The 72,089-nt window shown below is 40.5% G+C and overlaps 1 protein-coding gene and 1 long non-coding RNA gene across 2 annotated transcripts in view; one reads left to right on the top strand and one right to left on the bottom strand.

Moving 5' to 3' along the window:
* Positions 1-7,139, bottom strand: part of Sec13 (secretory 13) — a 59,508-nt gene extending 52,369 nt beyond the window's left edge. Inside the window, exon 1 of the mRNA XM_070084340.1 lies at positions 7,016-7,139. Coding sequence (XP_069940441.1) covers positions 7,016-7,018 — 3 coding nt within the window. The 5' untranslated portion in view covers positions 7,019-7,139. The remainder of the gene's footprint in view (positions 1-7,015) is intronic.
* Positions 7,140-34,351: 27,212 nt separating this feature from the next.
* Positions 34,352-69,013, top strand: LOC138852603 (uncharacterized). Its single transcript, XR_011391907.1, has 3 exons — positions 34,352-34,493; positions 60,535-60,788; positions 67,507-69,013. It is a non-coding gene; the product is annotated as an uncharacterized lncRNA (long non-coding RNA).
* Positions 69,014-72,089: the final 3,076 nt, after the last annotated feature.

Here is a 72,089-nt window from a genome sequence, read left to right as displayed (position 1 = left end):
TTTCCCTATTAATGTCATCCCTGTTGCCCTTCCGAAACGCTCCATCAATTCACCCACCTTTCGTAAATCCTTTGACCTTCTAAATAGAACTGTGGTATCATCCACATAACCCATGATCCCTGGTTCCACAGCCACTTCATCTCTCTTCGCTCCCTCCCTTACACTCCCTCGCACAGCCCTATAGAACAGATCCTGAATCAACACAAAGAGAAGCTGTGACACAGGGCACCCTTGCCTCAAGCCCCTTTCCATCCTAACTAGTTTTCCTAGCCTACCATTTACCTGCACCCGTACCATGGCCTGTTCATACAACACCTTTGCCCAACTGACGATTTCCCTCCCAAACCCTTGCCACTGCATTAACTTCAACAGTGCCTCACGCTCCACACAGTCATATGTCGCATGCCAATCCAATGCTAATACCCCACCTTTATTTGCCCCCCCACTTTCGTCTATAAACCTATGTATGATCCCTTGCCCCACACACATTGATCGCCCAGGCACACCATACTGACCCTCATCCAAAACTTTGTCAAGAACTCATTTCATCCTATTCTCTAACATTTTAGCAAAGATCTTGTAATCACCACACATTAAAGATATCGATCGATAATCGTGTACGTAATCACAAGACTTCTTTTTCGGAACCATGACCACCACACCCGTATGTTGCTGTTCCCCCAATCTACCTTTGGTTTTCATAGCATTAAATAAAACCACTAAAAATTCACGCAAACATTCCCAGTTTTCCTTATAAAAATCACAAGGAATACCATCAATCTCCGGCGATTTTCCCACACTCATTCCCTCCACTGCCATTCTAAACTCCTCCTCGCTTATAGGTCCACTCAGATTCAACCGATCCTTATGCTCTAGATTACAACATACCCATTCACCCATTTCCCCTAGCACCTCATCATTAACCCCCACTCTTCTGCCATGCATCTCATACCATGCATCCATGTAGCAACCCATACCCTCTGTTGACATGAGCACCTGCCCCTGACGATACCCCTCCATTTGCTCCTGGACATTCAAGCTCATTATTTCCGTCGCCCTGCGACGTTTTCCCTGCTCTCTCAAGACATATGCCGAAGGACAGTCGCCCCATAAAACCTCATCAATTCCTCCCGCGATTCGTGCCGCATCAAATTCACAATTTTGAATGTCCCTAATCAGTTGTTTTAAACCCTCAATCTCAACCACCGGATACTCACCCCCCCCCCTCCCATATAGCATTCCTGCAGTTGACCTTCAAGGTAATGTAAAACACCATATTGATATCTCCGCTCTTCCTTTCCCCGCTTCTGATAAAAATCCCTCACCTTCCCCTTACCGACCATGTCCCACCACTCAAGCATGTTTACCCCTCCCCAACCATCTGCCCACCATCTCCCCCAAGCACTCTCAAAAGATTCCCTCCCATCCCCTTTGCGCAATAACCCAACATTCAACTGAAACGCTTTGGCAATCCCTCCCAATCCAAATCTACCAGAACCCCTCTATGATCAGAGAAGCTCACATTCAATGCACAAACGCTGCTTACACTCACCCCCCGAGAAACGTAGATTCGATCCAGCCTCGCCGCATAATCGCGCCTAATGAACGTATGCATGACCCCACCCATCTCCTCCCCTCCCATGTCCACAACATTCACACCTCGCAACAGATCCCCTAAATACCCCAAGAAAAAACCCCTTCCTCTAGGTTCTACATCCTTACGGCGAACAATACAGTTCCAATCACCTCCTAGAATCGTTACGACTGGCAGCGATCTTAAATGGTAAACAAGGACATCCCTAAAAAACCTATTTGTGATGCCCATGTCTCCTTCCGCAGGCCCGTACACTCCCATGAAACCCACTTGAACCCCACCCCATGCGCCATCCACCCGAACCACCTGCCCCTCCTCCCCCACCTCACATCTTTGCAGAGAAAACGGGCTAGCTTCTTTAATTAACAATGCCACACCACCTTTCAATCGTGCAGAACAACCCATGTACACATCGTATCCATCAATCATTAACTCTCCCAATGATTTATAATTGTGTTCTTGCAGGAACACGACGTCAGGTACATATCTTTTTAAAAATACCTCCAGACTTACATTTATCTACTGACTTTAACCCGTTAATATTTAAAGTACAGTGGACCCCCGCATACCGTACGCATCACATAACGTTCAATCCGCATACCGCTCGCTTTTATCGCAAAAATTTTGCCTCGCATACCGCTCAAAAACCCGCTCACCGCTCTTCGTCCGAGACGCGTCCAATGTGCGCCCTTAGCCAGCCTCACATGTGCCGCCGGTGGCATTGTTTACCAGCCAGCCTCCGCGGTAACATCCAAGCATACAATTGGAACATTTCGTATTATTACAGTGTTTTTGGTGATTTTATCTGCAAAATAAGTGACCATGGGCCCCAAGAAAGCTTCTAGTGCCAACCCTACAGCAATAAGGGTGAGAATTACTATAGAGATGAAGAAAAAGATCATTGATAAGTATGAAAGTGGAGTGCGTGTCTCCGAGCTGGCCAGGTTGTATAATAAACCCCAATCAACCATCGCTACTATTGGTGGTACAGCTGCTGCTGCTGTTGTACCACCGTCAGCTGCTGCTGCTGCTGCTGTAGTACCGTCTGCTGCTGCTGTAGTACCGTCTGCTGCTGCTGTAGCATCGTCTGCTGCTGCTGTAGCACTGTCAGCTGCTGCTGCTGCTGTACCACCATCAGCTGCTGCTGCTGCTGCTGTAGCATCGTCTGCTGCTGCTGTAGCACTGTCAGCTGCTGCTGCTGCTGTAGCACTGTCAGCTGCTGCTGCTGCTGCTGTAGCACCGTTGTTGGTGTGGCTTATTGAGAATACCAAGAAACAATTAACCCCAGAGGATTTGCCACCCAGGATAACCCAAAAAAGTCAGTGTCATCGAAGACTGTCTAACTTATTTCCATTGGGGTCCTTAATCTTGTCTCCCAGGATGCAACCCACACCAGTCGACTAACACCCAGGTGAACAGGGAAAAATGCCTGGAACTAGTGCTCATATTGGTGAATTTAAAGCCAGCAAAGGTTGGTTTGAGAGATTTAAGAATCGTAGTGGCATACACAGTATGATAAGGCCTGTTCTGGAAGAAAATGCCAAACAGGACCTACAGTACTCAGGAGGAAAAGGCACTCCCAGGACACAGTGTCTCATCAGTCATTGCTGCATCTTCAATAAAGGTAAGTGTCATTTATTCTTCATTTAGTAGAGTAGTACATGCACAATATATATTGTGCATGTACTACTATACTATTGTGCATGTATCCTTCTCTTTGTGTGTAGGAAAATGTATATTTCATGTGGAAAATTTTTTTTTTTCATACTTTTGGGTGTCTTGCACGGATTAATTTGATTTCCATTATTTCTTATGGGGAAAATTCATTCGCATACCGATCATTTCGCATAACAATCAGCCCTCTTGCACGGATTAAAGTCGCTATGCGGAGGTCCACTGTAATACACTTGAAGGATTTAATGGAGGCTTGCCTTTAGACACCTTAATACTCTTAGATCCTAGACGAGCACCCCCCCTCTAGCCCCACCCCACCCCCGTGCCTACCCCTTTCACATGCTCAACACTCTTTGTTCCACCCGTACCCCTACAGGGCATATCGTACCATGCTTTTTTCCCAGACCTTTGCCCAGGAGTCAAAACGTCATCACTATCAGTTATCACAGCAGCTCTCTTGCAAGAGCTACGATCTGCAACCATATCCTCCTCTAGACTGGTATCCCTGTGGACGTCCACTACTAGAACCTGCTCTGCTTCCACACCACACGCGACCTGCACGTTGGGGCCTCCTGCCCTTGCCTCTACACCCTCGTTTTCCAGCCCAGCATGGGTCATCGCAGACGCCGAAACGTCCAGCAATTCATGCAGAGCCTTCTGAATGGATGCCTCCATTACATCCTGAGCAATTGCAGAATCCTCCTCACCCGTCGCCGACACCAAGCCTACGTCCTCTCCAACTCCAGGTAGGGTCACACATGTAGAAGACAACTCTGTCTCCCTCTCTACCTCCTCACTCCACGTCTCCCGTGCCAGAGACTCACGCTGCGTTGCCGTAGCATATGTTTGCTGCTTCGTTGCGTCATCAGTCCTTGCATCATCCGTTGATCTACCTCGTCGCGTAGGACATTGCACCGCGATGTGGTCATATGTCCCACATAGTCGACACGTATGCCTCTGACCCGTGTACGTAACGAAGACTTGAGTACGCAAGTCCTCCATCACCACATACGATGGTATAAGGTGATTTAGGGACATTTTAAGGGAAAAAGACCCTTCCAGCATACCAACAAGCGGTCCATCACGCCAACGTCCCAATGTCGCCAAATGTATCGTACCATAATGCCCAAAAACGTTCCTTAAATCACTCTCATCAGCTTCAAAAGGAACATTACACACCTTGATCCAAGTGTAAAACCGTGATACATCATGGAGGCAGACAGTAACACCAGGGTTAACCAGCTTAACTACATCCTGATACCTGGCCACCATATTTTCATAGGTGCTGCTCTGCCGGAATTTGACGAAAAGCCTTGAACTACCATTCAACGACACACCATAGAGCTCCTCATTTGCGATGCCATACGTGTCTCTTAATATCGCCGTCAGCAAAAGATGGGTGTACTGACTACTGAGCGATCCCTTCACAAGTTCAAGACAAACAGTGTTGACACGTCTACGTCCACCTTCTGCCATTATGAAAGTACTACTGAGGAAAACTGTGCAGAAAACCAGCTGATTCAGGAGAGGCTGCGCAGCCTGTCCACACGGCCCGAGAACGATGAGGACAATGTATATATCACTATGTGATGAAGACCTTGAGAAATTTCAAACATACTCACTTTCTGCATTGCTGTACTTGAATACAAAACAAATTCAAGAATTTAAAATACACCTACCATCCGACTTACGACCTGCTCAACTTACGACCACCCTACTTACGACCGTGTTTTTTATGCCAAATTTCTGGGAAATAAACAACTATTTGTGTTGTATACAGTGTTTATCCTAAACCTTACAGAATAAAATACAGTACTAACAGCATAAAAAGTAAAGTAAAACATGAAATACCAAAATAAAACAATAAAATAAAGTCATTACAAAAATGTTTTGTTGATATTCAGTAGTAAAGTTCGACTTGCGACCATTTCGACTTATGACCAGTTTCTCGGAACCAAACTCGGTCATAAGTCAGATGGTAGGTGTAGTCCTTAACATATATTCAAGAAATTTAAAAGTACTGTACTGTATATGTATCATTCATTATAACAAAAATTCAAAAGCAATTATGCTAATTTAGCTTACTGAAACTATCATGAACCTGACTCATGAAATTGTGATGAAACGACTGCAAGCAAACCACACCACGGGTGGGGTTAGAACCCGCGATCAGTCTCTCAAAACTCCAGACCGTCGCATTAGCTAGCTGGCCCAGTGGCTAACGCGACGGTCTGGAGTATTGAGACTCTCTGATTGCGGGTTTTAACCCCACCCGTGGCATGGTTTATGATGAACTTGCTTAACCAACAAAGTAAACTTTATAAATATGTACTTTTCAGTCATTGGTGCTTCTTAACCTACTGAGTACTCTGGACATGTCTGAATTAATGACCTTTATTTTTATTCATTGTTAAGATAACATTTTGTTCAGATTTTCAACCCCGGAGGGTTAGCCACCCAGGATAGCCCAAGAAAGTTAGTGTGTCATCAAGGGCTGTGTCTTATTTCTACAGGGGTCCTGAAATCTTGTCCCCCAGGATGCGACCCACATCAGTACACAGGTACTTGCTTGCTAGGTGAATGGGGACAAGAGGTGTAAGGAAACATGCCCAATGTTTCCACCCTTGTAGGGGATTGAACCATAGACACTCAGTGTGTGAGGCAAGAGCATTGCCCAGCAGGTCACAAGACACCTCATTATTTTCATTACTAGTCATGCAACAATTTACACATTTTGTAATCTTATCATTATTGCAACTGGGACCCCAAAGAACACTGGGACCAATGGAAATAAGTAACTTTTTTTTTTTGTTATCCCAGGTAATTTACACATGCTAAACTACTCTGTTATGTGTACCTGTACCTAAGTAAACCCATTTAATTCTCAGGGCCCTAACAGAATTTGTGGCTATCTTACGTTAAATATAATATATATTCCATGACTGTGAGACCAAAATGAGAGTTCCCTTGAAACAGCTGTAAAAAAAATGGTTATATTTGCAATAAATGTACAAGAATTGGGGTGTCAATTGAAAAAAGTTACTTAGTCTGACTTTTAGGGGTTATCCTAGGTAATTTACACTATGTATGATAATTGTACTCATGTGTACCTATGCCTAAATATACTTAGCTCAGTTGGTAGCACACTGAGCTCACACACTGAGGTCCATGGTGTGATCCCTGGTACCGGTGAAAATATTAGAGAGTGTTCCCCTAAGATACCTACTGTCCATGTTCACCTAACAGTAAAGTAGGTGCCTGAGTGCTAGCCTACTGCTGTGGGGTTACATGCAAACTTAACATAATTTGCCCGAAATGTCACTGATGTTAGCAAGGTTTGTATACGTTGTACATGTAAAAGTAAATATCATTTTAACTTAGTTCCTCTAAGCTTCATAGTATAACACACAGGGTGGGATGTACCATGAATACATGATACAATGATTGTACAAAGGTAATGACACTTCGGTGTACATGCAGAAAGCCCTTATACATGCAGGGCATTTCGGGCATTAAAAAAATGCTTCTATATAAATTCTTATTAAATTTCCGTATGGCGAATGAGACCAGCCAACACTGATAATGTTAAAAAAGTATTTTTTTTATTTTGGTTTTCAGTGACAAACTAATGTCACATGAAATGTCAAGCTACAATTAAGAGTATTTTTAATAAGGATTTCAAGGAATATATCCGGAGCGTTCATGAATCCAGCAGCAGATAAAAGATATCGAACGAGTGAAAATTACCATGGTTGTAGCGTAAAGTTTAAGGAGGAAGATTAATGTGAAGTTGAAGACACAAGAGTATGACAACACTGCCACCTGGACCACCACTGTACGTCTACCATCACCGACACTCACCCGCACTAACTTATCCACCTATTCTGAACTGTTAGTTAAACATATGTACGTATACATATATACATTTATTTATTTATTTATTTATGTAAAGTAAAAGGACACAAGTGCAACTAATGTGACATTTATTGTGGCAACGTTTCGCTCTCCAGGAGCTTTATCAAGCCATTACAAACAATACATGGACACAGAGGGTATATAAAGGCTCAGAGTGAGGTGAATACTAGTGAGGTACCATTTCGATGTTCACTAGTGGTAGTAGTAGTAGTAGTAGTAGTGGTAGTGACAAAAGTAAAACAATATTAATTCGTACATGAGTAAAAGGATATAAAAGCTATTACTTGGGTAACATAAAAATAGGTTGGACAAATATAAACTGGAATGAGGCAGCTTGTTTCAGTGTTCACTCTCTGTGCTTTGTGTAGTATAACAGGAGAGACTATGTGATGGCAGGGTTTACTGTTTTCAGGAGGATTCTTGCTAAGACTTCGGAGATGGTGAAGCTGCCGTTGTTTTGTTTAATTGTATTCGAAACAGCGATCAGTGCTGATTCGAGGCACTTGCGTCTGCGGAAATTAGTTTCTTTGATCACTAATTGGGCGTCTCTGAATTTCATGAGATGATTGGAGGAATTTCGGTGTTGTACACAGGCGTTGTTCAGGTTATCGTTCCTACATGCGTAAATGTGTTCATTGAGGCGGGTGTCGAGGTTTCTGGCTGTTTCACCTACGTAAATCTTGTCACAGCCTCCACAGGGTATAGTGTAAACTCCTGCATTGACTGGTTCGTGGTGCTTGGATTTTGTCCTGGTTATATCCTTTATTGAAGTGCTAGAAGCGATGGCGACTCTGGTGTTAGCTTGTGAAAGTGCTTTTGAGACGTTCAGTGCAACCTGACTGTTGGGAAGAATTATAACTTTGCTGGGAGTGGTGTTGATGCGTGGAGAATTTATGATCTGAAGAGCTCTTTTCTTGCAGTCTTTGATGAAAAAAGAAGGAAAATGTAACTCTGTGAATGTTTGGTGAATGTATGTACACTCCTCGTCAAGAAACTCAGGACTACAAATTCGGTATGCTCTTAGGAAAAACCCGATGATGATGCCTCTTTTGGTCTTGGTATCTTGACTGGAATAGAAGTGTGTGAGATCATTTTTATTGGTGGGTTTCCGATAAACTTGAAATCTTAGGTTGTTGTCTACTTTGTGAATGAGGACGTCGAGGAAAGGTAGCTTGTCATTGGACTCTTCTTCTAGTGTAAACTGGATCGCCGGTTCAACTGCGTTGAGCCTTGCCTGAAGATCCCGTACATCAAAACGTTTTGGAGTTATTACGAGGACATCGTCCACGTAACGTAACCAAGTGACGCTTGAAGGGATGATGTTGGCGAAGTGTTCGGACTCAGATTGACCAACACACTGCTGAGCATATTCTCAGCACAGTCACCACAGCTAACCTCCAACAGAAGATCAAACTCAATCGCAAACTTCAGTACCTCTGCTCTAACAGTCGATGGAAGGAAATGGGACGTGAATCCCTGATAAACAACTTATCGTCACGCACCTTAACCGACTACGAAAAACAAGCACTGAGTCTGGGACTCAAATTTACCACCAACATACGCAAACCTAACTATCAACTTAATCTAGTTACCAGGAACCATAGACACAGTGACAGCAACTTCCAGAAGGGTTATATACAGGGCCTTCTCACTGCAGCTTTATGTGAACCTTCTACTTCTAATCTTCCTAGACGATACATCACTGCCCTTAAGAACCTCGCCAACGACCCCAACATTATCGTCACCACCGCCGACAAAGGAGGTGGAGTCGTCATCCTCAACACCAGTGACTACAACACTAAAATGATGGACCTTTTGAATGATCAATCTACATACGAACCCATCAGCACTCAACAGTGGGAGACGCTCACCAAAGATTTTCTATACAAAACCAGACAAATACTCAAACGCACTAGAGAAGGGAAGAAACTTCTGTACTTGTTACCAAGCAACCCTAAACCAGCACACATGTATGGTTTACCCAAGACCCATAAACACAATATTCCTCTCAGACCAATCACGTCAGGAATAGGCAGTGCTCCACACAAACTAGCCGGAGTTCTTGCCAAACATCTTTCCTGCCTTCTGGGGACCATCAGCCCCGCTCATCTTAAACACTCAGGTGACCTTCTCAACCGCATCCGTAACCTCTCCATCCGTAACAAGAAACTAAGCAGTTTGGATGTGACTTCCCTCTTCACAAAAGTACCTACCAAAAAAGCCATCGAGGTTCTACGACGTAAAGTCAATCAGGACCTTAATCTTCCTCTACCTCCCGGAGATTTTGTTGACTTAATTGAACTCTGTGTTAATTTCAACTGTTTTTCTTTCAATAACAAGCTCTACAAACAAACCTACGGCATGGGAATGGGGTCCCCCATCAGTGCCGTCCTAGCCAACTTATACATGGAACACCTAGAGTCCGAACACTTCGCCAACATCATCCCTTCAAGCGTCACTTGGTTACGTTACGTGGACGATGTCCTCGTAATAACTCCAAAACGTTTTGATGTACGGGATCTTCAGGCAAGGCTCAACGCAGTTGAACCGGCGATCCAGTTTACACTAGAAGAAGAGTCCAATGACAAGCTACCTTTCCTCGACGTCCTCATTCACAAAGTAGACAACAACCTAAGATTTCAAGTTTATCGGAAACCCACCAATAAAAATGATCTCACACACTTCTATTCCAGTCAAGATACCAAGACCAAAAGAGGCATCATCATCGGGTTTTTCCTAAGAGCATACCGAATTTGTAGTCCTGAGTTTCTTGACGAGGAGTGTACATACATTCACCAAACATTCACAGAGTTACATTTTCCTTCTTTTTTCATCAAAGACTGCAAGAAAAGAGCTCTTCAGATCATAAATTCTCCACGCATCAACACCACTCCCAGCAAAGTTATAATTCTTCCCAACAGTCAGGTTGCACTGAACGTCTCAAAAGCACTTTCACAAGCTAACACCAGAGTCGCCATCGCTTCTAGCACTTCAATAAAGGATATAACCAGGACAAAATCCAAGCACCACGAACCAGTCAATGCAGGAGTTTACACTATACCCTGTGGAGGCTGTGACAAGATTTACGTAGGTGAAACAGCCAGAAACCTCGACACCCGCCTCAATGAACACATTTACGCATGTAGGAACGATAACCTGAACAACGCCTGTGTACAACACCGAAATTCCACCAATCATCTCATGAAATTCAGAGACGCCCAATTAGTGATCAAAGAAACTAATTTCCGCAGACGCAAGTGCCTCGAATCAGCACTGATCGCTGTTTCGAATACAATTAAACAAAACAACGGCAGCTTCACCATCTCCGAAGTCTTAGCAAGAATCCCATAGTCTCTCCTGTTATACTACACAAAGCACAGAGAGTGAACACTGAAACAAGCTGCCTCATTCCAGTTTATATTTGTCCAACCTATTTTTATGTTACCCAAGTAATAGCTTTTATATCCTTTTACTCATGTACGAATTAATTGCTCTACCATATTGTATTACTTTTGTCACTACCACTACTACTACTACTACTAACACTAGTGAACATCGAAATGGTACCTCACTAGTATTCACCTCACTCTGAGCCTTTATATACCCTCTGTGTCCATGTATTGTTTGTAATGGCTTGATAAAGCTCCTGGAGAGCGAAACGTTGCCACAATAAATGTCACATTAGTTGCACTTGTGTCCTTTTACTTTACATATTGTCGGTAATTCTACCAACTTTATTTATATATACATATATATATATATACATATATATATATATATATATATATATATATATATATATATACATATATATATATATATATATATATATATATATATATAAATATTTTTTTTTTTTTTTTTTTTTTTTTTTTCAACAAGTCGGCCGTCTCCCACCGAGGCAGGGTGACCCAAAAAAGAAAGAAAATCCCCAAAAAGAAAATACTTTCATCATCATTCAACACTTTCACCACACTCGCACATTATCACTGTTTTTGCAGAGGTGCTCAGAATACAACAGTCTAGAAGCATAAACATATAAAGATACACAACATATCCCTCCAAACTGCCAATATCCCAAACCCCTCCTTTAAAGTGCAGGCATTGTACTTCCCATTTCCAGGACTCAAGTCCGACTATATGAAAATAACCGGTTTCCCTGAATCCCTTCACTAAATATTACCCTGCTCACACTCCAACAGATCGTCAGGTCCCAAGTACCATTCGTCTCCATTCACTCCTATCTAACACGCTCACGCACGCTTGCTGGAAGTCCAAGCCCCTTACCCACAAAACCTCCTTTACCCCCTCTCTCCAACCCTTTCGAGGACGACCCCTACCCCGCCTTCCTTCCCCTATAGATTTATATGCTTTCCATGTCATTCTACTGTGATCCATTCTCTCTAAATGACCAAACCACCTCAACAACCCCTCTTCTGCCCTCTGACTAATACTTTTATTAACTCCACACCTTCTCCTAATTTCCACACTCCGAATTTTCTGCATAATATTTACACCACACATTGCCCTTAAACAGGACATCTCCGCTGCCTCCAACCGTCTCCTCGCTGCTGCATTTACCACCCAAGCTTCACACCCATATAAGAGTGTTGGTACTACTATACTTTCATACATTCCCTTCTTTGCCTCCATAGATAACGTTTTTTGACTCCACATATACCTCAACGCACCACTCACCTTTTTTCCCTCATCAATTCTATGATTAACCTCATCCTTCATAAATCCATCCGCCGACACGTCAACTCCCAAGTATCTGAAAACATTCACTTCTTCCATACTCCTCCTCCCCAATTTGATATCCAATTTTTCTTTATCTAAATCATTTGACACCCTCATCACCTTACTCTTTTCTATGTTCACTTTCAACTTTCTACCTTTACACACATTCCCAAACTCATCCACTAACCTTTGCAATTTTTCTTTAGAATCTCCCATAAGCACAGTATCATCAGCAAAAAGTAACTGTGTCAATTCCCATTTTGAATTTGATTCCCCATAATTTAATCCCACCCCTCTCCCAAACACCCTAGCATTTACTTCCTTTACAACCCCATCTATAAATATATTAAACAACCATGGTGACATTACACATCCCTGTCTAAGACCTACTTTTACCGGGAAGTAGTCTCCCTCTCTTCTACACACCCTAACCTGAGCCTCACTATCCTCATAAAAACTCTTTACAGCATTTAATAACTTACCACCTATTCCATATACTTGCAACATCTGCCACATTGCTCCTCTATCCACTCTATCATATGCCTTTTCTAAATCCATAAATGCAATAAAAACTTCCCTATCTTTATCTAAATACTGTTCACATATATGCTTCAATGTAAACACCTGATCTACACATCCCCTACCCACTCTAAAACCTCCTTGCTCATCCGCAATCCTACATTCTGTCTTACCTCTAATTCTTTCAATTATAACCCTACCGTACACTTTTCCTGGTATACTCAGTAAGCTTATTCCTCTATAATTTTTACAGTCTCTTTTGTCCCCTTTCCCTTTATATAAAGGGACTATACATGCTCTCTGCCAATCCCTAGGTACCTTCCCCTCTTTCATACATTTATTAAACAAAAGTACCAACCACTCCAACACTATATCCCCCCCTGCTTTTAACATTTCTGTCATGATCCCATCAGTTCCAGCTGCTTTACCCCCTTTCATTTTACGTAATGCCTCACGTACCTCCCCCACACTTACATTCTGCTCTTCTTCACTCCTAAAAGATGGTATACCTCCCTGACCAGTGCATGAAATTACTGCCTCTGTTTCTTCCTTAACATTTAAAAGTTCCTCAAAATATTCTCGCCATCTACCCAATACCTCCATCTCCCCATCTACTAACTCCCCTACTCTGTTTTTAACTGACAAATCCATATTTTCCCTAGGCTTTCTTAACTTGTTTAACTCACTCCAAAATTTTTTCTTATTTTCATTAAAATTTCTTGACAGTGCCTCTCCCACTCTATCATCTGCTCTCCTTTTGCACTCTCTCACCACTCTCTTTACCTTTCTTTTACTCTCCATATACTCTGCTCTTCTTATAACACTTCTGCTTTGTAAAAACCTCTCATAAGCTACCTTTTTCTCTTTTATCACACCCTTTACTTCATCATTCCACCAATCACTCCTCTTTCCTCCTGCCCCCACCCTCCTATAACCACAAACTTCTGCCCCACATTCTAATACTGCATTTTTAAAACTATTCCAACCCTCTTCAACCCCCCCACTACTCATCTTTGCACTAGCCCACCTTTCTGCCAATAGTCGCTTATATCTCACCCGAACTTCCTCCTCCCTTAGTTTATACACTTTCACTTCCCTCTTACTTGTTGTTGCCACCTTCCTCTTTTCCCATCTACCTCTTACTCTAACTGTAGCTACAACTAAATAATGATCCGATATATCAGTTGCCCCTCTATAAACATGTACATCCTGGAGCCTACCCATCAACCTTTTATCCACCAATACATAATCTAATAAACTACTTTCATTACGTGCTACATCATACCTTGTATATTTATTTATCCTCTTTTTCATAAAATATGTATTACTTATTACCAAATTTCTTTCTACACATAGCTCAATTAAAGGCTCCCCATTTACATTTACCCCTGGCACCCCAAATTTACCTACTACTCCCTCCATAACATTTTTACCCACTTTAGCATTAAAATCCCCAACCACCATTACTCTCACACTTGATTCAAAACTCCCCACGCATTCACTCAACATTTCCCAAAATCTCTCTCTCTCCTCTACACTTCTCTCTTCTCCAGGTGCATACACGCTTATTATAACCCACTTTTCACATCCAATCTTTATTTTACTCCACATAATCCTTGAATTAATACATTTATAGTCCCTCTTTTCCTGCCATAGCTTATCCTTCAACATTATTGCTACTCCTTCTTTAGCTCTAACTCTATTTGAAACCCCTGACCTAATCCCATTTATTCCTCTCCACTGAAACTCTCCCACCCCCTTCAGCTTTGTTTCACTTAAAGCCAGGACATCCAGCTTCTTCTCATTCATAACATCCACAATCATCTCTTTCTTATCATCTGCACAACATCCACGCACATTCAGACTTCCCACTTTGACAATTTTCTTCTTCTTATTCTTTTTAGTAATCTTTACAGGAAAAGGGGTTACTAGCCCATTGTTCCCGGCATTTTAGTTGACTTTTACAACACGCATGGCTTACGGAGGAAAGATTCTTATTCCACTTCCCCATGGATATATATATATATATATATATATATATATATACATATATATGGTAAAGTGTATGGTAGAGTTATAATTGAAAGAATTAAGAGTAAGACGGAGAATAGGATAGCAGATGAACAAGGAGGCTTTAGGAAAGGTAGGGGGTGTGTGGACCAGGTGTTTACAGTGAAACATATAAGTGAACAGTATTTAGATAAGGCTAAAGAGGTCTTTGTGGCATTTATGGATTTGGAAAAGGCGTATGACAGGGTGGATAGGGGGGCAATGTGGCAGATGTTGCAAGTGTATGGTGTAGGAGGTAGGTTACTGAAAGCAGTGAAGAGTTTTTACGAGGATAGTGAGGCTCAAGTTAGAGTATGTAGGAAAGAGGGAAATTTTTTCCCAGTAAAAGTAGGCCTTAGACAAGGATGTGTGATGTCACCGTGGTTGTTTAATATATTTATAGATGGGGTTGTAAGAGAAGTAAATGCGAGGGTCTTGGCAAGAGGCGTGGAGTTAAAAGATAAAGAATCACACACAAAGTGGGAGTTGTCACAGCTGCTCTTTGCTGATGACACTGTGCTCTTGGGAGATTCTGAAGAGAAGTTGCAGAGATTGGTGGATGAATTTGGTAGGGTGTGCAAAAGAAGAAAATTAAAGGTGAATACAGGAAAGAGTAAGGTTATGAGGATAACAAAAAGATTAGGTGATGAAAGATTGAATATCAGATTGGAGGGAGAGAGTATGGAGGAGGTGAATGTATTCAGATATTTGGGAGTGGACGTGTCAGCGGATGGGTCTATGAAAGATGAGGTGAATCATAGAATTGATGAGGGAAAAAGAGTGAGTGGTGCACTTAGGAGTCTGTGGAGACAAAGAACTTTGTCCTTGGAGGCAAAGAGGGGAATGTATGAGAGTATAGTTTTACCAACGCTCTTATATGGGTGTGAAGCGTGGGTGATGAATGTTGCAGCGAGGAGAAGGCTGGAGGCAGTGGAGATGTCATGTCTGAGGGCAATGTGTGGTGTGAATATAATGCAGAGAATTCGTAGTTTGGAAGTTAGGAGGAGGTGCGGGATTACCAAAACTGTTGTCCAGAGGGCTGAGGAAGGGTTGTTGAGGTGGTTCGGACATGTAGAGAGAATGGAGCGAAACAGAATGACTTCAAGAGTGTATCAGTCTGTAGTGGAAGGAAGGCGGGGTAGGGGTCGGCCTAGGAAGGGTTGGAGGGAGGGGGTAAAGGAGGTTTTGTGTGCGAGGGGCTTGGACTTCCAGCAGGCATGCGTGAGCGTGTTTGATAGGAGTGAATGGAGACAAATGGTTTTTAATACTTGACGTGCTGTTGGAGTGTGAGCAAAGTAACATTTATGAAGGGATTCAGGGAAACCGGCAGGCCGGACTTGAGTCCTGGAGATGGGAAGTACAGTGCCTGCACTCTGAAGGAGGGGTGTTAATGTTGCAGTTTAAAAACTGTAGTGTAAAGCACCCTTCTGGCAAGACAGTGATGGAGTGAATGATGGTGAAAGTTTTTCTTTTTCGGGCCACCCTGCCTTGGTGGGAATCGGCCGGTGTGATAATAAAAAAAAAAAAAAAAATACATATATATATATATATATATATATATATATATATATATATATACATATATATATATATATATATATATATATATATATGCGCGCCTCTGTCAAGACATTGGTAGTGCAAATGATGGTTAAGTATTTCTTTCTTGTGTTACTCTGCCTCAGTGGGAGGCGGTCGGTGTGTTAAAATGAATAATTATATATTATATATATAGATATATATATATATATATATATATATATATATATATATATTTATATTTTTTTTTTTTCAACAAGTTGGTCGTCTCCCACCGAGGCAGGGTGACCCAAAAAAGAAAGAAAATCCCCAAAAAGAAAATACTTTTATCATTCAACACTTTCACCACACTCACACATTATCACTGCTTTTGCAGAGGTGCTCAGAATACAACAGTTTAGAAGCATATACGTATAAAGATACACAACATATCCCTCCAAACTGCCAATATCCCAAACCCCTCCTTTAAAGTGCAGGCATTGTACTTCCCATTTCCAGGACTCAAGTCCGACTATAAGAAAATAACCGGTTTCCCTGAATCCCTTCACTAAATATTACCCTGCTCACACTCCAACAGATCGTCAGGTCCCAAGTATCATTCGTCTCCATTCACTCCTATCTAACACGCTCATGCACGCTTGCTTGAAGTCCAAGCCCCTCGCCCACAAAACCTCTTTTATATATATATATATAATTTATAAAAATATACATAGAGGCACCATCTTATAATTATAACTGGGAATCGCTCAAGGCCTGATCTCAGACCGGGCCGCAGGGGCGTTGACCCGCGAAACCTTCTCCAGGTATTCTCAGAGAAAATAATAAAGGTACTTCAGGGATAATTCAGTATAACAATTTTTTGAGCATGTTTTGATGCATGTGTATAGTATATCTGGCCAGCCTCATAATGAGGGTACTCCATTTCATGAGAGCTTTCCAAAGTTGATCCACTGTGAATTAATATTATATTCATGGGGAGCTCTAAACCCGTAAGGGCTATATAGCATCTGTAAAACCTCAACGATTCTATCCAAGGTATCACAATTGTGTACTGTAGCTTAATTGCTAGTGCACTCAGCTCACACACTGAGGTCCACGGGTCAATCCCCAGTACGAGTGGAAACATTAGGACGTGTTTCCTTAAGACACCTGCTGTCTGTGTTCTCCTATCAGTAAAATAGGTACCTGGGTGTCAGTCCATGGGGGGGGGTGTCACATCGTGGGGACAAAACCTAATTTGCCCGAAATGCTCTGCATATCCAGGGGCTGTTTATAAATTAGTATATTTATTTATTTATTTAGTAATTTGAGCATACATACAGAGGTACAAAAAAATACAGGTAAGAGCAGCATGCCAAAGCCACTTGTATGCATAGCATATCATTGATGTCAGCTAGGCCTGTATACCTTGTACATATAGAAATATAGATTATTATTATTAATAATTCCTTAGACCAAAAGACCCTTACTGGTACCCAGGAACCTCCTTTGGGAGGAAAAAAAAAACAGCTTGAGTATGCACATGCCATGTATTATTATTATATTTATGGTTAAGAACTAAACCCACAACTTGTGCAGCACTTTGAAAAATGTGACAGTCAAGTTTGATCCAAGGCAGAGGAGGACAGTTCCAATTTTTATTGTTTCTAGTTAGTTTTATGGGGTGAATAATGCATACCAATGCTGAAGAGGGTAATCAAAAGATTACACTAGTTCCTTCAATCAAGGAATCTTCAGCACCATCAAGGCTCTCTGGACACAAAGTACAACTGCCATCAGTATTCAGGACAAAACACAGGTGAGTATAGTAATGGTATACAATATCATCAATTAGATTAGTAAGAAACATGTGCAGCAGTTAGGTATCTTTATCCTGAAACATTTTGTCCCCAGTAGGCTTTGTCAGCTGAATACAGAGGTGGCAAATATGTTGACAGCATAAGCAATGGAGAGGTAAACATGATGTGATCAGTCTGTTAACCTTGAAGAAATAGCTTGAGGTGGTCAGTCCCTCAACCTGGAGAGGTGTTCAACTTCGTAGTTATGGTGGAAAAAAGGGACACATGCCATTTAATGCGATCCTATATTAACGTTTCACCCGCAGTGGGCTCTATCAAGTAAAAAACAGAGCTACCTGAGCAAAGAGGATGTATGTATATATATTATTATTATTATTACAGTCAGAACTAAGTACAAAACCCACCAGGGTCATACAGTACTGCTATATATATATATACAGAGAGCATGGCAACACGAAGAGTCAGGTGATGTATGTTGATGTTTTCTTCTTAGATAGACTAATAACAGGTTGGACAAATGTGAAACTGAAGCATGAGAATGGAGAGAAGCTGAAAATGAAGATGACATTACTGGAAGTAGGGCCCACTAGTAGAAGTAGGAACATAAGAGTTGAGGAACACTGCAGCAGGCCTACTGGCCCATGCACAGCAAATATAAAAAAGCGCTAAGCCTACAAGGGTCATACAGCGCATGCACAGCAAGCCCTTATATGTATTTTTCTAACTTGTAACTAGTATTTCAGCAATCAATTTGTAGAAATCCTCTTTACCAAGATACTGTTGTGGCACTATCAAAGGCTCCTTTCTTATGTTTCAGCTTCATGTCGTCTAAGACTATAAAGACTATAAACACCTCTCGAGGTTGTGGGACTGACCACCTCAAACTAATTCTCAAGGTTGATGGACTCATCACATCATTACCTCTCCATTGCTTCTGCTCTCCCCATATTTACCACCTCTGTATTCCACTGATGAAACCTACTGTGTAGGCAAAACATTTCGGGATAAAAATTTGTAAACAAGGCAAAGGTACAGGTCAAGCTTTTTTTGTAACAATGTTTTACTCTAAGATTTTGTTTGGATTTTTAACCCTGGAGGGTTAGCCACCCAGGATAACTCAAGGAAGGCAGTGAATCATTGGGGAACTGTCTGTCTTATTTCCATTGGGGTCCTCAATCTTGTCCCCCAGGATGCAACCCAGACCAGTTGACTAACATCCAGGTGAATGGGGACAACAGGTGTAAGGAAACACGCCTAATGCTTCCACCCTTGCTGAGGATTGAACCATGGACACTCAGTATGTGAAGCGAGAGCGTTGCCTACCAGGCTATGGGCCACAGTATGTAGCTTTATCAAAAGCAAATTATTGTCACAAAATAAGCTTAGGTTGTACCTATTTTTTTTCTACAATTAAGACACCTTCTTCAAGATTTAAATTTATTAATTATAATATAAAGGATAATACAAAAAATTATTTTTACATTATTTATTTTCACACTTACACCAGTTTAACTACTGTATTTACAAGTGATTGGAAGCCTTAATAAGGTGTATGAAAGGACTGAAATTGATCAGCAATAATTCATGGTAAGTCTGGACTGTCAAGACAATGACTAGTATCTCTTCTTCAATTCTCTCACACCTTTAGGACTCCCATCAGCATGATCAATTCATAGGTTCCTGTGCCACTGTACAATGTTGCTTCTTGTCTCAGCAAGTGCCAAATTCACAGGACTAAATTAACTTCTTCCCACAGGAAAATATATGTTGTATTATACCCAATACTATTTTTTTTTTTTTTACAAAATCATACAATGGATAGGAAGTACAAAATTTATTTAAGCATTAGACATTAAAGTTTACAATCTGCTATTTCAATTTAATCAGGTAGCTTCTGATTAATAAATATGATCTTTATTGCACTTACATCAGAAGATCTTTATATCAATAAAGCATCCTGTTACCCAAAGCAGTTTATATTTTCCTATCCTTCGACTGTTAAGTACCATTTCTTTCAGACAATCCTCAGTTTTCTTAGTAAACTACTCATTTTATCATCATCTTGTTATCTTACAACACCTTCCATGACTGTATCTACTGTGAGAATCAAGTGTTTACACTAAAGCACATTTAAAAATATATATTAATGGAGAAGTGCTAAACCTGAAGTGGTGAGTCATATAAGCAAGCAATGCTTTGATAAAGAAAAGTAGCATTTCAGTGTACTGTGTTGATACTGTATAAACAAGTATATGACAAGGCAGATCACGAAATTCTCTGTTACATGTTCAAAAACTTGGAAATAAATGTAAAAAGGTTTTAATGTTGGTAGTTAGCCATAGGCTAGAGTGTATAAGAATGAAGGGAAATGGCTTCCAGTTAGAATGGGACTTAATGAATGTGATGTAGTCATAGATTTTAATGGGTTTTCTGATGAGTTTGTAAGAGAAATGAATACAATTTCAGTTTTTTGGAGATGTGATCCCCAACAAATAACAAAATTTAGACAGGAAGTGGGACTTGTAAAAGTTGCTTCTTGTAAATAACACACTCCTACTGAGAGGCTCAGAAAAGAAGCTGCATAGTCTGGATGAGGCAGTTTGAAAGTAAAATACAAAAAGAATAGCAAGGTGATGAAAGTAAATATAAGGGAATCAACAGGGAGTGATGTCAAAGAAGGTGAAGGCCATTCCCCTCAAATTCCATAATCCCTAATTAATAATAATAATAATAATAATAATAATAATAATAATAATAATAATAATAATAATAATAATAATAATAACAACAGCACTACTTTAAGACAGGTACCCTGGTCCACTCTTCCAACCAGGCTGCTAACCCTAAGACTCTCTTATATAAAACTTCTGGAACTGCCGCTAGAAATAAAAGACTTAGGTCACAATAAAAGAAAGGGTTTTTGAAGGATGATGTAAATAAAATAGGAGGGATATGTTGTGTATTTTTATACGTATATGCTTCTAAACTGTTGTGTTCTGAGCACCTCTGCAAAAACAGTGATTATGTGTGAATGAGGTGAAAGTGTTGAATGATGATAAAAGTATTTTTTCTATCTTTTTGGGTCACCCTGCTTCGGTGGGAGATGGCCGACTTGTTAAAAAAAGAAAAAAGAAAAAAGAAAAAAGAAAAAAGGAAAAAGAAAAAAGAAAGAAAAAAGAAAATTGCCAGTGGGGTGATGAATATGTTGAATAAAACAGTTGATATAAAAACAGGAATGTATCATAGTAAAGTACAGTGATGCCATTGCTTTTGTATAATTATGGAACAGTATAGTGATACTGATTTTGTATAGTTGTGGAACAGTATAGCGATGATGTCGCTTTTGTATAGTTGTAGAACAGTGTGGTTAGGATGTTGCTCTTGTATAATTGTGGAACATTTTTAAATGTTGCAGTGAGAAGGTTTGGAACCAGTGGAAATGTTTTATTTAAGATCAATGTTTATATAAATATGAAAAGAATACGTACTTTGAATTTTTGAACATGGAATATTTGAAATCTAGATTATTACCAAAAACAGAAATATAAAAAAATAATAATAGTTTAGCATTCTTTAATATGATCTGATGACAAATAATTATTACATGTCTGCTATTATAAAAAAAATTATTGAAGGTGAATTATTATAAATATTACTGAAAGTGAAGAAGTTTTCTGAGATGCTGGAATAAATATTCACAAAGTAACATTGCAAAAACAGTATCTCAATTTACAGTCCACTTAATATGTCACTCAAATACTTAAGTATGTATAGTCACACAATCTGATCATTTCACATAAATAAAAGTGTGGTATTAAAGCAGGGAGTTGTAATGTTCCTGTGATGCTAGCAGTCTGAGGCAACTGTTGATGTCATATTTGATCTTGGGAAACATGGGGAGGATGAAGTTGGCCACTCACTGCTCATAAGCTCCAGCCTTTTTTTACAATATTTATTTCTGCCAAAATAAAGAAAGCATGATATATTACATAAATAACATTCAGGTATAAAAAAAAATAATATTAATGATAAACCACAAGTTGACAGAGCTCTATGTAAATCTTTTATTAGCTAACAAAAGATCCAAATTTCATTTTAAATCATGGGGAAGAACTAAACCTGTAGGGATCATACAGCACCTGAGAGGCACTCAGATTTGATCCAAGGAAGGGTTCAAATTAAAAATGTATTCAGTCACAGTTTTCTTTGAGATGGTAACTTATATTGGATATGCATCTCATGCATAGACTAACTGACTTGCAATGAATGTTACAACTGTAATACTACACGAGAGGATTTGTAATTTCCGCAACAGCAGAGCATAGCTTTCCTTCCAAGGCTCAACTGTCAAAAAATAACTGAAAGTCACCCCTCTTCTACATCACATTGCCCACATGCTTCATTCACCTGTCAACACACATCACGTCTCAAATAACCTACGTGATAGTGCTCCTCGAGCTGTACCTATTGGTCTTTTAAGATTCGCTTCTGTTCCCAACATTTCAGTTTTTGCCATGGTTCAGGCTGGAATTTATTTATGCTTCACTATGTCTCTTATCTGATGGTCTTTAAGGATCACTCATCCCATCTAACAAATGCTTTCAGGAAATTTCTCAGTTAGGCTAGGTTAGGCTTGACTGTCCTCTATCTGTAACAAATTATAATACAGTAGACTCTTTCTTTCTTCCAACACACCGGCCGTATCCCACCGAGGCGGGGTGGCCCAAAAGGAAAAACGAAAGTTTCTCCTTTTACATTTAGTAATATATACAGGAGAAGAGGTTACTAGCCCCTTGCTCCCGGCATTTTAGTCGCCTCTTACAACACGCATGGCTTACGGAGGAAGAATTCTGTTCCACTTCCCCATGGAGATAAGAGGAAATAAACAAGAATAAGAACTAGAAAGAAAATAGAAGAAAACCCAGAGGGGTGTGTATATATGTGCTTGTACATGTATGTGTAGTGTGACCTAAGTGTAAGTAGAAGTAGCAAGACGTACCTGAAATCTTGCATGTTCATGAGACAGAAAAAAGGACACCAGCAATCCTACCATCATGTAAAACAATTACAGGCTTTCGTTTTACACTCACTTGGCAGGACGGTAGTACCTCCCTGGGCGGTTGCTGTCTACCAACCTACTACCTATAACAGTAGACCATTATACATATTACACGGTTTCATTTGGCACGTTTTGGTTATTGCACTACTGAAAAATTGCTGCACAATTTTATACAACACTTCGTAAAATTAACTTAACACAGTTCAGTTTGCGGGAGGGGAAAAAATTTGGAGCGTCGCTCTGAGAATCCTCATGCCTTGAAAGGTGTAGATAAAAACCCTTACCAGTAACTTGGAGGTCAGACCAGTCAGCATGGATGACAGAGGAAATATTTATTGACTGGTTTAAGCATCACTATTCCTGAAGTCAGGTTTTACCTGCACAGCAAGAACCTTGCAGTCAAGGATCTCTTCATTCTTGATAATTCCCATACTCATCCACAAGCTTTGCTGGATGTGACCCCACATATAAAAGCTGTATTTTTACCTCCAAATACATCTTTAATACAACCGCTGGATCGGGGAGTTAAGTCATTCAAGTGTAACTACACAAAAAAGTTATGAAAAGACTTGTTGCATCAATGGGCTCTGACTCCAACCTGGCAGTACCAAATTTCTGGAATAAATTTAACACTGCAGATGGCATCAGCTATGCTAGGGGTACATGGAATGAAGTGCCCCAATCAACATTAAATGCAGGCTGGGGAAAGTTATGGCCCTCTGTAGTTAGTTCTTCCATTGGTTTTCCCTTGCTTGAAAGTCAGGTTCAGGAAATTATTCAGCTGGCAAGGATATGGTAAACATGAGGAAATTAAATCTTCATCAGAGTACAAAACAAATTCTGGCCAAAAAATAGAGCAAAACACCAACGTCAAAGACCTGGGAGTGATCATGTCGGAGGATCTCACCTTCAAGGACCATAACATTGTATCAATCGCATCTGCTAGAAAAATGACAGGATGGATAATGAGAACCTTCAAAACTAGGGAGGCCAAGCCCATGATGACACTCTTCAGGTCACTTGTTCTATCTAGGCTGGAGTATTGCTGCACACTAACAGCACCTTTCAAGGCAGGTGAAATTGCCGACCTAGAGAATGTACAGAGAACTTTCACGGCGCGCATAACGGAGATAAAACACCTCAATTACTGGGAGCGCTTGAGGTTCCTAAACCTGTATTCCCTGGAACGCAGGAGGGAGAGATACATGATTATATACACCTGGAAAATCCTAGAGGGACTAGTACCGAACTTGCACACGAAAATCACTCACTACGAAAGCAAAAGACTTGGCAGACGATGCACCATCCCCCCAATGAAAAGCAGGGGTGTCACTAGCACGTTAAGAGACCATACAATAAGTGTCAGGGGCCCGAGACTGTTCAACTGCCTCCCAGCACACATAAGGGGGATTACCAACAGACCCCTGGCAGTCTTCAAGCTGGCACTGGACAAGCACCTAAAGTCAGTTCCTGATCAGCCGGGCTGTGGCTCGTATGTTGGTTTGCGTGCAGCCAGCAGCAACAGCCTGGTTGATCAGGCTCTGATCCACCAGGAGGCCTGGTCACAGACCGGGCCACGGGGGCGTTGACCCCCAGAACTCTCTCCAGGTAAACTCCAGGTGATGGTTTTGAAGATGTGAATGAGCTCTTAGAAAATGATGATGCTCAAGACAGAAGTCCAGAGGAAATGCTGGCAGAGCTCAATGCACAGATACAAGGGAGCCACATAAAAGAAGATGAAGAACAACCTGAAGAAAAACAGTTAATATTGCAGCAGTTATGTGAGCAGTTCCATGTTGCTGCTAAACTGGCAGATTTTTTCACTGAAGAGGACCCTGACAAATCTGAAAGGAGTGCTTTGAAATGGGGTCTAGACCAGCTGATGATGCCTTACCATCTACTGTATAATGTACTGCAGGGTAAAAGAGCCAAGGGACCCATTACAGGATTTATGCACACTCCAAAACAACCATCGATTTTAGTACCAGAACCTCTTCCATCCACTTCTGCTGACAACCAACATCCATCCACCTCAGCCCAGTAGGGCCAAACCATGCATCTCTGCTGTCTTCACAATCACTGACATACACCAGCAACCACTATTTAAGGTAAGAAATACAGTGGTACCTTGACTTACGAGTGCCCCAACTTACGAGCTTTCCGAGTTGCAACCCGTTGCTCGGTCGATTTTTTGCTGAGCTGTGAGCCAAAATCCGAGTTATGAACGAGCTTTATATACACTGCCACTAGTTGGAGCAGCAAACCCCACAGCATCCATCTACCATCCCAGCATTTTGTGCTTTTAGTGCAGTTATTTTGCCAAATTTATTTTTTCTAACCATGGGTTCTAAGAAAGTAAGTGCAAAGGACAGTGCTGAGATGATGATGATGATGATGTCCATTGAATTAAAGCATGAAATCATAAAAAAACACGAGAAAATCGCTTTTGTTTCAGCGTTTTCCTTATGAAATTAGTGATCTAGTGCAGTTAGCCTCACAAACACTCTGTTTTCTCTTATAAGACCTCAGAAGGGCAAGAATGGGAAGATATGGTCAGAGTGATAATTATTTTTACCTCAGGAGTGGCCACCACCACTCGTCACATAATGACATACTACATGTATTTTATTCATTCTAGAGTATACATATATCATGTTTCTATGTTATTGATATTGTTTATTATATCATATTAGATCAATTGTGATAGATAAATAACCTGCAGAGTTGATAGTAGCATTATTTTTTTTTTTATTATCACACTGGCTGATTCCCACCAAGGCAGGGTGGCCCGAAAAAGAAAACTTTCACCATCATTCACTCCATCACTGTCTTGCCAGAAGGGTGCTTTACACTACAGTTTTTAAACTGCAACATTAACACCCCTCCTTCAGAGTGCAGGCACTGTACTTCCCATCTCCAGGACTCAAGTCCGGCCTGCCGGTTTCCCTGAACCCCTTCATAAATGTTACTTTGCTCACACTCCAACAGCACGTCAAGTATTAAAAACCATTTGTCTCCATTCACTCCTATCAAACACGCTCAAACATGCCTGCTGGAAGTCCAAGCCCCTCGCACACGAAACCTCCTTTACCCCCTCCCTCCAACCTTTCCTAGGCCGACCCCTACCCCGCCTTCCTTCCACTACAGACTGATACACTCTTGAAGTTATTCTGTTTCGCTCCATTCTCTCCACATGTCCGAACCACCTCAACAACCCTTCCTCAGCCCTCTGGACAACAGTTATATTGAAGGATTATATTGAAGGAATTCAATATATTCTGCTGGAATGGATTAATGGCATTTCAGTTAATTTCAATGAGGAAAATTTATTTGATATACAGTGGAACCTCTACTTGCGAGTTTAATCCATTCCATGACCTTGCTCGCAACTGGATTTGCTCTTTTGCAGAGCCAACTTTCCTCAGTTAAATTAACTAAAATGCAATTAATCCGTTCCAGTGGAATTCTGTACTTCAATAATTTCGCTAATATCAACTACAGTTTATTTATCTATCTCACTTCATCTAATATGACATAATAAACAATATAAATAACATAGAAACCTGATATCTACTCTAAAATGAATAAAATATGTAATTGATGTAGTGGTATGGGCAGTGTCGGCGGTAGACGAGTTTGTCTGGAGACAAGGACAATATACATGTACAGTAGACCCCCGCCTTATGAACACATCGCGTTACGTTAAATCTGCCATACGAAGCATTTGAACGCAAAAATTTTGCCTCGCCTCACACTAAAAAAACTCTCCTTATGTGATTCATCCAGGACGCGTCCCACGTGCGGCTTCAGCACCAGTGTTTACAAACCAGCCAGTGCGGTCGCATCTACGCATACATTCGGTACATTTCACATTATCCCAGTGTTTTTAGTGCTTGCAACTACAAAATAAGTCACCATGGACCACAAGAAAGCTTCTAGTGCCATCCCTGTGGTAAAAAGGGAAAGAATTAGTATGGAATTGAAAAAAAGAGATTAAGGAAATGTGTGTAAAGTGGGTTGAACTGCAAACCTTTACAGATGAAAATCACCCTGACACAGCTACTGCAAGCCATGTTGGCAACCTGTACAATGACAATGTTATGGCCCATTTTAGGAAAGTCTTAAGGAGGGAGTCATATTCCTCGAGTTTCGGACTGCCGAAGGCTGGGGAGCATCTCATAAAGTAGGTAAGTTTTGGGATGGACAGGCACCTGGTGAGGAGGCAGAAGGTATCATGTGTATCAATGTCTTTCATCCTGAGGTCTGATATTTTCTTTTCTAGGATCAGATCAATGGCACTGGGCCCAAGAGGAGCACCAAGGAGAGTGCTGTTGGCTGGATCGATGGCTTGTGCTCCTGGTAAAATATTTTTTTTTTTAACACATCGGCCGTTTCCCACCAAGGTAGGGTGACCTGAAAAAGAAAAACTTTCACCATCATTCACTCCATCACTGTCTTTCCAGAGGCGCACTTACGCTACAGTTATAAAACTGCAACATTAATACCCCTTATTCAGAGTGCAGGCACTGTACTTCCCATCTCCAGGACTCAAGTCCGGCCTGCCGGTTTCCCTGAACCCCTTCATAAATGTTACTTTGCTCACACTCCAACAGCACGTCAAGTATTAAAAACCATTTGTCTCCATTCACTCCTATCAAACACGCTCAAACATGCCTGCTGGAAGTCCAAGCCCCTCGCACACGAAACCTCCTTTACCCCCTCCCTCCAACCTTTCCTAGGCCGACCCCTACCCCGCCTTCCTTCCACTACAGACTGATACACTCTTGAAGTTATTCTGTTTCGCTCCATTCTCTCCACATGTCCGAACCACCTCAACAACCCTTCCTCAGCCCTCTGGACAACAGTTATATTGAAGGATTATATTGAAGGAATTCAATATATTCTGCTGGAATGGATTAATGGCATTTCAGTTAATTTCAATGAGGAAAATTTATTTGATATACAGTGGAACCTCTACTTGCGAGTTTAATCCATTCCATGACCTTGCTCGCAACTGGATTTGCTCTTTTGCAGAGCCAACTTTCCTCAGTTAAATTAACTAAAATGCAATTAATCCGTTCCAGTGGAATTCTGTACTTCAATAATTTCGCTAATATCAACTACAGTTTATTTATCTATCTCACTTCATCTAATATGACATAATAAACAATATAAATAACATAGAAACCTGATATCTACTCTAAAATGAATAAAATATGTAATTGATGTAGTGGTATGGGCAGTGTCGGCGGTAGACGAGTTTGTCTGGAGACAAGGACAATATACATGTACAGTAGACCCCCGCCTTATGAACACATCGCGTTACGTTAAATCTGCCATACGAAGCATTTGAACGCAAAAATTTTGCCTCGCCTCACACTAAAAAAACTCTCCTTATGTGATTCATCCAGGACGCGTCCCACGTGCGGCTTCAGCACCAGTGTTTACAAACCAGCCAGTGCGGTCGCATCTACGCATACATTCGGTACATTTCACATTATCCCAGTGTTTTTAGTGCTTGCAACTACAAAATAAGTCACCATGGACCACAAGAAAGCTTCTAGTGCCATCCCTGTGGTAAAAAGGGAAAGAATTAGTATGGAATTGAAAAAAAGAGATTAAGGAAATGTGTGTAAAGTGGGTTGAACTGCAAACCTTTACAGATGAAAATCACCCTGACACAGCTACTGCAAGCCATGTTGGCAACCTGTACAATGACAATGTTATGGCCCATTTTAGGAAAGTCTTAAGGAGGGAGTCATATTCCTCGAGTTTCGGACTGCCGAAGGCTGGGGAGCATCTCATAAAGTAGGTAAGTTTTGGGATGGACAGGCACCTGGTGAGGAGGCAGAAGGTATCATGTGTATCAATGTCTTTCATCCTGAGGTCTGATATTTTCTTTTCTAGGATCAGATCAATGGCACTGGGCCCAAGAGGAGCACCAAGGAGAGTGCTGTTGGCTGGATCGATGGCTTGTGCTCCTGGTAAAATATTTTTTTTTTTAACACATCGGCCGTTTCCCACCAAGGTAGGGTGACCTGAAAAAGAAAAACTTTCACCATCATTCACTCCATCACTGTCTTTCCAGAGGCGCACTTACGCTACAGTTATAAAACTGCAACATTAATACCCCTTATTCAGAGTGCAGGCACTGTACTTCCCATCTCCAGGACTCAAGTCCGGACTGCCGGTTTCCTTGAATCCCTTCATAAATATTACCCTGCTCGCACTCCAACAGCACGTCAAATTCTAAAAACCATTGGTCTCCATTCGCTAACACACACACACATTCAACCATTCAAATCATTATGAAGCTGTGTGTAGTCTGTGGTCAGTCAAACAAACGGGCTTCCACATGGGTAAATTGTCATTTTTGTGGAAACTGGTGTCACGCCCCTTGTGCAGATATCCAAGAACTAGCTACAAGCAGTGTTAAAACAGGGAAGTGTTTTTGGGTATGCCCAAATGAGATAAATCTGTGGACTAAAATCACAAGGGTATTAAAAGAGGACAACATCAAAGCTGCTTTCATAGAAAACCTGGAAGCTTTCTACAACAGATGGGAACATAAAAAGTCTGGGCTGAATGGTACTGCCCTTGATACTGGCCACGTAGTCAGAAACTGTAAGGCTGGAGATGAAGTCCTGGTAGTCAGTAAATGTGGGGCTGACAGTGCTGTCCTGGGAGACAGTAATGGTGAAGCTGGAGGTGCTGTCCTGGGAGACAGTAATGGTGAAGCTGGAGGTGCTGTCCTGGGAGACAGTAATGGTGAAGCTGGAGATTTTGTCCAGGTAGTCGGGAATTATACGCAGGAAGGAATACATATAAATGACCTCATAGGGGACAGGAGCCATAGTAGGGAAACAAGTGTAGTCAAAGATAAGATAAAACCAATATTGCAAACTAGAAATACTGCAGGAAATAGCAAACAAGAGGACTCCACTAGCAATAGTGAGGATATATTACCAAAAACAACTGGTGGGAGCTCCATTGTTGGTGCTAGGGAGGATAGAAGTAAGACAGGGAAACATGCACCAACAGGGAATACAGTCACAGAAACCCAAGGCAAATGGAAACCAAGCCTGTGCACATACTATGCACTTGGTATCTGCTGGCATGGGAAATCTGGAAAAACAGATGGGACGTGCAACTATGACCACCCTAGAAAATGCCATGCCCATATGACAACAGGAAAATGCAAACTCCCTTCCTGTAAGCTTTTTCACACTGAACTGTGTACCTCTTCAGTACAGGAAAGACTGTGCTATAACTTAAATTGCCAGGCATACCATCTAAAGGGGACAAAAAGATACAAAACATCCAGGCCATGGGAAAACCTGGGTAGCCACAGCCACTCAAGAGGGAGAGGCTTTTTAGTGCCAGGAAGGAAAAAAAACTGGCAGGAAATGGCAGAAATCGTACACCAAATCCAGTCATTCCTGGAGTGGAACCACAGTCGATGGCCTCCACTCCAAACCAACAGATACAGATACTAATGCCGGAAAAAAAATCCCCCCCAGTACCAACAATACCACCAGTCCGATAACATTCTTCTTTGCAAATATACAGGGTCTAAAGCCAGCAACAAACAACAAAATACCTTTCATCCGTGGACTGCTTGCAGAGGCAAAGGCAATGTTCGCGGCTTTCACTGAGACCCACATAAAGGATCACTTGGACAACGAAATATGGATCCCAGGTTACAACCTATACAGATGCGACAGAGTGAACAGGCAAAAGGGGGGGTTGGCCTGTACATTGCAGAGTCACTTGTTTGCACAGAACTGCTTAATGCCTCAAATGATGTAGTGGAAGTTTTAGCAGTAAAGGTCGAGAACCAAAACCTAGTCATTGTGGTAGTCTACAAGCCTCCGGATGCAACATCCCAGCAATTCCAGGAACAGATGTTAAAAATTGACCACTGTCTGGAAAATCTTCCAGCTCCTGCACCCAACATCTTGCTCCTGGGGGATTTCAACTTAAGGCACCTAAAATGGAGGAATAAAGCAAATAATATTGTTGCAGTAATAACACCAGGAGGCAGCTCTGATGAAAACTCACACGAGCTTTTAAATCTCTGCACAAAATTCAATTTAAACCAGCAAATAATAGAGCCTACTAGACTGGAGAATACACTAGACCTCATCTTCACTAACAATGATGATCTGATAAGAAATATCACCATATCAAAAACAATATACTCAGATCACAACATAATTGAGGTTCAGACATGTATGCGTGGAGCCCCAGACCGACATAATGAGACTAGTCACGAGGGAGCATTCACCAAATTCAACTTCAATAACAAAAACATAAAGTGGGACCAAGTAAACCAAGTCCTAACCGATATAAGCTGGGAAGATATACTAAGCAACACAGACCCCAACTTATGCCTAGAACAGATTAACTCGGTGGCACTCGATGTATGCACAAGGCTTATTCCTCTAAGAAAAAGGAGGAGTAGATGTAAAATAGAAAGAGACAGGCGCTCCCTTTACAGGCGACGGAAAAGACTAACAGAGCGGCTAAAAGAGGTCAATATATCTGAAATGCGTAGGGAGACACTGGTCAGAGAAATAGCAAGCATCGAACTTAAGCTAAAAGAATCCTTTAGGAGTCAGGAATCGCGGGAAGAACTAAAAGCCATAAATGAAATCGAAAGAAACCCAAAGTATTTCTTCTCCTATGCCAAATCAAAATCGAGAACAACGTCCAGTATTGGGCCCCTACTTAAACAAGATGGGTCCTACACAGATGACAGCAAGGAAATGAGTGAGCTACTCAAGTCCCAATATGACTCAGTTTTTAGCAAGCCGCTAACCAGACTGAGAGTCGAAGATCAAAATGAATTTTTTATGAGAGAGCCACAAAATTTGATTAACACAACCCTATCCGATGTTATCCTGACGCCAAATGACTTCTTCGAACAGGCGATAAATGACATGCCCATGCACTCTGCCCCAGGGCCAGACTCATGGAGCCCCTATCACGAGCCTTTTCCATCCTATGGAGAGGGAGCATGGACACGGGGGTCGTCCCACAGTTACTAAAAACAACAGACATAGCCCCACTCCACAAAGGGGGCAGTAAAGCAACAGCAAAGAACTACAGACCAATAGCACTAACATCCCATATCATAAAAATCTTTGAAAGGGTCCTAAGAAGCAAGATCACCACCCATCTAGAAACCCATCAGTTACACAACCCAGGGCAACATGGGTTTAGAACAGGTCGCTCCTGTCTGTCTCAACTATTGGATCACTACGACAAGGTCCTAAATGCACTAGAAGACAAAAAGAATGCAGATGTAATATATACAGACTTTGCAAAAGCCTTCGACAAGTGTGACCATGGCGTAATAGCGCACAAAATGCGTGCTAAAGGAATAACAGGAAAAGTTGGTCGATGGATCTATAATTTCCTCACTAACAGAACACAGAGAGTAGTCGTCAACAGAGTAAAGTCCGAGGCAGCTACGATGAAAAGCTCTGTTCCACAAGGCACAGTACTCGCTCCCATCTTGTTCCTCATCCTCATATCCGACATAGACAAGGATGTCAGCCACAGCACCATGTCTTCCTTTGCAGATGACACCCGAATCTGCATGACAGTGTCTTCCATTGCAGACACTGCAAGGCTCCAGGCGGACATCAACCAAATCTTTCAGTGGGCTGCAGAAAACAATATGAAGTTCAACGATGAGAAATTTCAATTACTCAGATATGGTAAACATGAGGAAATTAAATCTTCATCAGAGTACAAAACAAATTCTGGCCACATAATAGAGCGAAACACCAACGTCAAAGACCTGGGAGTGATCATGTCGGAGGATCTCACCTTCAAGGACCATAACATTGTATCAATCGCATCTGCTAGAAAAATGACAGGATGGATAATGAGAACCTTCAAAACTAGGGAGGCCAAGCCCATGATGACACTCTTCAGGTCACTTGTTCTATCTAGGCTGGAATATTGCTGCACACTAACAGCACCTTTCAAGGCAGGTGAAATTGCCGACCTAGAAAATGTACAGAGAACTTTCACGGTGCGCATAACGGAGATAAAACACCTCAATTACTGGGAGCGCTTGAGGTTCCTAAACCTGTATTCCCTGGAACGCAGGAGGGAGAGATACATGATTATATACACCTGGAAAATCCTAGAGGGACTAGTACCGAACTTGCACATGAAAATCACTCACTACGAAAGCAAAAGACTTGGCAGACGATGCACCATCCCCCCAATGAAAAGCAGGGGTGTCACTAGCACATTAAGAGACCATACAATAAGTGTCAGGGGCCCGAGACTGTTCAACTGCCTCCCAGCACACATAAGGGGGATTACCAACAGACCCCTGACAGTCTTCAAGCTGGCACTGGACAAGCACCTAAAGTCAGTTCCTGATCAGCCGGGCTGTGGCTCGTACGTTGGTTTGCGTGCAGCCAGCAGCAACAGCCTGGTTGATCAGGCTCTGATCCACCAGGAGGCCTGGTCACAGACCGGGCCGCGGGGGCGTTGACCCCGGAACTCTCTCCAGGTAAACACACACACACACACAATATATATATATTATATATATAACCAATGTATTATGTGCACTAGTATACACCCGTACACACATACATACACAAAAGGAACAGCCTGGTTGAGCATGCAAGCACCAAACAAGCCTGGCCCACGACCAGGCTGCAGAAGTTGAAGAACTCTCGAAACCCATCAAAGGTATAAATTTAGGTAAGGTATAAAGCATACTCGCGCGCGCGTGCATACATAGTTTTAAGACGAGGTTTGATAAAGCTCATGGAGCAGGGAAAGAGAGGACCCAGTAGCAACCAGTGAAGAGGCGGGGCCAGGAGCTGAGACTCGACCCCTGCAACCACAAATAGGTGAGTACATTAGAATACATATTGTTAAATTTTATTGCATCAGAATTTTATGATGGCCCAGTATCCTACAAACTCTGTATCCTGGATTTATATAATACTGGGATAAGTTTCTCGAGTCACGCAGCAACCAAAACTAGTTATTATATTCACGGGGTACCACCAAACCTGTATTATTATTATGGATTATACTTCGCCTGGGGAATGGGAGGGATGGGGGCGTGTGCTCAAGTAAGATGTGTACAGAGGGCAGCTTAGTTTCCTGGATGAAGAGCCGTTCGCCAGCATCAATGTAACTTTCTTGAAGGGGATGATAGATTTATTTATTTATTTACAATTTGAGCATACATACAGAGGTACAAAAAAAAAAAAAGTGGAGACGATGGAGGGAAGGTGGGCGAAAAAATGGAGCTGAGAGAAGGAAATGGAGGGCGGAGGGATGATGATAAGGGTGTGGGTGGATGAGGGCTCATGGTGGATGTGGAGGGGTGAAGGATTGGAGTGTTAGGGGGTTGAGGGTTTGGGAGGGGGCCCAAGGGGGAGTGGGAGGAATACGTGGTGCGGGTAGTTAACTACTGAGACGCGTGGCCAGTGATAATGTAGAGAGTAAAGGAGGCGGGTGTGCGCCTCCCGCTCCAGCACAACACAAAGAGACTTGCCTCAAACACAACCTCCTCACCTAGTCAATACACCCAAGTGTACAATTCAACCGGGTGTACCAGGCAAGTGTCGTGCTAATCTACGGTACACAAACACTTAAGATTATTGAACGTATAACTAAGACTCTCTGGCAACTATTTTTAAGTATGTTGTTGATGGGCCTTCCAACCATGTGCTAGTGGTAGTGGCGCCTTCACTGAGAACACTATCATTATACTGCAGTGCTTAAATGCATCGTTCACTGCTCAACTACATCGTTCACTGCTGTAGTGAGAACATCTTTCACTGCTGAAATGTTCAATCACATCTTTCACTGCTGCAGTGCTCAACCACATCTTTCACTGCTGCAGTGCTCAACCACATCTTTCACTGCTGCAGTGCTCAACCACATCTTTCACTGCTGCAGTGCTCAACCACATCTTTGCTGCAGTGCTCAATCATCTTTCTTTCACTGTTGAAGTGCTCAACCACATCTTTCTTTCACGGCTTAAGTCCTCAACTACACCTCTCCCTGAAGTGCTCAACCACATCTCTTCTGCAGTGCTCAAACACATCTCTTTGCAGTGCTCAACCACATCTCTTCTGCAGTGCTCAACCACATCTCTTCTGCAGTGCTCAACCACATCTTTCACTGCTGAAGTGCTCAACCACATCTTTTTTCACTGCTGAAGTGTTCAACCACATCTTTATTTCACTGCCGAAGTGCTCAACCACACCTTTCTTTCACTGCTGAAGTTCCCAGCCACATCTTTCACTGGTCAACCACGTCTTTCACTGCTGAAATACTCAGCCACATCTTTCACCTGGAGTTTACCTGGAGAGAGTTCCGGGGGTCAACGCCCCCGCGGCCCGGTCTGTGACCAGGCCTCCTGGTGGATCAGAGCCTGATCAACCAAGCTGTTGCTGCTGGCTGCACGCAAACCAACGTACGAGCCACAGCCCGGCTGATCAGGAACTGACTTTAGGTGCTTGTCCAGTGCCAGCTTGAAGACTGCCAGGGGTCTGTTGGTAATCCCCCTTATGTGTGCTGGGAGGCAGTTGAACAGTCTCGGGCCCCTGAAACTTATTGTATGGTCTCTTAACGTGCTAGTGACACCCCTGCTTTTCATTGGGGGGATGGTGCATCGTCTGCCAAGTCTTTTGCTTTCGTAGTGAGTGATTTTCGTGTGCAAGTTCGGTACTAGTCCCTCTAGGATTTTCCAGGTGCATATAATCATGTATCTCTCCCTCCTGCGTTCCAGGGAATACAGGTTTAGGAACCTCAAGCGCTCCCAGTAATTGAGGTGTTTTATCTCCGTTATGCGAGCCGTGAAAGTTCTCTGTACATTTTCTAGGTCGGCAATTTCACCTGCCTTGAAAGGTGCTGTTAGTGTGCAGCAATATTCCAGCCTAGATAGAACAAGTGACCTGAAGAGTGTCATCATGGGCTTGGCCTCCCTAGTTTTGAAGGTTCTCATTATCCATCCTGTCATTTTTCTAGCAGATGCGATTGATACAATGTTATGGTCCTTGAAGGTGAGATCCTCCGACATGATCACTCCCAGGTCTTTGACGTTGGTGTTTCGCTCTATTTTGTGGCCAGAATTTGTTTTGTACTCTGATGAAGATTTAATTTCCTCATGTTTACCATATCTGAGTAATTGAAATTTCTCATCGTTGAACTTCATATTGTTTTCTGCAGCCCACTGAAAGATTTGGGTGATGTCCGCCTGGAGCCTTGCAGTGTCTGCAATGGAAGACACTGTCATGCAGATTCGGGTGTCATCTGCAAAGGAAGACACGGTGCTGTGGCTGACATCCTTGTCTATGTCGGATATGAGGATGAGGAACAAGATGGGAGCGAGTACTGTGCCTTGTGGAACAGAGCTTTTCACCGTGAATGTGGCCTGACCTGATTAGGTTGGGGCATTGGCTTAAGCCGGTAGGCGACGTGGACCTGCCTCGCATGGGCCAGTAGGCCTGCTGCAGTATTCCTTCTTTGTTACGTTCTACTGCTCAATATTTCCACCATTGTACAGATATCACACGCAGAGACAACCAAAACTCTCTGTAGAGCAGCAGCAGCAGTGGGTGGGTGGGAAAACCGTTGTATGTGAATGGAAAAAACTCTGCTGTGGAGGAAGAGAAACGAGGTGCTGGGTGGCGAAAAAGGACTGTGTGGGGGTGGCGAGACGACTGTGGGGGTGGCGAGACAGGAATGTGTGGGCGGCGAGGCGGAGGATGACAAAGTGTGTGCAGGGTAGGAAGCAACATACAATTACACACACACAAGGTGTTGGAGAGACTACCCTACTCTCATACCTATGTGCACATGTATAGACCTAGTAGCAACCCATGCAGAGGCAGGACCAGGAGCTGTGAATCGACCCCTGCAACCACATATATGTGAGGTAATACACTATCTCACACAGGTCCAGGAGCTGTGACACGACCCTTGCAACCACAACACTGCTACTACATACTCAGACAAAAGTTGACACACACATCCTCTCTTTCTCCCTCTCTCTATTTTATATATATATATATATATATATATATATATATATATATATATATATATATATATCCTTAGGTATATCCCAGGATATACCCACACCATCGATATATATATTATATATATATATATATAATATATATATATATGCAATAAGATCACAGTAAACAGGTGATTTCAAAATATGCAAAACAACCACTCTGAAAGAATAGAGAAATTCCAAGCGCTTTCGTGACTACTCACATTATCAAGGAACTATGATAGTTCCTTGATAATGTGAGTAGTCACGAAAGCGCTTGGAATTTCTCTATTCTTTCAGAGTGGTTGTTTTGCATATATATATATATATATATATATATATATATATATATATATATATATATATATAAAGACAAAAATACATTGGCCAAACATTCACAAAAATACAACAGAAAGCAAAACAACATAGGTAACTCAGAGCTACATCTCGAATACTTCGTCCAGCTCCCCTGCGGTGGGCCGCGTGACCAGAATGCTGCAGGCATTTCCTCTTTGGATCGCAACACTGAGTCTCTGAAAGAGGAAGCTGGTCACCCTGTGGTCCTTGGTTTTTATGATGAGCTTTTCACCCAGCTCTTTGAGGAACTTTAGAGCACACTTGCCCCATGCTCCAAGGGTCTCTGACCCTATTGGAATGAAGTTATAGCAAGGGGGAAGGTCTTCATATTTTCGGATCTTCTGGGTCTCCCTGTGGCTGGCAACTCCACCCGCTTCCACTACAGAGTATGGCAAGTAGGTGTCTGCCAATATGGCAGCACAGGTGTAGTCCCAGGCAATCTGCTTTCCATCCTTCCAGGGTAGCATAGTGGCTCCATCAGGATGCTTTTGACTTCCATCAGACCTCTGTACTTGGGGTTCCTGTTGATTTTTAGATTTTGCCACCGAAGTGGCTAGTTTATTGTGCACCCCATATCCATCCAGTGGATGGCAGTGCAAGAGCATATGGATACACAAAAGGACTAGGAACTAGACCCCAAAAGGGTTAACAGGTGTACATACGGATTTATATCTACATAGCAACATACACCTACATATCAACATACATCTAGGTTTTTCTCCTTTTTCTAAATAGCTCTTGTTCTTCTTTATTTCTTCTATTGTCCATGGGGAAGTGGAAAAGAATCTTTCCTCCGTAAGCCATGCGTGTCGTATGAGGCGACTAAAATGCCGGGAGCAATGGGCTAGTAACCCCTTCTCCTGTAGACATTTACTAAAAAAGAGAAGAAAAACTTTATAAAACTGGGATGCTTGAATGTGCGTGGATGTAGTGCGGATGACAAGAAACAGATGATTGCTGATGTTATGAATGAAAAGAAGTTGGATGTCCTGGCCCTAAGTGAAACAAAGCTGAAGGGGGTAGGGGAGTTTCGGTGGGGGGAAATAAATGGGATTAAAACTGGAGTATCTGAGAGAGTTAGAGCAAAGGAAGGGGTAGCAGTAATGTTGAAGGATCAGTTATGTAAGGAGAAAAGAGAATATGAATTTGTAAATTCAAGAATTATGTGGATTAAAGTAAAGGTTGGATGCAAAAAGTGGGTCATAATAAGCGTGTATGCACCTGGAGAAGAGAGGAATGTAGAGAGAGAGAGAGAGATTTTGGGAGATGTTAAGTGAATGTATAGGAACCTTTGAACCAAGTGAGAGAGTAATTGTGGTAGGGGACCTGAATGCTAAAGTAGGAGAAACTTTTAGAGAGGGTGTGGTAGGTAAGTTTGGGGTGCCAGGTGTAAATGAAAATGGGAGCCCTTTGATTGAACTTTGTATAGAAAGGGGTTTAGTTATAGGTAATACATATTTTAAGAAAAAGGATAAATAAGTAACCAATATATGATGTAGGGCAAAATGACAGTAGTTTGTTGGATTATGTATTGGTAGATAAAAGACTGTTGAGTAGATTTCAGGATGTACATGTTTATAGAGGGGCCACAGATATATCAGATCACTTTCTAGTTGTAGCTACACTGAGAGTAAAAGGTAGATGGGATACCAGGAGAATAGAAGCATCAGGGAAGAGAGAGGTGAAGGTTTATAAACTAAAAGAGGAGGCAGTTAGGGTAAGATATAAACAGCTATTGGAGGATAGATGGGCTAATGAGAGCATAGGCAATGGGGTCGAAGAGGTATGGGGTAGGTTTAAAAATGTAGTGTTGGAGTGTTCAGCAGAAGTTTGTGGTTACAGGAAGGTGGGTGCGGGAGGGAAGAGGAGCGATTGGTGGAATGATGATGTAAAGAGAGTAGTAAGGGAGAAAAAGTTAGCATATGAGAAGTTTTTACAAAGTAGAAGTGATGCAAGGAGGGAAGAGTAAATGGAGAAAAAGAGAGAGGTTAAGAGAGTGGTGAAGCAATGTAAAAAGAGAGCAAATGAGAGAGTGGGTGAGATGTTATCAACAAATTTTGTTGAAAATAAGAAAAAGTTTTGGAGTGAGATTAACAAGTTAAGGAAGCCTAGAGAACAAAGGGATTTGTCAGTTAAAAATAGGAGAGGAGAGTTATTAAATGGAGAGTTAGACGTATTGGGAAGATGGAGGGAATATTTCGAGGAATTGTTAAATGTTGATGAAGATAGGGAAGCTGTGATTTCATGTATAGGGCAAGTAGGAATAACATCTTGTAGGAGTGAGGAAGAGCCAGTTGTGAGTGTGGGGGAAGTTTGTGAGGCAGTAGGTAAAATGAAAGGGGGTAAGGCTGCTGGGATTGATGGGATAAAGATAGAAATGTTAATAGCAGGTAGGGATATAGTTTTGGAGTGGTTGGTGCAATTATTTAATAAATGTATGGAAGAAGGTAAGGTACCTAGGGATTGGCAGAGAGCATGCATAGTTCCTTTGTATAAAGGCAAAGGGGACAAAAGAGAGTGCAAAAATTATAGGGGGATAAGTCTGTTGAGTATACCTGGTAAAGTGTATGGTAGAGTTATTATTGAAAGAATTAAGAGTAAGATGGAGAATAGGATAGCAGATGAACAAGGAGGCTTTAGGAAAGGTAGGGGGTGTGTGGACCAGGTGTTTACAGTGAAACACATAAGTGAACAGTATTTAGATAAGGCTAAAGAGGTCTTTGTGGCATTTACGGATTTGGAAAAGGCGTATGACAGGGTGGATAGGGGGGCAATGTGGCAGATGTTGCAGGTGTATGGTGTAGGAGGTAGGTTACTGAAAGCAGTGAAGAGTTTTTACGAGGATAGTGAGGCTCAAGTTAGAGTATGTAGGAAAGAGGGAAATTATTTCCCAGTAAAAGTAGGCCTTAGACAAGGATGTGTGATGTCACTGTGGTTGTTTAATATATTTATAGATGGGGTTGTAAGAGAAGTAAATGCGAGGGTCTTGGCAAGAGGCGTGGAGTTAAAAGATAAAGAATCACACAAAGTGGGAGTTCTCACAGTTGCTCTTTGCTGATGACACTGTGCTCTTGGGAGATTCTGAAGAGAAGTTGCAGAGATTGGTGGATGAATTTGGTAGGGTATGCAAAAGAAGAAAATTAAAAGTGAATACAGGAAAGAGTAAGGTTATGAGGATAACAAAAAGATTAGGTGATGAAAGATTGGATATCAGATTGGAGGGAGAGAGTATGGAGGAGGTGAATGTATTCAGATATTTGGGAGTGGATGTGTCAGCAGATGAGTCTATGAAAGATGAGGTGAATCATAGAATTGATGAGGGGAAAAGGGTGAGTGGTGCACTTAGGAGTCTCTGGAGACAAAGAACTTTGTCCTTGGAGGCAAAGAGGGGAATGTATGAGAGTATAGTTTTACCAACGCTCTTATATGGGTGTGAAGCATGGGTGATGAATGTTGCAGCGAGGAGAAGGGTGGAGGCAGTGGAGATGTCATGTCTGAGGGCAATGTGTGGTGTGAATATAATGCAGAGAATTCGTAGTTTGGAAGTTAGGAGGAGGTGCGGGATTACCAAAACTGTTGTCCAGAGGGCTGAGGAAGGGTTGTTGAGGTGGTTCGGACATGTAGAGAGAATGGAGCGAAACAGAATGACTTCAAGAGTGTATCAGTCTGTAGTGGAAGGAAGGCAGGGTAGGGGTTGGCCTAGGAAAGGTTGGAGGGAGGGGGTAAAGGAGGTTTTGTGTGCGAGGGGCTTGGACTTCCAGCAGGCATGCGTGAGCGTGTTTTATAAGAGTGAATGGAGACAAATGATTTTTAATACTTGACGTGCTGTTGGAGTGTGAGCAAAGTAGCATTTATGAAGGGGTTCAGGGAAACCGGCAGGCCGGACTTGAGTCCTGGAGATGGGAAGTACAGTGCCTGCACTCTGAAGGAGGGGTGTTAATGTTGCAGTTTAAAAACTGTAGTGTAAAGCACCCTTCTGGCAAGACAGTGATGGAGTGAATGATGGTGAAAGTTTTTCTTTTTCGGGCCACCCTGCCCTGGTGGGAATAGGCCAGTGTGATAATAATCAGCAGTTCACTTATCTGATACAAGAAAATTTAGGAAATTTGCTTAGTATATCTGGTATCTTATTTTCATTAATAAGATACCTTGACATGTCACATAGGTTATTATACTGTCTATCTCTGTATTCCTTAGTAAGTGGACAATTAAGCACATAGTGTTCAAGACAGTGACCATATGCCTGATCACATAATTTGCATTTAGTTTGATCATCTGTGTGTCTCCGTAACTGCCAGAAGTACACTTGTAACCAAGCCTAAGCCTGGCCACTACATCAGTCTGTCTGTTTACATTGTAAGTTGCTCCATAAACATATGTACTTATCTACGTTCATGTTATCATTGGGGATTATATATATATATATATATATATACAGTGGACCCCCGGTTAACGAACTTTTTTCATTCCAGAAGTATGTTCAGGTGCCAGTACTGACTGAATTTTTTCCCATAAGGAATATTGTGAAGTAGATTAGTCCATTTCAGACCCCCAAAAGTATAAAAAAAAATTTTTTTACACGTACAAACGCACTTACATAAATACACTTACATTTATTGAAGATCTGGTGATGATTGATGGGATGGGAGGAGGGGAGAGAGAGTGTTAGTGTTTAGAAGGGGAATCCCCTTCCATTAACACTTGAGGAGGCAAGTCCTTTTCCGGGGTTACTTCCCTTCTTCTTTTAATGCCACTAGGACCAGCTTCAGAGTCACTGGACTTCTTTCTGTCCATAGAGCTCTGTACCTCCCGTTCCTTTACGATTTGTCTAAAATGGGCCATAACATTGTCATTGAAATAGTCACCAGCACGCCTTGCAACAGCTGTGTCAGGGTGATTTTCATCCATAAAGGTTTGCAGTTCAACCCACTGTGCACACATTTCCTTAATTTTTGAAGTAGGCACAATGGATTCCACAACTGGCATAGGCTTCTCAGGGTTAGCCCCAAACCCTTCAAAATCTTTCTTAATTTCCATACTAATTCTCACCCTTTTTACCACAGGGTTGGCACTAGAAGCTTTCTTGGGGCCCATGGTCACTTATTTTCAACAAACAGAACCGAAAACACTGTAATAATACGAAATATTCCGAGTGTATGCTTGAATGTTACCGCGGAGGCTAGCTGGTAAACAATGGGACAGGCGGCACATGTGAGGCTGGCTGAGGCCGCACATTGGACGCGTCTCGGACGAAGTTCGCTGAGCGGGTTTTTGTCTACTATGCGGGGCAAAATTTTAGCGATCAAAGCGTTCGCTATGCGGATTGGTCGCATTTGGAGGTGATCGTTAAGCGGGGGTCCACTGTATATATATTTATATACGTATATATAAATATTTATATATATATATATATATTTATATATTTATATACAGTGGGCCCCCGCTTAACGATCACCTCCAAATGCGACCAATTATGTAAGTGTATTTATGTAAGTGCGTTTGTACGTGTATGTTTGGGGGTCTGAAATGGACTAATCTACTTCACAATATTCCTTATGGGAAAAAATTCGGTCAGTACTGGCACCTGAACATACTACTGGAATGAAAAAAGTTCGTTAACCGGGGGTCCACTGTATATATATAACTCTGCGTCTAGCCGAGGATTTGAACCCATGTCATTTTGGCCCACCTCATGGCGAGCGAAAATCACACATGACGCTTTAACCCACTGGACTACACAATCCCAAAAGAATCAAGCACCCTGCAGAGCTAGGTGTTTTATCTTGATCTGAGGACATACAGTGGTGTGGGTGTCTCTGAGCTAATTTATTCTAATCCCCATTTGGTGTACTAGCCTTCATGAGAAGTATTTTATATTATTGCAACCATGAATGACTGGTACTAAATCAGTAACAACACTGTGAGTAGCCGAGGATTCAAACCCACGTCATTTTGGCCTGCCTCATGGTTGAGGTTAAAGTTCACTTGGTTGGCTGAGAGAGGAGCAGTAGATGCTAGTGCTGCCCTTATCTTCGCCTCGTTTTTCTTGATAGAGTGCACTGTGTTTTCATTTACATTAAATAATTTTCCAATACAGAATTGCTCAAATAACCTACCCTACACTTATCTAACAATTTCACCTCCTCCAGATTCATGACTTTCCTTGAGCACTTAGGGGTTTGCTCATCAGTAGCAGTTGCTGCTTGCTTACGGGCCATACTTGCACCACCACACAAACTTAGGTGTATGGTAGGACATGAACAGTAACTGGACACGACCGACATGAACAGTAACTGGACAATGACTGAGTGGCGGGCTGCCGGTTGAGGGGGTAAGAGGGAGGGCAGTAGGGACACGGCGGGAAGCGTTTTCCCGTACTTTTTTCTGGCATTTGTTTGGTAATTATGATTGGGCGGCTGGGCATTCGCAAGTGTTCGAAGCTCGCCAAAGTGGAGGGCTAGCTTTAATTATTTTACATAATGGTAGGATTGCTGGTGTCTTTTTTGCCTCATAAACATGCAAGGTTTCAGGTAGGTCCTGCTACTTACACTTAGGTCACACTACACATACATGTACAAGCATATATTCTTTCTTTCTTTCAAAACACCGGCCGTATCCCACCGAGGTGGGGTGGCCCAAAAGGAAAAACAAAAGTTTCTCCTTTCACATTTAGTAATATATACAAGAGAAGGGGTTACTAGCCCCTTGCTCCTGGCATTTTAGTCGCCTCTTACAACACGCATAGCTTACGGAGGAAGAATTCTGTTCCACTTCCCCATGGAGATAAGAGGAAATAAACAAGAACAAGAACTAGTAAGAAAATAGAAGAAAACCCAGAGGGGTGTGTATATATATGCTTGTACATGTATGTGTAGTGTGACCTAAGTGTAAGTTGAAGTAGCAAGACGTACTTAAAACCTTGCATGTTTATGAGACAGAAAAAACACCAGCAATCCTACCATCATGTAAAACAATTACAGGCTTTCATTTTACATTCACTTGGCAGGACGGTAGTACGTACCCCCGCATCCCTGGGCGGCTGCTGTCTACCAACCTACTATCTAGCAACAAGCTCTGGGTTTTCTTCTATTTTTTCCTACTAGTTCTTGTTCTTGTTTATTTCCTCTTATCTCTATGGGGAAGTGGAACAGAGCTCTTCTTCCGTAAGCCATGCGTGCCATAAGAGGTGACTAAAATGCCGGAAGCAAGGGGCTAGTAACCCCTTCTCCTGTATACATTACTAAATTTAAAAAGAGAAACTTTCGTTTTTCTTTTTATGTCACCCTGCCATGGTGGAATATGGCTGGTTTGATGAAAAAAAAAAGTAAATATTTTCAAGTACTTTCACATGTCTCTATACATCATCAGGAGCTATGCAGTGTTGCAAGAGACATATGGTACTTCAAGCTGACAAATGAGTGCATTCGACTCAAATAGGTTTACACAAAATGTGTATTATCCACTAGTGCAACGTAATCTCTTATGGAACTAAATGGTATAAAATACCGACACAATGGAAATATAAACAATTAAGCAGTATAATGTGATCCTTTATTGACAACGTTTCGCCCATGCAGTGGGCTTTATCAAGTTACAAACAGATCTACTTGGGTGAAACATACGTGGCTATATATAGGATGGGAATGCTGGGTCAGATGGAGAAAGGTGCACGTGACAATCTTCGGAGTAGAGTGAAGAAGTCTAAAATCTTGGGTAGCTTTTAAAAGAGATTGGATAAGTACATGAGTGAATCTTCTGCAGTGTTCCTCAATTCTTATGTTCAAGAAACTTATTCATCGCTATCCCACATAAGAACATAAGAATCGAGGAACACTGCAGAAGATCCACTCATGTACTTATCCAATCTCTTTTAAAAGCTACCTAAGTTTTTAGACTTCTTCACTCTACTCTGAAGATTGTCATATGCATCTTTCTCCACCTGACCCAGCATTCCCATCCTATATATAGCCACGTATGTTTCATCCAAGTATATCTGTTTGTGACTTGATAAAGCCCACTGCGTGGATGAAACGTTGTCAGTAAAGGATCACATTATACTGCGTAATCTCTTATGTCACATGACATGCTGACGGTAATTAGATGAAACTTAGGGCTGTCTATTACATCTCCCATTATTTTGTTTCCCACTTTCTGTAAACTGGGAGGCACTCTGCTACCCTACCCCATATATTTTGGTGAACTGGCTAGTGCCTCTCATTTCATGAGAGAAGCCAGCTGTTGTCAATCTAACTTACCCTAAGAAAACTTTCCCTTGTTTCTTCTGTTGCTACTCTTGCAACATTGCAAAGCTCCTGATGAGGCACGGAAACGTGTAGAAGTACCTGAGCTGAAGATTTACATCCCCCATCGAAGAAAGTTGAAAGCAAACACAGGTAAGAGTAAGGTGATGAGGATATCAAATTAGTTATGAATAGAAAATTGGATATTACATTAGAGGGAAGGAGTATGGAAGAATGAATGTGTTCAGATATTTGGGAGTAGACTTGTCAGTAGATGGGTTCATGAAGAACGAGGTTAACCATAGGAGTGATGAAGGAAAAAATATAAGTGGTGCATTGAGGTATCTGTGGAGACAAAAAATGTTATCCACAGAAGCAAACAAGGGAATGTAGGAGAGTATAGTGGTACCAACACTCTTATATGGGTGTGAAGCATTTATTTATTTATTTATTTATGAATATCAGATTGGAGGGAGAGAGTATGGAGGAGGTGAACGTATTCAGATATTTGGGAGTGGACGTGTCAGCGGATGGGTCTATGAAAGATGAGGTGAATCATAGAATTGATGAGGGAAAAAGAGTGAGTGGTGCACTTAGGAGTCTGTGGAGACAAAGAACTTTGTCCTTGGAGGCAAAGAGGGGAATGTATGAGAGTATAGTTTTACCAACGCTCTTATATGGGTGTGAAGCGTGGGTGATGAATGTTGCAGCGAGGAGAAGGCTGGAGGCAGTGGAGATGTCATGTCTGAGGGCAATGTGTGGTGTGAATATAATGCAGAGAATTCGTAGTTTGGAAGTTAGGAGGAGGTGCGGGATTACCAAAACTGTTGTCCAGAGGGCTGAGGAAGGGTTGTTGAGGTGGTTCGGACATGTAGAGAGAATGGAGCGAAACAGAATGACTTCAAGAGTGTATCAGTCTGTAGTGGAAGGAAGGCGGGGTAGGGGTCGGCCTAGGAAGGGTTGGAGGGAGGGGGTAAAGGAGGTTTTGTGTGCGAGGGGCTTGGACTTCCAGCAGGCATGCGTGAGCGTGTTTGATAGGAGTGAATGGAGACAAATGGTTTTTAATACTTGACGTGCTGTTGGAGTGTGAGCAAAGTAACATTTATGAAGGGATTCAGGGAAACCGGCAGGCCGGACTTGAGTCCTGGAGATGGGAAGTACAGTGCCTGCACTCTGAAGGAGGAGTGTTAATGTTGCAGTTTAAAAACTGTAGTGTAAAGCACCCTTCTGGCAAGACAGTGATGGAGTGAATGATGGTGAAAGTTTTTCTTTTTCGGGCCACCCTGCCTTGGTGGGAATCGGCCGGTGTGATAATAAAATAAAATAAAATTATTTATTTATTATAAATTTGTGCACACATACAGAGGTACAAAAAAATACAGATAAGAGCAGTATGCCAAAGCCACTTATACTATGCATAGCATTACGGGCTGGCTTAAAATTAACTTAAGATTAACTAAGCAATGATGAAGTCAGTGATATTATTATTATTATTATAATCAAAAAGAAGCGCTAAGCCACAAGGGCTATACAGCGAAGTCAGTGATAAAACATTAATGTAAACAGATTACTATAAAGCACAAGTGAGTATTACAAAGACAGGTCATATGAAGGATTCTGTTAGGTAGTGTATTTAAAAAATAATAAAGTTAGATTGGGTTTTAGGTTTAACATTTATGTGATATAATTGTGAGAAACATTTAATATATACAATTTATAAGGTTCAGTTATTCAGTATTTATTTGGTTTTGGGTGAGTAAGTGATCTTTGAGTAGAGACTTGAACTTATAAACAGGTAGTGTTTCTTTTATATTTACAGGTAATGAATTCCAGATTTTAGGGCCTTTTATGTGCATTGAGTTTTTGCATATTGTGAGATGAACACGAGGAACATCAAAGAGTGATCTGTGTCTTGTGTTATGGTCATGTGTTCTGTTGAGGTTGGCAAGGAGATGTTTGAGGGGAGGGTTAATATCAGAGTTAAGTGTTCTATGTATGTAATAGGTGCAGTAATAAGTATGGATGTTTTGTATGGTGAGTAGGTTTAGTGTATTGAATATTGGTGGAGTGTGCTGCCTGTAGTGAGAATTTGTTATCATTCTAACTGCAGCCTTTTGTTGGGTAATTAGTGGTCTGAGATGGTTAACTGTTGTTGAGCCCCATGCACAAATTCCATAGGTGAGATAGGGGTAAATAAGAGAGTGATATAGGGCCAGGAGGGCTGACTGTGGAACATAGTACCGTATCTTCGATAGTATGCCTACAGTCTTGGAAATCTTCTTTGAAATTTGTTGTATATGTGTATGAAATTTGAGTCTATTATCAAGGTGGATTCCTAAGAATTTTCCCTCTGTTAGCTTTGTGATAGGTGATCCGTTTATCATTATGTTAAGAGGGACATCTGTAGCTCTGTTACCAAACTGAATGAAGTAGGTTTTGTCAATGTTTAGTGTAAGTTTGTTAGTCCTCATCCAGGTAGATATTTTCTGTAATTCGGTATTTACAGTATTGGCTAGTGTGACTGGGCTCGGGTGAGAGAAGACGTATGTAGTGTCATCTGCAAATAGTGTGGGTTTGAGTAATTGCGAAGCATTTGGAAGGTCATTTATGTATAGGAGAAAGAGAAGAGGGCCAAGGACACTTCCCTGTGGGACACCAACTGTAATTGGTTGCGCAGAAGAGTTTGCCCCATTTGCGTACACATATTGGCTTCTGTTGCTGAGGTATGACTTGAGGTAATTGAGGGAGTGCCCTCTTATACCATAGTGTGACAATTTTACGTGGAGCAAGTCATGGTCAACTGTATCAAAAGCTTTACGTAAGTCAATGAAGATCCCCAGTGGGACTTCTTTTTTCTCTATTGCAGTGTATATATGTTCTAGCATGGGTTGTAAATGCTGCAGTAAGGAGGAGATTAAAGACAATGAGGTCACATCTAAGGGCAATGTGTGGTGTAAATATTCTGCAGAGAATTCATAGTGTGGAAATTAGGAGGGGGTGTGGAGTTTCTAAAAGTATTATTCAGAGGGCTGCAGAGGGGTTGTTGAAGTGGTTTGCTCATTTAGAGAGGCAGAGAGAATGGAGCAAAACAGGATGACTTGGAGGCTGTATAAATCTGCAGTGGAGGAGAGGAGAGGTATGGGTCATCCTAGGAAAGGATGGAGGGAGGGGGTAAAAGAGGTTTTGTATGCAAGGGGCTTGGACATGCAGCAGGAATGTGTGAGCATGTTAGATAGGAGTGAATGGAAACAAATGGTTTTTGGGACCCGACGAGCTGTTGGAGTATGAGCAAGGTAATATTTTGTGAAGGGATTCAGGGAAATTAGTTAGCTGGACTCGAGTCCTAGAGATGGGAAGTGCATAACCTGAACTTTAAAGGAGGGGTTTATGATATTGGCTGTCTGGAGTGACATCTAAACTGGTGAAAGTGTTTCTTTGTTTTTTAGATCACCCTGCCTCAGTGGGAGATGGGCGACGTTTAAATTTTTTTTTTCAACAAGACGGCCGTCTCCCACCGAGGCAGGGTGACCCAGAAAGAAAGAAAATCCCCAAAAAGAAAATACTTTCATCATCATTCAGCACTTTCACCTCACTCATACATAATCAATGTTTTTGCAGAGGCACCCAGATACAACAGTTTAAAAGCATATACAGTGGACCCCCGCATAACGGACGCCTTGCATAGCGGACAATCCGCATAGCGGACGCTTTGATCGCTAAAATTTTGCCCCGCATAGCGCCCAAAAACCCGCTCAGCGGCCTTCGTCCGAGACGCGTCCGAGACGCGTCCAATGTGCGGCCTGAGCCACGCTCACATGTTCCGCGGGTGGCATTGTTTACCAGCCAGCCTCCGCGGTAACATCCAAGCATACAATCGGAACATTTTGTATTATTACAGTGTTTTTGGTGATTTTTTTCTGGAAAATAAGTGACCATGGGCCCCAAGAAAGCTTCTAGTGCCAACCCTACAGCAATAAGGGTGAGAATTACTATGGAGATGAAGAAAAAGATCATTGATAAGTATGAAAGTGGAGTGCGTGTCTCCAAGCTGGCCAGGTTGTATAATAAACCCCAATCAACCATCGCTACTATTGGTGGTACAGCTGCTGCTGCTGCTGCTGTATCACCGTCAGCTGCTGCTGCACTGTCAGCTGCTGCTGCTGTACCACCGTCAGCTGCTCCTGCTGCTGTAGTACCGTCTGCTGCTGCTGTAGCATCATCTGCTGCTGCTGTAGCATCGTCTGCTGCTGCTGTAGCATCGTCTGTTGCTGCTGTAGCATAGTCTGTTGCTGCTGTACCACCGTCAGCTGCTGCTGCTGCTGTAGCATCGTCTGCTGCTGCTGCTGCTGTAGCATCGTCTGCTGCTGCTGTAACATCGTCAGTTGCTGCTGTAGCATCGTCTGCTGCTGCTGTAGCATCGTCTGTTGCTGCTGTAGCATCGTCTGTTGCTGCTGTACCACCGTCAGCTGCTGCTGCTGCTGCTGTAGCACCGTTGTTGGTGTGGCTTATTGAGAATACCAAGAAACAATTAACCCCAGAGGATTTGCCACCCAGGATAGCCCAAAAAAGTCAGTGTCATCGAAGACTGTCTAACTTATTTCCATTGGGGTCCTTAATCTTGTCTCCCAGGATGCAACCCACACCAGTCGACTAACACCCAGGTGAACAGGGAAAATGCCTGGAACTAGTGCTCATATTGGTGAATTTAGAGCCAGCAAAGGTTGGTTTGAGAGATTTAAGAATCGTAGTGACATACACAGTGTGATAAGGCCTGTTCTGGAAGAAAATACCAAACAGGACCTACAGTACTCAGGAGGAAAAGGCACTCCCAGGACACAGTGTCTCATCAGTCATTGCTGCATCTTCAATAAAGGTAAGTGTCATTTATTCTTCATTTAGTAGAGTAGTACATGCACAATATATATTGTGCATGTACTACTCTACTATTGTGCATGTATCCTTCTCTTTGTGTGTAGGAAAATGTATATTTCATGTGGTAAAATTTTTTTTTTCAAACTTTTGGGTGTCTTGCACGGATTAATTTGATTTCCATTATTTCTTATGGGGAAAATTCATTCACATAGCGAACATTTCGCATAACAGCCAGCCCTCTTGCACGGATTAAGGTCGCTATGCGGGGGTCCACTGTATAAAGATATATAACATATCCCTCCAAACTGCCAATATCCCAAACCCCGCCTTTAAAGTGCAGGCATTGTGCTTCCCATTTCCAGTACTCAAGTCCGGCTATATAAAAATAACCAGTTTCTCTGAATCCCTTCACTATTACCCTGCTAACACTCCAACAGCTCATCAGGTCCCAAAAACCATTCGTCTCCATTCACTCCTATCTAACATGCTCACGCACGCTTGCTGAAAGTCCAAGCCCCTCGCCCACAAAACCTCCTTTACCCCCTCCCTCCAACCTTTTTAAGGACGATCCCTACCCCACCTTCCTTTCCCTACAGATTTATATGCTCTCCATGTCATTGTATTTTGATGCATACTCTCTAAATGACCAAACCACCTCAACAACCTCTCTTCAGCCCTCTGACTAATACTTTTATTAACTCCACACCTTCTCCTAATTTCCACACACCGAATTTTCTGCATAATATTTACACCACACACTGCCCTTAGACAGGACATCTCCACTGCCTTTTTTGCCTTCTTTCCCTCCACAGATGACGTTTTTTGTCTCCACATATACCTCAATGCACCACTCACCTTTTTTCCTTCATCAATTCTACAGTTAACCTCGTCCTTCAGAAACCCATCCGCTGACACGTCATCTCCCAAATATCTGAAAACATTCACATCTTCCATACTCCCTCTCTCCAATGAGATATCCAATTTCTCGTATCTAAATCATTTGATACCCTCATCGCCTTACTCTTATCTATGCTCACTTTCAACTTCCTACCTTTACGCACCCTCCTAAACTCATCCACTAACCTTTGCAATTTTTCTTTAGAATCTCCCATAAGCACAGTATCATTAGCAAAAAGTAACGTGTTAACTCCCATTTTGTATTCGATTCCTCATAATTTAATCCCACCCTCTCCCCAACACCCTAGTATTTACTTCTTTTACAACCTCATCTATAAATATTTTAAACAACTATGGTGACATTACACATCCCTGTCTAAGACCTACTTTTACCAGGAAGTAACCTCCTTCTCTTCTACACACCCTAACCTGAGCCTCACTATCCTCATAAAAACTCTTTACAGCATTTAGTAACTTACCACCTATTCCATATACTTGCAACATCTGCCACATTGCTCCCCTATCCACTCTAATATATGCCTTTTCTAAATCCATAAATGCAATGAAACTCTCCCTACTTTTATCTAAATACTGTTCAATATGCTTCAGTGTAAACACTTGATCTACACATCCCCTACCCACTCTAAAGCCTCTTTGCTCATCCGAAATCCTACTCTGTCTCACCTCTAATTCTTTCAATAATAACTTTACTGTACACTTTCTCTGGTATACTCAATAAACTTATTCCCCTATATTTTTTACAATCTCTTTTGTCCCCCCCCCCCAAAAAAAATACTTTCATCATCATTCAACACTTTCACCTCACTCATACATAATCACTGTCTTTGTAGAGGCACTCAGATATGACAGTTCAGAAGTCCCTCCAAACTGCCAATATCCCAAACCCCTCCTTTAACCCTTAACCCTTTCAGGGTTGAGAGGCCCTCTCCTAAACTTGTTCTCAGGGTTGAAAAATTTTTGGAAAAAAAAAAAAAAAAAAAATCTTATGAAAAGATAGAGAATCCTTTCCCAATCATAATGACACCAAAAGTATGAAATTTTATGGAAAACTTACCGAATTATGCTTTCGCGAAGTTAGCGGTCTCGATGATGTTTATGCATTGGTGACTTCGCCCACTTTGAGCCCTATTTTCGTCCAATTCCAGTCTGCTAGTCGACAAAATTCATAACTATTTCGCTAGAACTCCATTTTTTCTATCGAATGAGTACAAGAAACCACGTATATACCGATTTCAACTATCCAATAAACTGGTCAGAAATTAGCAATTTTGCCAATTTCACACAAATTTCAAAAGATGCCAATTTCCAAATAGGGTCCAGAATAAACAAGACAGACATTCCTGGCACTAAAATAACATTTCCTCTGTTCATTAGTCGCATCCCCAGGCCCCTCTTACATTTCTTTTGCTTTCCACTTTGAATTTTTATTCTCACAAATAATAGAAGATTTACTGTTATGCAGACTACTGCATTAGTGTAGAAATGGTATAAATAATATCAATGCACTTGTGAAAGAATATTAGACTCACCAGTTGATGTGTATTGGATGCATGGCATGATTTGTTTACTTTTGAACTTGGGCAAAAATCGAACATTTCTGCTACTTTGAGCTCAATTTGAAGGTACTTTTTATTGTGAAACCAATCAAAATCATCTCAATTTCAGTAATATGTCTTCCATTCTATAAAATGAGACCAGGAAAACTAGAATACAACCATAAACATTAGCTTAAACATTAGCTGAATTGATACTTTCTCTGTCCATATTACTACCTCATATTTTTTTTAAATACTATCAATTGATATTACTTACTAAAATTAATAATTATCATTTTTACTATAATTTCAATTTACTCTTAACATTTTTGACATTTAATAACCATTACTTGTCTAATTACCTTTACCTGTTTTAATACCACATTTACTATCTTAGAGTACTCTTAATTACCTTGTACTGCCATATAACCTCTAGTATAACTACCAGTGCAATATTGAATGAAATAAACATTACTTTTTCACTTTTTTGTAATCATTATTACTTACTAAAATTTTATTAAACACCATATTTACTACCAGTCAATTTTACTTTTGTACATTAAACATTTTTTTTATACTTCCCATAACATTTTGTTGCCAAATTTTCAAGTTTGTACATTCAACTCCAACCTTTTTATTATCCTTTGTACCTGTGTACCTGTCTACCATCTTACTATCATATTATAACCAAGACATTTCCCTTGTTATTTTTTACTATTATTCTTTTGGTACTTTAATTGTGAATTATATTTTGTCAATTTAAATCTAGTTATACTCCTGATCTTGTCAACAACCTATACCAGACTCTAGTGCAATTGCAAGTACCATTTCAATTTGTATTCTTATAAGTTTATATTATAATTCCTACTCTAAGATTGTTTTCATATCTTAGTGACTATTGTGTGTGCAATTAGTGTATATTTCAATTATATTATTGTTCAAGGCCCTTAACTATCTTTTGCTAACTAGTACCAACTACCTCATATATTTTTTTTTTCTACTTTTTTTATTCTTTTGCTACCTTAACTTGTATATTTTATCTTGTCAATTTAAATCTAGTTATACTCTAATTCTTGTAAACAACTTATATAACACCTTAGTGCAATTACAATTGAGAGTCTTGTGCCTTTTTTATATTATTAGATTAAACTCAGTTGTACTATAGTCAATACCAAATTCATTATATTAGACCATATTGCAATTACTAGTGAGAGACTGGTGCTATTTTTAATTTGTATTTTTATATTATTAGATTAAATCTAGTTGTACTATAGCTCATTCTAGCTCAAAACATAGACTCCACAAAAGTCATTACGTATATTAGACCTTAGTGCAATTATTTGATTACCACTTTATTGTTCACCACAACTTATATTAGTCCCTTTTATATTATAATTTTATATTATAATTCATTATTTTTACATTTGTTAAATAATTCAGGTGCTATTTTTTTAGCTTTAGAATATTTACTTTGTTTTAGACTTAATTCTAACTATAGATTCACTACAAATCTTATGATTACAAGCATTGATCCTGATACCAACCTCTTATTTAATGACTTAAATGATTCAAACAGTTACTGTAATTACTACACAGCAGAACAATCAAAGGCACTTCTCAGAGCCAACAACAACATAACTATCTTTAACTACAATATCAGATCTTTAAGCAAGCATTACGATGACCTCCTAGCATTACTAAATTCCTTGCATGCCACTATGTCCATCATTACACTAACTGAAACCTGGCTAAAGCCTGATACTACAGATGTCTATGCCATTCCTGGTTACACAGCCATACACAACTGTAGGCCAGACCAACAAGGGGGTGGCACAGCTATATACTACTCAGACCAACTAGAATGTATCACTAATACTTGCACAAGGGATGAACATGGGGAATATATAATAGCTAAATTCAAATCCAAATACCTACAAAAACCTCTCACAGTGATAAACATCTACAGAGTTCCACAATCAAACATTAGCCAATTTAGTCAAAACCTAGGAAGTATGATAACTGATGCACGCATGAACAAAGATCACTTACTACTCTCAGGTGACTTCAATATAAATCTCCTGCAAGACCAGGACCCACACGTTACTGAATTCACAAACACAATGAGTAACTGCATGTTGCTACCAACAGTAACAAAACCTACAAGAGTTACGGAGACTAGTGTTTCCCTACTTGACCACATCTGGACCAACACCATATCCCCTTTAAAATCAGGCATAATTACAGATAATACCACAGACCACTACCCTACTTTCCTCATAACAACTCTTGGTAAAATACCCCAAGACACTACTAAAGTCACCTTCAGACTTCACAATGAGGCAGCCATTAATAACTTCACAACAGCAGTAACAAACATTGACTGGCACACTGAGCCAGAAATCTATACAGATATTGACGAATGTTTTAATAATTTTCTAAAAAAGACCCAATACCTCTATAACAAGCACTGCCCTAAAAAAACTAAACAGATGACAGCTAAGAGACTGAACAGTCCCTGGCTAACACCCAGCATTCTCAAATCCATAAATACAAAACACCGATATGAAAAACAGTACAGAATGGGTCACATAACCAGAGACCAAACAAAACGTTACTCGTCAATCCTAACCAGCCTGATAAGAAGGGCAAAAAAATTGTATTATGAGGTGATATAAAAAAGACCTGGAAGACCCTATCAGAAATTCTGGGAACAAAAAAGATATCGCGAAATAGCGAAATAAAATTAGCAAAATCAGATGAACCCCAACTTCCACCAACAGAAACAGCAAACAGACTCAATGATTTCTTCTCCACTATAGGACAAAACCTTGCCAATAAAATCCCAAGCTCAGATACCCCACCAAATGACTACCTCACTGGCAACTACCCGAACACACTGTTCCTAGCTCCGACTAACCCATATGAAGTCTCCATTATTATCAACGCACTAAAAAACAAGGCAGGAGATTTAAATACCTTACCACCTTTTATATACAAAAAAGTGTCACAAGTACTATCACCAATCATTGCAACACTCTTTAACAAATCCATTGAATCCTCCACCTTCCCTACAGCTCTCAAAATAGCAAGGGTCACCCCGATCCATAAAGGAAGAGACCAAACAGAGTTGAATAACTATAGGCCAATATCCAATTTACACCCTCTCTCAAAAATCTTCGAAAAATTAATTCATAAACGAATCTACTCTTACCTCATCTCCCAAAACATTCTCAACCCCTGCCAATTTGGATTCAGGCCTAATAAAAATACTAATGATGCTATTATACACATGCTAGAACATATATACACTGCAATAGAGAAAAAAGAAGTCCCACTGGGGATCTTCATTGACTTACGTAAAGCTTTTGATACAGTTGACCATGACTTGCTCCACGTAAAATTGTCACACTATGGTATTAGAGGGCACCTACCAAATGCTTCGCAATTACTCAAACCCACACTTTTTGCAGATGACACTACATACGTCTTCTCTCACCCGAGCCCAGTCACGCTAGCCAATACTGTAAACACCGAATTACAGAAAATATCTACCTGGATGAGGACTAACAAACTTACACTAAACATTGACAAAACCTACTTCATTCAGTTTGGTAACAGAGCTACAGATGTACCTCTTAACATAACGATAAACAGATCACCTATCACAAAGCTAACAGAGGGAAAATTCTTAGGAATCCACCTTGATAATAGACTCAAATTTCATACACATATACAACAAATTTCTATGAAAATTTCCAAGACTGTAGGCATACTATCGAAGATACGGTACTATGTTCCACAGTCAGCCCTCCTGGCCCTTTATCACTCTTATTTACCCCTATCTCACCTTTGGAATTTGTGCATGGGGCTCAACAACAATTAACCATGTCAGACCACTAATTACCCAACAAAAGGCTGCGGTTAGAATGATAACAAATTCTCACTACAGGCAGCACACTCCACCAATATTCAAAACACTCAACCTACTCACCATACACAACATCCATACTTATTACTGCACCTATTACATACATAGAACACTTAACTCTGATATTAACCCTCCCCTTAAACATCTTGCCAACCTCAACAGAACACATGACCATAACACAAGGCACAGATCACTCTTTGATGTTCCTCGTGTCCATCTCACGCTATGCAAAAATTCAATGCACATAAAAGGCCCTAAAATCTGGAATTCATTACCTGTAAATATAAAAGAAACACTACCTGTTTATAAATTCAAGTCTCTTCTCAAAGATCACTTACTCACTCAAAACCAAATAAATACTGAATAACTGAACCTTATAAATTGTATATCCTAAATGTTACTCACAATTATATCACACAAATGTTAAACCTAGGACCCAATCTAACTTTGTTATTTTTTTTAAATACACTACCTAACAGAATACTCCATTCGACTGAATGTACAGCAATGCATGCAACCATATGACCTGTCTTTGTAATACTCATTTGTGCTTTATAGTTATCTGTTTACAATAATGTTTTATCACTGATTTCATCATTACTTAGTTAATCTTAAGTTAATTTTAAGCCAGCCCGTAATGCTATGCATATAAGTGGCTTTGGCATGCTGCTCTTACCTGTATTTTTTTTTGTACCTCTGTATGTATGCTAAAATTACTAAATAAATAAATAAATAAAAAGAAAATACAGTGCAAAGTTGCTGTTTTAAACCAAAAACACGGTCAAAGTTTTTTTTTCTCAATACACACTGTGTGCTGCAGGATTTTTTTTATACTGTGCACACTGACCATATAGACCCATTCTTTCATATTTAGGCCTACCAACTTTCTCTCACTAGATTTGAAGGCGCTCACTAGAATTTATGCGTACTAGTACGTCAATAACCCTGGTGTGTAAACCGTACTAGTATGTTGGAAACCCTGAAAAGGTTAAACTGTCCATACATTGATCTACGTTTAAGCATGTAGCACTCCGACCTTGATTTTCCCCATTTGAAAGCATGTAAAAAAACATACATCTACGTTCGGAGAGCTACGCGAGCGAACATAGATCTACTTCCCATTTCCAGGGCTAAAGTCTGGCTAACCTGTTTCCCTGAATCCCTTCAAAAAATATTACCCTGCTCACACTCCAACAGCTCATCAGATCCCAAGAACCATTCGTCTCCTTTCACCCCTATCTAACAAGCTCACACATGCTTGCTGAAAGTCCCAGCCCCTTGCCCACAAAACCTCCTTTACCCCCTCCCTCCAACCTTTTTGAGGATGACCCCTACCCCACCTTCCTTCCCCTACAGATTTATACGCTCTCCAAGTCATTCTACTTTGATCCATTCTCTCTCTAAATGACCACTTAGCAACATACTTATTTACTGACAACTCAGACTTATGATGGGATCTCTGACTAGTATGCATACCTAAATAATGTATATTAGAGCTTATTTCCTCTGTTCTGTTTATTACAATATACAGTACACTACTGTATAAACATTTAAAAATATACTAGAATTGTTGTATATGGTGCAAAGGTGACACTGAAACATTATGAAAGATGGTTGACACAAACCCACTACCATTATAGTATGCCCCTCACTTAGCAACGAATTCGTTTACTGATGTGGTTTTAAGGATGCAACTCCATATATATATATTCTAATGTAAAGTCCATTTGTTGAAAAAAAAAAAATTATAAATATTTTATTTGGTAATCTATTGTATAGCACTCTGGATATTTAGTCTTAGTGGCACAGATTTCTCATCATGCAGTTTAATTTCAATAAAAATAGTGAAGATTTTTCACATATACAGGTCTCCCTCAACATTCGCGAGGGTTAGGGGATCAAGAGCCTCGCGAATGTTGAAAAACCGTGAATGTTTGGTGCCCCAATATATTGTAGGGAAATATATTACAATACTGCTTCCTTAACTTGTTGAACCATGAATAATCATAAAATACATAAAAACGTCGTAAATTGTACTAAATATTTACATGTTATGCTTTAATAACGTATGTTATTTAATAACATGTATGTTAACAACATGTATGTTATTAAATAACACAGACTCCACCACTGCGAGTCCCTACTACCCTCCCTCCGACCCCCACAACTGGCAGCCAGCCCTCCCACCACTCAGTGTGGTGAGTGTTTTGTTTGTTCATTATTTGCTATTAAACTACAGAATAAATAATGTAAACTCATCCATGACTGCATATTGGAACGGCTATTAGACGGTGACATCATGTGTTTACTCTTGAACACTGCAAAGAATCGAACATTTGCTAATAATAATAATAATAATAATAATAATAATAATAATAATAATAATAAATACGATATAATTGAAGAAGGAAATCGTACAAAAATACGAGGGAGTGGTTGACACATCGTCAGTGTGACTTTGTTTAAGCTGGAGTGAACGTTAGTCTCCCTGCTCTTCCAAACATTTCACAATAATTCAGCGGTTGAGGCAGTGGTATTTAATAACATATATGTTATAAATAATAATAGTACATGTTATTATTAATAACATGTATTATTATTAACATGTATGTATTTAATAACATATATGTTATAAATAATAATAGTACATATTATTAATAACATGTATTATTATTAACATGTATGTTATTAAATACCATTGCCTCAATCACTGCCTCTACCACTCCAGTCACACTCAATCTACAAGCACCAAACACAATGAATTATTGTGAAATGTTTGGAAGAGCAGGGAGACTAATGTTCACTCCAGCATAAACAAAGTCACACTGACGATGTGTCAACCACTCTCTCGTATTTTTGTACAATTTCCTTCTTCAATTATATCATATTTATTATTATTATTATTATTATTATTATTATTATTATTATTATTACTACTACTATTGTTATTATTAGCTGTAGCAGAAATGTTTAATTCTTTGCAGTGTTAAAGAGTAAACGCATGATGTCACCGTCTAATACCTGTTCGAATAGCCATTCCAATATGCAGTCATGAATGGGTTTACATTATTTATACTGTAGTTTAATAGCAAATAGTGAATAAACAAAACACTCACCACACTGAGTGGTGAGAGGGCTGGCTGCCAGTTGCAGGGGTCGGAGGGAGGGTAGTAGGGACTTGCAGGTGGCGGGAAACTTAAATATGATTTGGCGGCTGGGAATTTGGTGGCTGGGAATTTGGTGGTTGGGAATTCGCGAATGTGTGAAGCCCGTGAAAGTTGAAAATGTGAATGTTGAGGGAGACCTGTACAGTGAATTGTATAATATATTCATATTTTTTTTTTTTTTTCAACAAGTTGGCCGTCTCCCACCGAGGCAGGGTGACCCAAAAAAGAAAGAAAATCCCCAAAAAGAAAATACTTTCATCATCATTCAACACTTTCACCACACTCACACATTATCACTGTTTTTGCAGAGGTGCTCAGAATACAACAGTTTAGAAGCATATACGTATAAAGATACACAACATATCCCTCCAAACTGCCAATATCCCAAACCCCTCCTTTAAAGTGCAGGCATTGTACTTCCCATTTCCAGGACTCAAGTCCGACTATATGAAAATGAGTCATACTGTATGTAATTCTTTGCACAATATTCAGCTTTTATTTTTCCAATGGCAATATGAATGCAAAACTTCCATTACATAAACTATATCTAATTCTAAACCCAATAACTTCTAGTCAATTTCAGATTGGAATGCTCACATCTAACTACCAGAGAATCTCTCTCTTCCTCTGCACCTTTTCAAACTTTGTAAACTATGAAGCAGATGCAAATCAGCTTCTGAATGACAGTAATTTGAGCCAGCAACTGTACACAAAAATTAATGGGTTAAAAAGTGCTATCACTGATTACGAATATAATGAAGACATGCATAAATGGGTGTTGGACGAAGAAGAAATTTATGTACCAAACAGGATGACACATCAAACAAGTAAGTGAAATACATTATTACTCATTTCTTTTATAAAATCGTGTTTTACAAATGCCTATCTCTTCAATTATTTAATATAGAATATGTATATAGCAAAAAAAATGTACACACAACAGCAGGAAATAAGGGAGAATCAAGGTGTCCCATGAGGGGCTCCCACTCTAAGAAACTGGGGCTGATCCTCTGCTTTCTTAAACTGAACCTGAATGTTTCTCATTCCCCAGGTGTTATATGACCTCCATGGGTTTGCCCTGTCTGGCCCTCCCTCTGCCCACCATAAAGCTTTTTACTTTTCTACAGTAGGCAAACATGAACCTTTGACTGTCAGACTAGAAGTAAACGAAGATCTTGACTGGAATACTGTACACACAAAGCAAAGACCTTAACTGGCACAAACCAGGAGCAAACAAATACCTTGACTGGCATACAAGAAGCAAAGACCTTGACTACTACACTTGAAGCAAACATGACCTTGGCTGGTACACTAGAAACAAACATGACCTTGTAAAGTAAAAGGACACAAGTGCAACTAATGTGACATTTTATTGTGGCAACGTTTCGCTCTCCAGGAGCGAAACATTGCCACAATAAAATGTCACATTAGTTGCACTTGTGTCCTTTTACTTTACATATTGTCGGTAATTCTACCAACTTTATTACAAACATGACCTTGACTGGTACACAAGAAGCAAACAAGGGACTTTGGCTGGCACACATTTTTATACTCACCTCACAAATTTCTTTGTTTCAAAATGTGTTTCTTTTCTGTTGTTTTCAGTACCACAACTCCTTTACCTGCTCATCTTTGCTTTTCTACATTTTTTTGTTCAGTTTTTGATTTTGATTTTTTAATTTTCACTATGGTTTGATTCTATGAAGTTTGTGTCTCTGAGAGCTCCTGTTGAGTGACCATACAAGAGATGGATGTACTTGGTTTACTGCACACTTAATGATGCAGTTTACGATTGGTCAAGTTGCAGCAACTTGCTAGAAATGTCTTCAATCCATTTGTTTTGCTAGTTACACTATCATCTAAATTTCTGGGAGTGTAATATTACAACCATGGAAATCACTGATGGGTTAACATAGGCTTAGGCTTAAACTCTAGGTGCAGCATTACCCACAAGAAGTGTAAGAGTCATTTGCAGCCTTTAAACCTTGAGCATTCCAATATTAATAGATAAGATGGTTCTTGTTGGTACAGTAGGGCCCACTTATACAGCAGGTTAGGTTCCAGGCTATCGCTGGAAAGCAGAACGCCATTTTTCCCATTTATAAATGCATATAAATGCCAGACAACAAGTTTACACTAAATTATATTAAGTTAGTAATAAAGTAGCCATTAAAAAACACAAAAAGTAAAATACATACACAGTACACTCATTACTTATCTTAAAGTATTTGTAATCTTAATGTTGGGCGAGAGGTGAGTAGTACTTATTTGTAGGAAGTCAGGTGTAGGTAGCCCTGGCTCCCCATCTCATACTTAATATACGATATTTAAAACAGCCCAGAGAGCTAAGATATACAGTACACTCATTATTTACCTTAAAATATGTGTAGTCTTAATGTAGGAAGAGAGGCGAGTAGTATTTATTTGTAGGAAGTCAGTGCAGGTAGTCGGTAGGTGTAGCCCGCCTGGGCTACACCTACCGACTACCTACTCACACATAATCACACATAATCTACTACCTACTCACACATAATCACTGTTTTTGCAGAGGTGCTCAGAATACAACAGTTTAGAAGCATATACGTACAAAGATACACAACATATCCCTCCAAACTGCCAATATCCCAAACCCCTCCTTTAAAGTGCAGGCATTGTACTTCCCATTTCCAGGACTATATGAAAATAACCGGTTTCCCTGAATCCCTTCACTAAATATTACCCTGTTCACATTCCAACAGATCGTCAGGTCCCAAGTACCATTCGTCTCCATTCACTCCTATCTAACACGCTCACGCACGCTTGCTGGAAGTCCAAGCCCCTTGCCCACAAAACCACCTTTACCCCCTCTCTCCAACCCTTTCGAGGACGACCCCTACCTCGCCTTCCTTCCCCTATAGATTTATATGCTTTCCATGTCATTCTACTTTGATCCATTCTCTCTAAATGACCAAACCACCTCAACAACCCCTCTTCTGCCCTCTGACTAATACTTTTATTAACTCCACACCTTTTCCTAATTTCCACACTCCAAATTTTCTGCATAATATTTACACCACACATTGCCCTTAGACAGGACATCTCCACTGCCTCCAACTGTCTCCTCGCTGCTGCATTTACCACCCAAGCTTCACACCCATATAAGAGTGTTGGTACTACTATACTTTCATACATTCCCTTCTTTGCCTCCATAGATAACGTTTTTTGACTCCACATATACCTCAATGCACCACTCACCTTTTTTCCCTCATCAATTCTATGATTAACCTCATCCTTCATAAATCCATCCGCCGACATGTCAACTCCCAAGTATCTGAAAATATTTACTTCTTCCATACTCCTCCTTCCCAATTTGATATCCAATTTTTCTTTATCTAAATCATTTGATACCCTCATCACCTTACTCTTTTCTATGCTCACTTTCAACTTTCTACCTTTACATACATTCCCAAATTCATCCACTAACCTTTGCAATTTTTCTTTACAATCTCCCGTAAGCACAGTATCATCAGCAAAAAGTAACTCTGTCAATTCCCATTTTGAATTTGATTCCCCATAATTTAATCCCACCCCTCTCCCGAACACCCTAGCATTTACTTCTTTTACAACCCCATCTATAAATATATTAAACAACCATGGTGACATTACACATCCCTGTCTAAGACCTACTTTTACTGGGAAGTAGTCTCCCTCTCTTCTACACACCCTAACCTGAGCCTCACTATCCTCATAAAAACTCTTTACAGCATTTAGTAACTTACCACCTATTCCATATACTTGCAACATCTGCCACATTGCTCCTCTATCCACTCTATCATATGCCTTTTCTAAATCCATAAATGCAATAAAAACTTCCCTACCTTTATCTAAATACTGTTCACATATATGCTTCAATGTAAACACTTGATCTACACATCCCCTACCCACTCTGAAACCTCCTTGCTCATCTGCAATCCTACATTCTGTCTTACCTCTAATTCTTTCAATTATAACCCTACCATACACTTTTCCTGGTATACTCAATAAACTTATTCCTCTATAATTTTTACAATCTCTTTTGTCCCCTTTCCCTTTATATAAAGGAACTATACATGCTCTCCGCCAATCCCTACGTACCTTCCCCTCTTTCATACATTTATTAAACAAAAGTACCAACCACTCCAACACTATATCCCCCCCTGCTTTTAACATTTCTGTCATGATCCCATCAGTTGCAGCTGCTTTACCCCCTTTCATTCTACGTAATGCCTCACGTACCTCCCGCCACACTTACATTCTGCTCTTCTTCACTCCTAAAAGATGGTATACCTCCCTGACCAGTGCATGAAATTACCACCTCCCTTTCTTCCTCAACATTTAAAAGTTCCTCAAAATATTCTCGCCATCTACCTAATACCTCCCTCTCCCCATCTACTAACTCCCCTACTCTGTTTTTAACTGACAAATCCATACTTTCCCTAGGCTTTCTTAACTTGTTTAACTCACTCCAAAATTTTTTCTTATTTTCATTAAAATTTCTTGACAGTGCCTCTCCCACTCTATCATCTGCTCTCCTTTTGCACTCTTTCACCACTCTCTTCACCTTTCTTTTACTGTCCATATTCTCTGCTTTTCTTATAACACTTCTGCTTTGTAAAAACCTCTCATAAGCTACCTTTTTCTCTTTTATCACACCCTTTACTTCATCATTCCACCAATCACTCCTCTTTCCACCTGCCTCCACCCTCCTATAACCACAAACTTCTGCCCCACATTCTAATACTGCATTTTTAAAACTATTCCAACCCTCTTCAACCCCCGCACTACTCACCTTTGCACTAGCCCACCTTTCTGCCAACAGTCGCTTATATCTCCCCCGAACTTCCTCCTCCCTTAGTTTATACACTTTCACCTCCCTCTTACTTGTTGTTGCCACCTTCCTCTTTTCCCATCTACCTCTTACTCTAACTGTAGCTACAACTAAATAATGATCCGATATATCAGTTGCCCCTCTATAAACATGTACATCCTGGAGCCTACCCATCAACCTTTTATCCACCAATACATAATCTAACAAACTACTTTCATTACGTGCTACATCATACCTTGTATATTTATTTATCCTCTTTTTCATAAAATATGTATTACTTATTACCAAATCTCTTTCTACACATAGCTCAATTAAAGGCTCCCCATTTACATTTACCCCTGGCACCCCAAATTTACCTACTACTCCCTCCATAACATTTTTACCCACTTTAGCATTGAAATCCCCAACCACCATTACTCTCACACTTGATTCAAAACTCCCCACGCATTCACTCAACATTTCCCAAAATCTCTCTCTCTCCTCTACACTTCTTTCTTCTCCAGGTGCATACACACTTACTATAACCCACTTTTCACATCCAATCTTTATTTTACTCCACATAATCCTTGAATTAATACATTTATAGTCTCTCTTTTCCTGCCATAGCTTATCCTTCAACATTATTGCTACTCCTTCTTTAGCTCTAACTCTATTTGAAACCCCTGACCTAATCCCATTTATTCCTCTCCATTGAAACTCTCCCACCCCCTTCAGCTTCGTTTCACTTAAAGCCAGGACATCCAGCTTCTTCTCATTCATAACATCCACAATCATCTCTTTCTTATCATTTGCACAACATCCACGCACATTCAGACTTCCCACTTTGACAATTTTCTTCTTCTTATTCTTTTTAGTAATCTTTACAGGAAAAGGGGTTACTAGCCCATTGTTCCCGGCATTTTAGTTGACTTTTACAACACGCATGGCTTACGGAGGAAAGATTCTTATTCCACTTCCCCATGGATATAAAAGGAAAAGTAATAAGACCAAGAACTATTAAGATAAAATCAAAGAAAACTCAGATGAGTGTGTATAAATAAACGTGTACATGTATGTGTAGTGTGACCTAAGTGTAAGTAGAAGTAGCAAGACATACCTGTAATCTTGCATATTTATGAGACAGACAAAAGAAACCAGCAATCCTACCATCATGTAAAACAATTACAGGCTTTTGTTTTACATTCACTTGGCAGGACGGTAGTACCTCCCTGGATGGTTGCTGTCTACCAACCTACTACCTACACACAACAAATACTATAGTGTTCAATTATGTATATAAATATAAAATAAAATTTTTCCTTACCTTTATTGAAGATTGGTGATGGCATCTGGAAGATAGGGAGGAGGAGAGAGGGAGTTGGGGTTAGTATTTGGAAGGAGAATCTCCCTCCATGAGGACTTCAGGTATCAAAGTCCTCTCTGGGTTACTTCTCTTCTGTCTTTTAATGCCACTAAGGACCAGCTTGAGAGTCACTGGACCCCTGTCTCACAAAATAACTGCCTACAGTCCTCTGTTTCTGTCTCACAAAATAATTGTCCACAGTCCTCTGTACATCCTGGCAAGCTCAACAAGTCTCACACCACTCTCATACTTCTTTATTATTTTCTTCTTCACATCTATGGTGTTTCTCATTTTCTTTACCTCAGGGGTACCACTAGCAAGTTTCTTTGGGCCCATGGTAGCTTATTTCACAGTCCCACAAGCACTAAACACAATTAAATAATCGTAAAATGTTTGAATGAGAGCACTGGTTAGTGTTCACTCAAGCATAAACAAAGCCAGACTGGCTCACGGCGCCTGTGCGGGGACGCGGACAGAGTGGGCTGGTGGACAGGTCCGTACCCTGTGGTCCGAAAATAGGGGCGCATTCGATAATAGGGACAAAGTTGGTTCGAAAAAAGGGTTCTATTTTTGAAAAATTCGATATGTGATACGTTCGAATTTTGAGGTTCCACTGTACGTCAGTTTTTATTCTGTGAGTATATGCATCATGTTTATATGCTATGTAATGGGTTTCATATATAATTTTGAGGAAAATATCATTGATGGATTAATGAAAATGCCTATATTAATGTAAAGTAAGACATTTAATGTGCCCAAGAGTGATTATTATTATGTATTATTGGCGTCATGAGTAGAGAGACTTAACGATTTTAATGTGTACCTGCACACCAGCACAGTGTTTAAGTATATTGAGGTACAGGTACACATAAGTATAATTATCAGAGTACATATAAAATACGCAATAACTTTAAAACACTTGAAATTTTGAAAAGTTTCCTGACATATTAGATGTGGTCACTGAGAATGTAAACAAACAGGGTGGGGCGCACCGTATTTGAAAGATCGCTTGCCGTATAGCAAATTTTGGTCATAATTTGACATCACTGTTTTAGCGGAATGCTGTAAGGCAAAATGCCGTAAAGCAGGGCCCTACTGGATTTGCTAAAGCCCCAAGCTGCATCAGCAGTAAACACATGCTGCAGTGTATAGCACTTTCTTTAAATATTTTTATCAAAATACTACAATGAAGAGATACTGCTGAATACCAGTATAGTACAAAGTTGTAATGGAAAAAGCTATCCACTAAAATTACAAACCTTCCTCTGGATTATGCTGGAGATACTGGAATCCAAAAATATCATCTTGAACATAAGCTCTAATAAGTAGACGAGTAACTTATTTTTTTTCCCCGCAGCACTATACAGCACACACAGTGAGCAGTGGTGGAGAGCAACAAGCGAAGATGATCCTGCGATGGATGCTGAACCAGTGCCATGGGATGGCAAGGGACTATATGAAAATGTATCATCAAATCTCTTTCAAGACTATGAAGTAATACAGAACACTTGGGAAGAGGATGCTGTTCTTTAATATGCCATGCTGTATACATACATACATGTACACACATACATACATACATACGTGCTTCATTTTAAGTGCCAAACTTGTCTGGGTCATTCAATTCAAAAATTGGCTGCAGTTTCATTTACAGTTTTCTAAGCTCCAGGCATGCACTACCTAATTATATTTATATACCTGTAGTTGCAATATGTCATTAATAAAATGTCTTATATACTCCAGTAAAAATTACAGTGGAACCTCGGTTTTTGTCATTTAATTTGTTCCAGAAAGTCTGAAGAAAACCAAATTCGACAAAAACTGAAGGAATATTTCCCATAAGAAATAATGTAAATCAAATTAATCCGGTCCAGACACCCAAAAGATTAACAAAAAATACATTTTATAGAGAATAATTATAGTTTTACATATAGAAAACAATGAGAAATAAATATAAAGGACTAATGAAATGGATAAACATTTAACATCACTTTTACCTTTATTGAAGACTCTTGTTGGCGTATGGAAGATGGCGAGGAAGGGAAAGGGAGGAGAGGTTATCTCTACCACCATTACTATCATCCTCTACCACAATCACTACCACCCTCTACCACCATCACAACCACTACCATCATCACTACCACCCTCTACTAACGAGAAACAAAGCCAGACTGCCTCAGAACGCGTGGGATGCTTTGTGTGGGTGGGGGTGGACACGTTCAGTATGGCAGACTATTGTCAACTCAATGAAAACCGAGGTGATGAACGAAAACCGGGACAAAATTTTGATGAAAAAAGTCGTTGAAAACCGAATTCGACAAAAACCAGGGCAAACGAAAACCAACGTTCCACTGTAATATAAAAAATAAAAAAACTGTAGGGGCACTAATATAAACACAATCCAAACTGATCAACAGATGGAATGAAGTACAAAAACAGGCGCCATCAATTATTAACGATGGTTGTGACTATGTGCATTTGTGTAGTTAAAGCTTTTTTTACTATTAAAATGCTAGGGTAATATTTTTATACAATTATATATTATTAGTTTCATACATCAAAGTTTTTTTGCACAGGTCACTGTAAATGTACACTCATGAACATAAAATGCTATGTGCAGTATCAGGAAACCCTCAATGTAACAGACTGATAGGGGTGGGTGGCACGTAATGATGAGTGCACTGATAGTAAAAATAACAGTGCCACCCAACAATGAGTGCAAAGAATGTATTTATAAAAAAAAAAAAAGGCAAAATGTTATGTAATTAAACTTCCAAATAGCAAGACTAATTACTGTAAACGCAAACAGTGTTACACTATTTGCAGTTGATATTTACTTCATAATATAATAAAGTACAAACATATGCATTTACTTTACAAAATATTTAATTCTTAATTACAAGTAGCAAAGACTTAATAATAAATGTACACAGTGCAGGCACTGTACTTCCTACATCCGGTACTTAAGTCTGGCTAACCCCTTCACTGAATCCCGCTATAAATGTTACCTTGCTTGTATCCACTCTGATCTATCACACCTACATAAGCTTCCTAATTGTTCAAGCCTCTTGTACTCAAAAACCACTTTTAACTCCTTCCCTCCAAACCTTCCTGGGACCAGCTCTACCCATTCCTCATTTCACCCCCAGATCTGTACATCCTCTTGCAGCACTGCATGACCCTGGTGGGTTTAGTGCTTAGTTTTGAATATAATACAAATAATAATAATAATATACATCCTAGGTAGTAGGTTGGTAGACAGCAACCACCCAGGGAAGTACTACCGTCCTGCCAGATGACTGTGAAACAAAAACCTGTAACTGTTTTGCATGATGGTAGGATTGCTGGTTTCTTTTTCTGTCTCATAAACACGCTAAGATAACAGGGATATCTTGCTACTCCTACTTACACTTTGGTCACACTTCACAGACACGCACATGCATATATATATATACATACATCTAGGTTTTTCTCCTTTTTCTAAATAGCTCTTGTTCTTTTTTATTTCTTCTATTGTCCATGGGGAAGTGGAAAAGAATCTTTCCTCCGTAAGCCATGCGTGTCGTATGAGGCGACTAAAATGCCGGGAGCAATGGGCTAGTAACCCCTTCTCCTGTATACAATTACTAAAAAAAGAGAAGAAGAAAAACTTTATAAAACTGGGTTGCTTAAATGTGCGTGGATGTAGTGCGGATGACAAGAAACAGATGATTGCTGATGTTATGAATGAAAAGAAGTTGGATGTCCTGGCCCTAAGCGAAACAAAGCTGAAGGGGGTAGGAGAGTTTCAGTGGGGGGAAATAAATGGGATTAAATCTGGAGTATCTGAGAGAGTTAGAGCAAAGGAAGGGGTAGCAGTAATGTTAAATGATCAGTTATGGAAGGAGAAAAGAGAATATGAATGTGTAAATTCAAGAATTATGTGGATTAAAGTAAAGGTTGGATGCGAGAAGTGGGTCATAATAAGCGTGTATGCACCTGGAGAAGAGAGGAATGCAGAGGAGAGAGAGAGATTTTGGGAGATGTTAAGTGAATTTATAGGAGCCTTTGAACCAAGTGAGAGAGTAATTGTGGTAGGGGACTTGAATGCTAAAGTAGGAGAAACTTTTAGAGAGGGTGTGGTAGGTAAGTTTGGGGTGCCAGGTGTAAATGATAATGGGAGCCCTTTGATTGAACTTTGTATAGAAAGGGGTTTAGTTATAGGTAATACATATTTTAAGAAAAAGAGGATAAATAAGTATACACGATATGATGTAGGGCGAAATGACAGTAGTTTGTTGGATTATGTATTGGTAGATAAAAGACTGTTGAGTAGACTTCAGGATGTACATGTTTATAGAGGGGCCACAGATATATCAGATCACTTTCTAGTTGTAGCTACACTGAGAGTAAAAGGTAGATGGGATACAAGGAGAATAGAAGCATCAGGGAAGAGAGAGGTGAAGGTTTATAAACTAAAAGAGGAGGCAGTTAGGGTAAGATATAAACAGCTATTGGAGGATAGATGGGCTAATGAGAGCATAGGCAATGGGGTCGAAGAGGTATGGGGTAGGTTTAAAAATGTAGTGTTAGAGTGTTCAGCAGAAGTTTGTGGTTACAGGAAAGTGGGTGCAGGAGGGAAGAGGAGCGATTGGTGGAATGATGATGTAAAGAGAGTAGTAAGGGAGAAAAAGTTAGCATATGAGAAGTTTTTACAAAGTAGAAGTGATGCAAGGAGGGAAGAGTATATGGAGAAAAAGAGAGAAGTTAAGAGAGTGGTGAAGCAATGTAAAAAGAGAGCAAATGAGAGAGTGGGTGAGATGTTATCAACAAATTTTGTTGAAAATAAGAAAAAGTTTTGGAGTGAGATTAACAAGTTAAGAAAGCCTAGAGAACAAATGGATTTGTCAGTTAAAAATAGGAGAGGAGAGTTATTAAATGGAGAGTTAGAGGTATTGGGAAGATGGAAGGAATATTTTGAGGAATTGTTAAATGTTGATGAAGATAGGGAAGCTGTGATTTCGTGTATAGGGCAAGGAGGAATAACATCTTGTAGGAGTGAGGAAGAGCCAGTTGTGAGTGTGGGGGAAGTTCGTGAGGCAGTAGGTAAAATGAAAGGGGGTAAGGCAGCCGGGATTGATGGGATAAAGATAGAAATGTTAAAAGCAGGTGGGGATATAGTTTTGGAGTGGTTGGTGCAATTATTTAATAAATGTATGGAAGAGGGTAAGGTACCTAGGGATTGGCAGAGAGCATGCATAGTTCCTTTGTATAAAGGCAAAGGGGATAAAAGAGAGTGCAAAAATTATAGGGGGATAAGTCTGTTGAGTGTACCTGGTAAAGTGTATGGTAGAGTTATAATTGAAAGAATTAAGAGTAAGACGGAGAATAGGATAGCAGATGAACAAGGAGGCTTTAGGAAAGGTAGGGGGTGTGTGGACCAGGTGTTTACAGTGAAACATATAAGTGAACAGTATTTAGATAAGGCTAAAGAGGTCTTTGTGGCATTTATGGATTTGGAAAAGGCGTATGACAGGGTGGATAGGGGGGCAATGTGGCAGATGTTGCAAGTGTATGGCGTAGGAGGTAGGTTACTGAAAGCAGTGAAGAGTTTTTACGAGGATAGTGAGGCTCAAGTTAGAGTATGTAGGAAAGAGGGAAATTTTTTCCCAGTAAAAGTAGGCCTTAGACAAGGATGTGTGATGTCACCGTGGTTGTTTAATATATTTATAGATGGGGTTGTAAGAGAAGTAAATGCGAGGGTCTTGGCAAGAGGCGTGGAGTTAAAAGATAAAGAATCACACACAAAGTGGGAGTTGTCACAGCTGCTCTTTGCTGATGACACTGTGCTCTTGGGAGATTCTGAAGAGAAGTTGCAGAGATTGGTGGATGAATTTGGTAGGGTGTGCAAAAGAAGAAAATTAAAGGTGAATACAGGAAAGAGTAAGGTTATGAGGATAA

This window comes from Cherax quadricarinatus, chromosome 1 (assembly GCF_038502225.1).
Source record: "Cherax quadricarinatus isolate ZL_2023a chromosome 1, ASM3850222v1, whole genome shotgun sequence".
In the NCBI taxonomy this organism is placed as follows: Eukaryota; Metazoa; Arthropoda; class Malacostraca; order Decapoda; family Parastacidae; genus Cherax; species Cherax quadricarinatus.
Note: the sequence above shows the minus strand (reverse complement) of the source record. Positions and strands in the feature narration are given on the sequence as shown.